Consider the following 60948-nt stretch of genomic DNA (forward strand, 5'->3'; position numbering starts at 1 on the left):
TGTGTGTGTGTGTGTCTGTCTGTCTTTGCCCCCAGTGATCCAGCCTCAGCCCATCCTTTACTATACAGTATTTCTTGCTCCCGTCTCTCAGCTGCTCAGCTTTTCTACTTCCTACCATGGAAGGAACGTGCTGTTTCTTAGCCCCTACTTGTTTTCCTTGAACCCATCAGCTCATATGCCCAATTCAGCAATCTAAGACTGGATACCCTAATGCTTCATCTTCCAGAACTGAGCACAGCGGCTTTATGCAACATTTACATCAATTCCATTTGTTGCTTTTTAAAAAGTTAATCATTGTTTACATCATTAGACTGTGCTCCCAGGATAGAAGTGGGGAGGGGCCTTATTTGACATTGCTCATCACTGTCATCTACAATCAGAATTTTCCTGTCCTGACTGCCTGTTCCCCAATACCCAGCAGCTGCTTCCCAAATTACCACACAGAGGCTTATATTAATTATAAATGTTTGGCCAATAGCTCAGGCTTGTTACTAACTAGATCTTACAACTTAAATTAACCCATTTCTATTAATCTATGTATTGCCTGTGATTTTACCTGTCCTCTAGCATGTCTTGCTTCCTGAGCAGCTGGCTGGCTGGCATCTCCCTGATTCCACCCACCTTCTTCCCATCATTCTCATTTTGGTTTCCCCACCTAACTTCCTGCCCAGCTACTGGTCTGTCAGCTTTTTAGTAACCAATGAGAGTAAAACATATTCATAGTGTAGAAAAGGATTTCCACAGCAGTCCTCCCTAGCACAAGGCACAGTTTATAGCATATAAAAGATGCTCAGTAAGTGTCTATCAAAAGAACGGGCCTTACTGGGTGAGTTCTAGCATTCAGGAGGCTGAAGCAGATGAGTTGCTGTGAGTTTGAGGCCAGCCTGGGCGACATAGTGAGTTCAGGATTAGCCTGGGTTACCCTGTCTCATAAATCAATACATAGCCCCAAGATTCCTATCAGGCACATTGTGTCAGTACTGGAGATTTTTATCTGAAGTCTCACACAAATACTTCTAAACTGTACCCTTGGCCCTCTTCACACTTAAAATTCTTACATCAATTTGCAGTTTTGGATATCAAACCTGGGGCTTTATGCATGCTAGGCAAGCATTTGGCCATGGAGGGACACCCCCAGCCCACTTTCATAATTTTGAGACAGGTTCTCACTAACTTACCCAGACTGACCTTAAACTTGTAAGCCTTCTGCTTCAGTCTCCAGACATCTGGGATTACAGGCCTGTGCCACCATACTGCCTCATGTGAGTGCCTTATAAAACATTCTGAACCAGACTTCTTGGGTGAAGAGGATGCTAGGTGGATGGGGATGGAGTAGAAAGTGGAATTGTAATGAGTAGGAAAACCACTCAAATTCAGAAAAAGAGGAAGGTGGGGAGGAGACTTGGGATGGTTTGGGCTGAGGAGTGAGTTCTTGCACAAAGGTGGGGAGGCCAGGAGTAGCTTGGGAGACAGCCAGTGAGCAGGTAGGAGGCCCCAGCCTGGCTGGGCAATCTGCCAGCCTATAATCACCTTGGTTGAGCCTTTCTATCTAGGTGAGCAGGGAATGTGTCTGCTGGGTGTCTGTCTTTCCCTCTCTCTGAGAAGCTGTAGGAAGCTTCCACAGAAATGTTCAGGAAGTGGGTTTCCCAGGAAGACCCCGTCTGTCTCTCGGGATAATGTGGCAGAGGCCACTAAGAGTGGAGCTTAGAGCAGCGTCCAGACGTCTGGCTGCTGGGGACAGAAAGGCAGATCCTTCCAAAGAAGGAAGGCCCCATTTGTGACATTTGCTACCTCCGTGACGGCTCAGCTCTCTACCCCAACTTCAGGAACAGTTCTCAACCTTGTTGAGAACCTCGCAAACTCCCACCTACCTTCTTCCCTTTCTTGGCTTCATATTCCATGGTGAACCGGTTCCTCTGCTCCTGCCACCCTCCTGGCCATCCCCGCCAGACCCCCCTTCCATTTCCTTTGTTCTTTTTCCTGCCTAGTCGGAAACTCCACCAGCACCAGAGTTCCTGCCCCTCCCATCAGACAGTGGGGGTTGGGGATGGATGGAGAACACTGCCTTGGGACCCTATCACTGAAGGGTGGGGGCCAGAGATGGTGTCCAAGGGGCTTGGCAGTTGGCGCAGCAGACTGAGGGAGATCCCATTTGGATCAGCCGCTGTGTCTGCCACCAACTTTGCTGGGTGACTTTGGAACCTGCTGCCTGCTTCTCTGTATACACCAGGAGAAAACCCGGCCTCTCCCTGAGAAGTGATGAGAGGGGAGTTAGAAAGTGCTTCAGACTGTGTCCAAGCAATTTAAGATTAAATTAATAATAGTAATGATCATTACTTCTCATAGAGGTGGCATATGGGAGCCTCTGGGGCTGGCTGCCTGCTACTTACTTCGCCACTTGTGCCTCAGTTTCCACATTCATCTTGACCTCATGGTAGCTTAACTAGGATTAAACACACTTAGAAGAGCTCCTGTAACATATTAAATACTCTATAAATATTAACTATTAGAGCTGAAGGTGTTGCTTGCTCAGTGGTTTAGAGCACTTGCCTAGTAGCCTGCAGGCCCTGGGTTCTGTCCTTAGCACTGCGAATGAGTAAATGAATAACCAAATTCTATTTCCTTATCTATGGCTCCTGGGCTGCTTAACTGCCTTTTTGGCATATTTCATCTCTCTTACTCTTCACTGTATCTGGGAACCATGATTTTTGTTACATTAAAAAAAAAAAAATCCAGGCGTTGGGGATTTAGCTCAGTGGTAGAGCGCTTGCCTAGCAAGCGCAAGGCCCTGGGTTCGGTCGTCAGCTCTGAAAAAAAAAAAAAAATCCAGTTTCATGTGTAGCTCCTGGTTTCAGGTCCCACAGGTGTGCTCAGCAAACATTCTATATTTGGTGTGTATGTGTCATACAGTGATTATGAGACCCTGGGGCTTCTGGCTTGGCTGGACCTGAAGTCTAGTGTCCAATACTGCTGGGGCGCTCACCTCCTGTGTGCCTTACTGAGCACACTTGGGAACATTCTGAGGGGCCCATGCACACCTGCCACAGCGCCTGGGTTCAGGAAGCTGGAGCTCTGAAACTGCTTTGCTGATGTCCCTGGCTGTAGTGAGTATCTTAAGCTCTGGGCCTCACCAAAGGAAAGATGATCCCAAAGACCTGCCTTGCTAGTCAGGGTGTGCCAAGGAAGACACGAGGCCACAGATAGTAAGGAGCTGGTGCCAGTGCTTGGAACTCTGCATGGTGTTTTTGAAAGGGTGCGTATACCAGGTCAGGGATCTCATCACTTCTGGGTGTGGGAGCTACAGGAGACCCCTAGCCCTGGCCATTCCTGCTTCTCTCCACATATCAGAAAGGAAATGGTCCAGGCAGTTAGGTGCCAGACTTACAGCCTCTCCGTCCTAAGCCCCTACATCCTGCCAGTCATGTCTGAACACCAAGACACGAGACCTTCACTCAGTCTGATGGGCCAAAGAAAAGAGGCCAGGATATGCAAGCCCATCCCTGACTCTGCTCTAAGCATCAGAATTGCTACTTGACCCCTGAGCCAGTCTGGAATTCCCATCCTTGCCCTGATGGTAGGCTAAGACAGGTAGTCCTGGTTTTTGGTGCTTTGGTATTGGCTTTTGCAAGCCCTCCCTTTCTCTGGGCTTCAGCCTCCTCAACTATAGAATTGGACCTTATATTATTTCAAGAATCACTAATAGGACCAAATGTCACTGCTTGGAATTTCAACTAGGACAAGGAGTGTTTTAGAGACGACTAGAAAGACAAAATGACGTCTGTGTTGCCTGCTGCCCCCACCCCACAGCCATGAATAGATTAAGTGCTTAGTGTCAGTAAATCAGTCGGAGACAGATGACCTAGGTTCAATCACGAATGACCTTGAGCAATTTTACATCATGTCTCAGAACCTCAGAGTCCTCTTGTGTTAAAAGCAGGATAATAATGGTGCTCTCCTCAGAAAGCTGTTCCAGGGACAAAATGGAACAGAAACATAATGGCAATGCACATTACTAAAATCAGCCAGTGAATCAAAAATGAGATAAGTGGAGCCAGCAAAGTCCCTGCTGTCAGCATCATCAGCATGGCAGTCAGGCTTCAGCCCAGTTAAATCAGCCGCCTGGATCGCCGTGGAGAGGATTATAAAAATCACCTCCACGCCCAGTGGAGGAAAAGGCTAACCTCGATGGGAGTCCTAGGCAGAGAGGGGAAATGGGACAGCTGCCCGTGTCCTAGAACTCTGCTCTATGGCAAGCAGCTGGTGTGAGAAAGTATTCCTGCTCAGCCTTCAAGGATGAATGCAGGCTGGCTTTCTCTAGGCAGAGGGAGCAGCTTGAGCAAACACGTGGTTCTGGGTTGTGCCGATTCCGACCACAGGTGGCTCAGCAGCAGTCTGATGTGAGTGTTTGCAGGGTTGGTTAGCTGAGCAGCTCAGCAATGGCGTCAGCGTCTTTATATTGTTCTACTTTGTTTCCTGAGGTAAGTTGTGTGTGCCACTAGATTTACATATTGAAGAATCAAACCCTGGGACTTCAAGATGTGACAGGATTTGGATGTATAACTTAAATTTATTTTTAAAATAGGGTTTCATATAGCCAGGCCTCAAACTCACTAAGGGAACAAAGATGACCTTGCAATTCTGATCCTCCTGCTTCTGTCTCCCTAGTGCAGAGATTATACTTGGTGCTGGGGAGGGAACCCAGGACCTTGCACATGCTAGGCAAGCACACTACCAACTGAGCTCCAGCCTCAGCCCCGCCCCACCCCCCAAGACAGGGTTCCTCTGTGTAGTTCTGGGCTGTCTATGGTAGTCTGAATGTAACTGGCCCCCAGAGGCTTATAGGGAGTGGCATTATTAGGAAGTGTGGCCTTGTTGAAGTAGGTGTGACCTTGTTGGAGAAAGTGTGTCACTGTGGGGTTGGGCTTTGAGGTCTCATATGCTCAAGCTATACTCAGGAAGACAAATCACTTCCTGTTGCCTGTGGGTCAAGATGTAGGATTCTCAGCTCCTTCTCCAGCACCATGTCTACCTGTCACACCTTTGAAAATGTAAGGCACCATAATTAAATGTTTTTTTCATTTAATTACTGTGGTCATGGTGTCTCCTCAAAGCCAGAGAAGTCCTAAGACACTGTCCTAGTATTTGCTCTGTAGACAAGGCTGGCCTCGATTAAGGGTGTATGCTACCATGTCCAGGCTAGATTATCTTTTTAATTAGAATAAACAATTAAATTGAAATCCCACTGTTATAAGGGATTAGACACATATAGATAGAAGGACACTGGGGACATTTGTATAGAGACAAGTCCACCTGAGGGTACAGTGAAAGGCAGATCTGCAACCCCAGGAAAGGGGCCTCAGGAGAAACCAGCCCAAAATACCTTCATCTTGGACTGCCTCCAGACCTGTGAGGAAATGGTTCCCTTCCATGTTCTCTCTGAGGAGCATGTCAGGAGAGCTTTAGCAAGCAATGTATCTGGTAAAATGACTGCAGAGTAACACATGTGAGCCCCATCAGTCAGAGACGCCAGGGCTTCTCCTTCTTGTGTCTTTTATTCTGGAAGAAAACCTTGTGGTGACTTTTCAAAAGACTTCCTTTAGGGGCTGGAGAGGTAGGTAGTTCAGCCTAAGAGCACTTGATGGACCCAGCTTCATTTCCCAGCACCCACACGGGAGGCTCACAACCACCTGTAACTCCAGTGCCAAGAAATCTGATGATGCCCTTTTCAGGCCTCTTGGCACAGGCATACACATGGTGTACATTCAGGGAAATACTCACACTCATAACAAACAAACAAACAAACAAACAAACAAACAACAACAACAAAGCTAAAAGCCTTCCCTTAGGAGCCAGTGGTCCAGATACACCAGCCAGGACCCATTTGGCTATAACTGAGATCCACCTAATAGTGGCCTCAACATGATGATTTATCTCTTATCAGAACAGCCAAGGGACAGAGTCTAGACAGGTATACCAGGCTGTGCGTTGGGGCCCAGCACATCGTGCCTTGCTGTCATTGCTCTGGCATTCCACTCTCCATTACAATCCAGTTCAGCCAGTACCTTAAGCTGAGAGCAGAGTGCCTTCCCCTCCTTTAAAGAGATGCCCTAAAGTAGTTCTAAGTTCTACTGCTCACATCTTAGGGGCCAGAACTTGGTTCTATTGGAAATCACACCTGATGGCCTATTCTTAAAGGTACCTCCAGCTAGCTTAGGTCCAACCGCAAACAAACAGAAAACACTGGACTCATAACTCCTGCCTTCTGGTCTAGTTAACTCCCCGAAGTGCAGACCCTCAAAGAGGTTTAGAGTAGAAAGTAACTCACAGCACACATGTCTGCGAGGTCACTCGTAGGATAAGTGGGAGGTGACTCGTAGAGATGAACCCACACGTGGTTTTTATGGGACAAAGGACAAAAGTGACAAAGGGAGACATCAGACCTAGAGAGTGTATGGGATCATACCCTCCTGACTATCCCAAAGAGAGAGGAAGGGTCATGCCTTAGGATGTGTAAGGATTGCCTCCGCCTCAGTCAGTGAGCCTCCGACTGCAGGCTGACATCCGACTTTGCAAGGTTGGAAAACAAACTGCTTCCCTCCAACCTTTCCGAGACTCCAGTACTCTTATTATGAAGCAAGGACTAGAATTTCTCACAGTTCTATGGCCACACAAAGCTGCAAAGAGGGTTGGGAAATGGAGTCTTTCACTCAGAGTGCCCATGTAGAAGAAATTCCTTTATGTAAAAGGGAACGTGGCTACAGGAGAGTCCTGGAGCCCCTGGTTACCAGAACCAGGTCATGTGCACCTGCATACCACCAACCCCCAGCCAAGGGAATGAATGGTCTGAGGTCAGTGATTTGCACACTGGGGCCAGCATCAGTATCCTCTGGAAGGCTTGTCAAAAACAGATTTCTGCAGGAATGGGAGGTGACTGTCAGCTAAGGAGGTTTGCTGCTTCTGCAGAGGACCCAGGTTAGGTTCCCAGCACCCTCCTGAGGTGGCTCACAACTGCCTGTAACTCCAGTTCCAGGAGATCTGGTGCTCTCTGACCTCTGTGGGTACCTGGATCCCACAGCACGCATATAGAGGTCAGAGGACAATTTTCGGAAGTCTGTTCTCCCCTTCTACATCGTGGGGCCTCAGGATCAAACTCAGGCCATCCGGCTTAGCAGCAAGTGGCTCCCATGGCCCAGTTGATAGCTAATCTTGATGGCAGTTTGGGGAGAGCGACACCTAGGAAAATCAGCCAAGCGCACTTCCGGATTTGTCTGTGAACTCCATTCCAGAGACAACTGGCACGTGGCATAGCAGCTGAGCGGGAAGGCTGCCCTGAATACAGATGGCACTGTCCGATGGCTGGGAGCTCAGGCAGAGCAGAAGCCAAAGAGGAGGAAACTGGCTCTTTGTCTCTCTCTTCCTCTTGTCTGCCATGCGACAAGCCACTGTACTCTACCACAGACCTCCTGCCATGATGCTCTGCATCAGCACACACTGGGCCCAAGACAAATGGAGCTAAGAGGCCATGGAAATAGTGATGCTCCTATTCCCACCTCCCAGGTGCTGAGGTTCCACGGTGGGCCACCATGCCTGGCTGAGACCTTTGGAAATGTAGAAGCCTGTATTGGAAATGAGCCCCCTCTATCGCTTCTCAGCCTTTTGGCTAAGATCAAGTGGCATGAGCCCCTGCTAAAACTGGTTCTCAGACTCTTTGAAGTTTGGGAAGCACTACGTTAGAGTCAAACCCAGGGCCAGGTGCAAATCAGTGGTAGTGTGTCCCCTAAGCATGTGCTTTGTACCAATCCTCAGCATGGGGGTTGCGGGGAGTAGAAAACCTTTTGGAAGGCATCTCTTAGAACCAAGATCCTCAAATAGGTAAGCTCTTGAGGGTGGGTCCTGTTTACTGCTCTTGTTCACTGTACCTAGGATTTTGCCCTGGCACATGCATCATAAACACTTAATGGATATTTCAGTTGAGCTGGGAACTTCAGGCTGAGTTTTGCTTTTGGTAAGAACTCATTCGATGACCCTGGGAAAGTACATTCTCATCATTCTTTTTTCCCCCTTTTTTCTGTAAAATGGGCTTAGAGATAATCCCCAGAGAAGTTCAGTCTGAGATTCTGGGTGATTGCATGATGTTCTGTCCAATCAGTGGGTAGGTCTGGATAACGTCCAGCTCTTTCCCACTTAAGTGCCTTTAAAAGATCCAGTGGGATTGCAGTGAAGGCAGTTTTCTTCTTCATCATCCACTACCCCGGCCCAGAATAGCCAAACAGGACACAAGCAGAATGTACTGAAATGACTTTTAATATCTCGTGTTGCAGCAAAATTAAAAATATACAAAAAGTTTGTGGTGTACAAAAGTCTCAGTATAGAAGCCCCAGCTTGGGCCCCTCCCCTGCCCAGGGAAAGCTTGAAAGGGCCAGTTGGGCTGGGGGTTGGGGATGGCACAGGTGTAGTAAATACCAGGAAGTGGGGCTGACCACAGAGGGGAGTGAAAACACGGGGGATGTCACCTGGAGTTGTGCTGACAGGGAAATTGGGCCCTTAGGCATGGCTAGTGGTTTCTGTGGACAGGTTGGGATAGCAGAGGTGAAGTTATTCTGGTGGGATCCCCCTCCCAAGGGACCTTGGGTCTAGTTCTAGCTTACCACCAGCTTGCTGTGTGAGCTTGGGCAAGTTGCCTCCCATCTCTGGGCCTGCCCCATCTGTAAACTACGAAGTAACTGGATAATTGAACCACCGATGCCCAACGTGGAGGTCCCAGGCCCCACCCAAGGGTCTGCAGCGGCAGGCCCTGACATCCATGAGTATTTCTGAGGATTCTGCATTAAGCCATCCAACATAGAATGCAGAAGTCCTTCACACTTGAGTCCTGGAAGCTGACACAAGTCCTCACTAGGCGGTATCCGCTATCCACTCAGCTTTAGTCTAAGGTCGCGAAACCAATGCTTTATTAAGTTGGCTCTTTTTGGGAGGAAAACCAAAACTACTTCTCAAGCCATAACATCCTTGGGGAATCCTGAGGGCTCTGGGGACCCCTCTTATAGTTTGGAAACCAGACAGGAAGAGGGCAGGGAGAGAGAGTCCTATTAGGTCTGACTGGATTCTGATACTTGGTGAGGGAGGGAGAGTAATATCCCCCCCCCTCCTGTGGCTCCCCTTGCTCTCTCTTTGTCCCGAGACCCCATCCACTATGAGATTATTGCAGATATCTTAGCTCCCACCATCCAGCCTGGCCGGGGGACTCGTAAAGAGTTGTGCATAGAATAAAGGCCAGAGATGCTGAGGAGGGAGCAGGTGGCCTCGGCGTGGTTACAGTGGTAGGGGCTGAGCATGGGAACACTGTGCCCTGGGGATTCTGCCTGCAGGAGTCAGACCTGGTTGGGGTGGACCCTCCTTGCCCCGTCCCCAACAGTGTCCCAATTCAGTTCTTCCTCTCCTTGCATCTACTAGCAGCAACCCAGAACTCAGTGTCCCAACCCAAGGGCACACATGTTCCCCTAAGCCCAGGGCCTCAGAAGTGTCCTTGACTAGAAGGGGGACTCAGACCCCTACCGTGCTCCCTCTGGGGGTTGATACTCAGCCAGTCCCTTCCCTTGCAACACCACAAAGTGCTTGCCTATAGGTTTCAGCTCTGCTCCTTCAGCCTCACCCAGGCTCAGTCAATGAAGGAAGCAGATGCCAAAGAGCTGTGGAGCAGCATGGGATGGGTCAGGGTTCCTGGTGTTCAGTTAGCAACCTGTGCCTAAACTCTGCCCCTACCTGGAGAGTCCCTCTGAATCAGGAGCCCCCAAACTAGAAAAGACTCCAGGTCCTAAGCAACCTCCTGAAGCACATAAGGGACCCCTTATCAGATGTTGGGAACAACCAGGGACCTGGAGCCTTCCAGACATGCAGGGTGAGATTTAGGGTTAGACCAAGCCAAGTCCCAGAGGCTCCCAACATCCCTGGAGGGGTTGATGCATTAGAAGCCTCAGACTGGTGGACAGTAGGTTGTTTTCCAAAGCCTAAACCTCATTGTTCATTGGAACACCTTCCTCCTGCCCATCCCCACAGTTCTGCTTTCTCGAACCTCCACTCACCCCACTTTCCTTTCTGGGGGTATCTGAGTTTATACCCATGCACCCTGCCTCAGAGAACCTTCTTCCCACTGTCAGCCTTCATGGACTCCAGCCCCAGGCAAGCTGCAGTGCAAGGGCTTGCAGAACTTTAGTCTTCAGAGGAGTGTTTGGGGATGATGGTCCCAAGCCCCCCATGTTCTCATCTGGAAACCTGCACATTCTCAGCCTTGCCCTCCCGGACCTCTGCTTCTTCAGCCCTCGGGGTGACACATTTCAGGTGCAGGAGGGGTCCAGCTGAGAGTAAGGCAGATTTGGGGGAGATGAGAGGAAGGGACCAAGCCCACATTTTTAGATAGTCCCTGCAGGGGAGGGTGGAGGCCTGTGCTGTTGGCTGGGGTACAAGGCACATGGTACATTGGTGAGTGGAGGTACAGTTCATGGTGCCTGGGGAGGTATGAGGAACACAGGCAGTGGCTGGAGTTGATTTGAGGGTGGAAGCTCACGGAACAGGAGGCAGGGTTCTACATTAGGAAGGGAAGGCCTGGCATTTCTGTCCCCAAGACGTCCTGTTACCTGCTGCGCCTGAAGAAGTTAAGACAGAGCTAACTTTTACTGGGAAGACCCTGTGGTTCCATTAACTTGCTGTATGACTTTGGGCAAATGTGTGGCCCTCTCTGCTTCTTCTATTTAATGGATATGAAAGACAGGTGACTATGGGGACCCTTCCTTCAAGGCTATGGTACCAAAGTCCTCTCTCACTGGAGGAACCTTACAGGGGTCCCGGGAAGAACTAAGAATCCAGACTCAGTTAATGGTCTGTGGACAGGAGTGGAGGACCCCAGGGGTCCAGTTGTGGCAGGGGAAAAAGACCGGCTGAGGTAGATTGTGTCACAGAAAGGAACCAATAAAATAAAATAAAATAAAATAAAATAAACCAGCTCCAAGAAGATGGGGCCTTTTCCCATTCTGATTCTTCTGTCCTAGTGAAGCAAAAACACAGGCCAGTGATGAGAGAGGCCTCAGGCCAGGAAGGATGGGGTCCTGAGCTAGGAGGAGGGGGACTAATACCTGGGGGAGATGGGCTCTGTCCAGATAGTGAGAAAGGTGAGGCCCTCTGACCATGACCTTTCCTGGTGCTCAAATCTCCTTGCAGGCAGGGTCCTAGGGAGAGCTCTGTGAGATTAGGATGGAAAATGTGGTCATGACTTCCCTGCAGCCTCAGGCCATGCCTGGCTCTCTTATCCTGCTTCCCTGCCTGCCCTGGCCTCTGGCAACAACCAACTAAGGGTTCCAAAACCTTTCCTTCTAGGCTGCTGGAGAATGGGGCATCCACAGGGCCGTTCTAGGACCCTGGTGTGGTGGGCGTGGTGGGCGTGGTGGGCGTGGTGGGCGTGGTGGTGGTTAAAATAACTTGCCAAGGGTAGTCCAAATGTCACCATTCTGATGTGTGGGATGGAGGTTCAGCTCTTGTAAGGGTGCCCCACACACAGGGGAAACAATGGAGTGACAGTTCCTGGCACCACGACTCCTGCAGAATCAGACTGCTTGGGCTTGGGGCCCGCCCTCAATGCCCCATCTTACAGAGATGGTGACAGGTGGATAGCTGGCCATGGAACTGGTCTCCAAAGCTAGCTCAGGGTAAAGGGAAAAGAGAATGAGCAGGCCTGGAGCAGGATGAAGCGATCTGTCTCTCTGGAGGCCTCTTGGGGGTCAGTGAAGTAGAGAGAGGGAAAGGCATTCTGTACCGGCAGAATGAATACAGCGACCCATGGTGCCAGGCTGGGTGGCTCGTATCCTGGGTATGATGTGTGCTCATGTGTGCATACACATAGTGTGCCCTCTCAGCCTCACCCTGAGTGTAGCTCCCTCTCAGCCTCCTCAGCAAATCGATCACGGCCACAACACCACTGATGGGACAATCAGGAGTCTAAGATCTTGTGAGAGCAGCAGCTACTCTAGGTCTGTTTTCTATCTGTAACTCCAAGGGAGGCTGAGCCAGGGAGGGCTAAGAAATCTTACTTGCATAGTCTAGGATTCTTATGGCCCCCACACTTCCAGCCCAGTCTGCTCTTGTCCCCCAAGTCCCTGGCTTGTCCCCTTCCAGTGAGTCACCTCAGCTGGCATAGGGGAGTGACAAGAGGCTCTAGGCCCTGCCTAAAGCTCCACCTTCTGTTTTACAGAGCTGCCCAGCCCCCCAGATCCATAATCCTGCCCATAATGTGCCCCAGTCAAGATGACCTGTCCCAAGCCAGGTGCACATCCCAGGATGATGGTCCCTGGTGCAACCCAGGATGTCTGGACCATGGGAATGGGTCACAGGCCTGGAGCCTCAGATTTGAGACAAAACAAGTCAGTTTCCTAGATGCTGCCCCAGAGAACCTCAGCTGCTGGGTAGCAGGAAGCCAAGTTTATGTCACATCCCCAGAGCTATTTTTTTTTTTTTCCAGCTGAGAACCACTTGGCAGCAGAAATGTCTCAAGGGTTCTGAGGACATTTCCTTTTAGAGAAGATAGGACTGGGGACATGGGAGGGGATCTAGAACTCCCATAAATCCTGGCAGCCTAGAACTAGAGCACCCATGTGGTCCACGCTTCCATATCCCCTCCTCTACCATCCATGGCAGAAGCTAGAATCATCTACATTAGAGCAGCAGAGCTCCAGTGTCCTTGATCCTTATAAAAGATCAGCAGCTCCCTAGGACATGTATCGAGAGGTATTCTAGACTAAGACATCTCCCCAACAGGTCCTCTCTCAGTATGCTAGAGCCAGACAGAGTACCATCCCAGACATTTTATCTGCTGTACTTAAGACCTTTGTCTACAGGGAACATCTCAGATGCACGTCTAGAACAAACAGTCCCTTATGACCTCTCACCTGAGGGGTCTAGACTTCATCCATAACATAGCTCCCAACCAAATGCACCTCCCAAGCAAAGGCACCCCAGCCCACGCTGTACTCCTCCACACTGCTGTCAGCCCTCACTCTTTAGGGTTCTTTATCCTGCCAATGTCTGCACTGTCAGATCCCCAAACTCCCTCCCCAACTCCCTGCTCTAATTCTTCACCTGTCCAGTTCCCCTTCCAGGAACTGTGGCAATTATGTCCAGAGATTCCCCCCAATTTATCCCACATCCCCCACAGCCTTTTCCATCCTTTCTCAGGGATCCCCACCTACCACAAGGCAGCCCTTCCCCCACACTCCCTGAGGAGTGCCTTTTCTCTGGTAGGCCCACCAGGAGTGATGTGGGATGATTCTAGGCAGGGGAAAAGGTGAAGACCCTTGTGCCAAGCATAATATGGCATCCCCACGAGAGTGGGGCAGTTTATGAGGGAGTAGCACCAGTTGACGCCCTGTGCCCTGGTCCAGGGGAACTTAGAGAATGAGCCATAGGGCTAAAAATGAGGCCTCGGGCCTCCACAGGGCTGCCCTCTCCCCTAAGGGAACCCCATGGTGGGGCCATTCTTGGATCCAAAGATCTACTCCCACTTAGCCTGGTGGCCCCAAATTCCAGACTCAACACTGTGGTCAATGTGGGATCAGCCAAGCCTGTCCCTTTTGGGAGGCAGATTGTGCCTACACTGTGGTCTCATACTCCAGCAGCTCCTGGGAGGTGCCCATGCTCCGATACTGTAACCTGGGCGTGGCAGGTGAAGAATACTCCAAAGCCAGAATGGTCTTCCGGAGCCGGCGGTCAATAAAATGAGCATCCCATGCTGGGTACTTTTTCCGAGGCAAGTCAATCCGAATGACAGGCCCCTCTGTCCGCAAGGGGCGAGCCACTGGCGTGGGAGGCAAACCAGGTCGCACCTGGAAGACAGGTGGCGTAGGAGTCCCAGCTCGCTCACCTCCCACTGAGGCCCCATCCCGCTCAGTGCCTGTAGTCCTTGGCAGAGACCTTGGTGGACTTGTGATGGCATCAGCAGGAGGGGCACAGGGCCCTGGGGCTTCAGGGAAGATGCAGCCAGGTGCCTGGGGCCTCAGCATGGGCCCATTGGGGTGCAGGAGACAGTAATAGACACACATAAAGAATATGCCCAGGGCAAAGCTGGAGGCTACCACGCAGACCAGGATGAGTGAGTAGAAGTCAGTGGAGAAGTTTTGGCTGGAGTACCAGAAGCCAGTGAGTGCTGCGTTCTCTAGCAGCACAATGCAGTAGTAGAGGGTGACACGGCGGCGGCTGCGGCCCTCCTTGACGTTGAACCAGCAGAAGATGTAGATGATACCCACCACCATGTTGTAGATGATCTCTTCCCACTTGGACATGCAGAAGTCTGTCTCACCCTGGATAACCCAGAAGGTCATGATGCACCAGTGGGCTACGATGAAAATGCCAAAGTAGAGCTTGTAGACGCTGGCAAAGAGGGCAAAAGCCAGGGTTCGGGCTGCAATGGTGAACAGGTGCCATAGTACTTGGGCTACAGCGCCCTTGTAGGACAGGGGCCGCTTGTCATCTCTTGAGTCTCTCAGCACCTTCTGGTAGGATGCCAGTGTCCAGGCCAGGGACACAAGGGAGGCAGAGATGGAGAGGGCTGTGGAGACAGGGTAGGGATGGGGTGGGCTGGGTTAGGGGTGGGTCCAGGTTGGGTCTGGAGAGGAGGTTCTGGGTCAGGACCTGAGTTCTGTGGGGGTGTGAGGGAAGGATCTGTGGATCAGGTATGAGGAAGGTCTGGTTGGGGATCTTTAAGGGTAAGGATATGGGGTGGGGGCAGGGCATGAGATGGGATACTTCTGTGGGTAATGGGAGTATAAAGGGAAATAGATTTGGGGTGATTTTGATCTCCATGGGCGTTACGTCTAGGATTCTAGTATGGGGTAGACAGGGTTCAGGGGTCTTGGTGGAGGGTGGGAAATTAGGGTTCAGGACTCTGGAGTAGAAGAGGAGGTCAAGAAGGGATCATTAAGTCACGGAGGAGTCAGGGGACCCACTAGAAGATATTAGGCTGGGTATGGGGGGACAGCTAGAGCTAAGCAGAGTTAGGGAGGGGGATCCCATGTGAGACACTGCATTCTTGGCCGGAGAGAGGGCAGGTGTCCTCAGGGGGTCTGAGGACTAGTGATGGCGGCTGGGGACACTGAGAGTGGGTTAGGCAGGGTGTGGGTGGAAAGCCCATGAAGTGCTTCAGAAACAGCCACTTTTCTGCGACACTGACTGCACCAGACTGGAGTGTTTCAGAAGGGGCAATGTTGGAGGTGCAAGGGAGGAGACCAGGCCCTTCATTGAAGGGATAGGTAGACAGAGTCTCTGGAAATTGATGGCGATTGGGCAGGTCTGTAAAACAATGGGTCCCCAGAAGATGCAGGCCAGGACTCAATGATTTGTAGAACACAGAGGGCAGAGAACTCCCTCGGGGCATCTAAGGTTTGTGGGCGGGAGTAAAGGGCAGAGGCAAGATATGTTCTGCCCTGTAACAGCGAAGGGAAAGAGAGGAGGCCAGGATGTCTGAGGGGTGGCATCAGAATGGACGAGATAAGTTAGAGATAAGATAAGGGGAGGTCTGGAGATGCCTAGGGGCGTGATGAGGGCCTGTGGTTCCCTAAACCCTGGCCAGGCAGGCCTGCCTTTGGGGCAGGGCGCAGGGTCTCCCCAGGGGCCAGCACGGAGCGAGCGGGGCTCACCAGTCAGCAGGTCTGGCTGTCGGCTGTGGTAGACCAGCAGGCTGAGCTGCAGTACCAGCTGTGGCGCGCTGCGCAGGAAAGTCTCCAGCAGACGCAGCATGCTCACATCCGCGCTCTCGAACAGCATCCGCCAGTAGAAGTGACGCCGCAGCGGCTCCCCGCGCCAGCGGCTCTGTAGCCCCAGGTACAGGGCGCGCAGGTACCTGCCGGGAAGTGGCGCTCAGGTCCAGGCTCCTCCTGGCTCTTGTTCCCGCCCACTTCAGCCTCCTCGCCTACACCCTGGGAGAGTGCCCTACCTCACCCGCTTACTCTGCGGTTGTCAAACGTGCTGGGCTGTCTGGGATGTGGTTGCAGAGCGCTGAGTACATCCTTTAGCTTCTAGCCTAGTCTTGTCCTCCCTCATCTCCAGTTTAGGAACTGGGAGCCAGTGACCATAGCACTGGCCCAAGATCACACAGCTAGCCAACAGCGGAACCAGAACTCAATTCCAGGCACTAACCATTAGACCACATCGTTTCTTGCTGGAAACTTGGAAGAGGTTTGGCCATGGATTTCCTATATGGACCACAGCTGGTGCTAGGTCCTGGTCCTGACCCATTGCTCCTTGGCCTCAGCTGCTCACCCAGCAAACTTAACAGTTGTTTGACACAGGCCACAGGTTCCAGGATATTTAACAGACCTCCTCACCAGCTGCCTGGCTTTTACCCTTGCTGCTCCCTATACCTGGAGCACCTCTCCCTGTTCCTTAACCTCACCCCAGCTCCAAACCTAAGTCTTGCTCCTATTTCAAATATCAGGCTTCTGCTGACCACCTCCCCCAACTTAGGAGCCTCCTTCAGCCTGCCCCCACTTCTGCTCCAGCCCTTGCCACAGTGGGTTGAACTGTCTGCTAGGCACGCATCTCCCCCAGCTGTAAGCTCCATTCCAGTGACTACATCATCTGCTAAATGCAGTACACTCAGCTCTTATCACACAGTAGGTGCTCAAGCCATGCATTTACAAATGAATGAATGCATAGTGGCAAGTTTGTTGACTTCAGTGGCTCTGATAACCTTGGAGTAGATAGAAAGGATCTAAGCCTTGAGATCAATTCCTGACTCGACTTCTAATTTACTCGGTTGAGTCTGTGCTCATTCCTGCCCAAGTAGCAGAGAAGATGGATGTTAAAGAGCAATGCTTACATGGCCTGAGGAACTGAGTCTCATTTTCCATGGTGACCACAGAACCTGCCTTTCCCCAGACCCTGAAAATCTTTGAATATGACAGGTTAGCTCTTTGTCCAAACCACAGAGGGATTCTCTGAAAGTGGCTTCCCAGAAAACAGGCAGAGAGTGTCCAACACAGACCTAGTGACCGATTGCCTGAACCTCAAACTGTGGCACTGGGGATGGGAAAGCGCTGGCGTTTCCAGGACATTGGAACCAGGGGACCAACTGGATACACGGTGTGCTGACAGCTTGCAGAAGGAACCATGGTGCTCCAGGGTCTCCGTATGATAATGACAGGAGTGGACTTGATTGCTCTGACCCTTCCAGAGCTAGTGTTCCATGTCATGGACTCGCTTCCCAAAATGCGGCCAAGAACATTCAATTTTGGGTCCTCTCAGCCCCAGTTAATGCTGCTGGCATATCCCCACCTGGTAGCCAGGAGGGGAAGGGGCTGTTCCCTTGGCTGCTTGGCAACCCCAGGATGAGTGGTGGTAAGTCATCTCCCTGTGTCACCCCGTTTTCTGAGTCTCTGCTCCTGCCCCCCACTCTTACACAGTATTTCTTCGGGCAGCACCATTCAGTCACACAGCAGACATGCTTCAGCCTAGCTCTGTACTAGGTTTTGTGCCCCTCCATACCTCACCCTTCCATGAGAAGCAGATGGGGAACTTTGGCAGGGAAGGGGGGCAGTCAGGGAAGATTTACTACAAGAAATACCCCCCATCTCCTCTCTCCTTCCTGACAGTATCTCATGTAGCTCAGGCTGGTCTAGAACTAACTAAGTAGCTAAGGATGACTTCAAACTCCGAATCCTCTTGCCTCCACCCTCCAAGTGCTGGCGTTACAGGCATGTACCACCATGCCAGGTTCTGTTGGTTTTATTTTGTTTCTGTTTTTAAGGTAGATTCTCCTGGAATTAGGCTGACATCAAACTCTTTACTTAGCTCAAGCTGGTCTTGAATTCCTAATCCTTCTGCCTCCTAACTCCCTTTCCATAGGCACCGCAATGCCTGATTTTAATTTCTGTTTTCAAGTACATGTTGGCACCGGGCATGATGGTACTGTTTGTAATCCCAACATTTAGGAGATTGAGGCAGGAGGACCACAAGTTCAAGGCCAGCTTAGGTTACAATAAAAGACTTTGTTGCAAAAACAAAAACAAAAAAACACCAAGTCAATCAACCCATCGAGCAGTAAAATACAATAAAAAACACTAGTGGTGGGTGAAAGCTGAGGGGATGGCTCATTGGTTATGAGCACTGGCTGCTCTTCCAGAGGACCCAGGTTCAATTCCCAGTACCCACATGATGGCTCACAACCACCTGTAACTCCAGTTCCAGGGGATCAAATACTCTCTTATGTGGAAACTGCATTCACAGGGTGCACAGACATACATACAGATAAAACACCTATACACCTAAAATATAAATAAGTAAATCTTACACACACACACACACACACACACACACACACACACACACACGGACAGACAGCAATAGAGGAGGGCGTTCAGGAGAATTGGCAGATGCAAAGTGTAGAGGCAATGGGAGCCCACACCCTTTCAGGGGAATAGAGTGAGGTTTGCTGGGCTGGGTCTAAACTAGAGGCCTCCCATCAGACGGGGCACAGGAAGACCCGAAGTTTCATAATTCATCACATTGTGAAAGTTCATTAGATTCTGCAGCCATGTCTAGGTTGCAGGCCTGGGGCATTACTCGGCAGTGGAGGACATGCTAAGAATGCACAAGGCCCTGGGTTCTGTTCCTGAAAAAAAGGAAATCTGGACTGGAGAGCACAGGTTTAATTTTTAATCTGAACCCCAGAATTGGAGGTGATAGGATCAGCTCGGAGCCTCGACAGCCTGCTCTGAGGGCTGGCCTGGAGGGAAGCCAAGGAGAGGCTGGGGCTGGTCCAGGCTGGGGTGACAGGGCTGAGCTAAGGGAGTGGTACACCAGAGTGGAAGAAAACAGACCTGGAAGCAGCCAGAGGTGAGGGCCATGGGGTGGGTGGCAGGGGGCCCCAGGACTTCTGAGGGCCCCGGAACTGAGACCTTCAATCCAGGCCTGCCCCATAGCCCTCTCTCTCCCTCATTCCCGTGGCTCTGACTTCGAACAGGAAGGAGAGGCCAGCTGGTCCAATGTGAAAGGGCCTGGGGAGCTGGGGAAGAGCAATACCCTGGAAGTTTCTCTCAGGCTAGGAGACCATCTGTTTCCACCCAGGTTAGGATGAGGGCGGTGCCAGCCCCGCCAGCATCCATCACCACCTGGCAGACCTCCCGTTACTGCCCCGCCCACTCCTGATCTTTCCTCTGCCAGCTTCCAGCTAACCGCAGACAAAGGGCTCATGTCGTCCAGCACTGGGATGGAGAAGGCTGGAAAGGAGGCTTCTGCCACCTGTCCACGGTGCTTGGGGGTCAGAGGGTAGCATAGAAACCACCCTGAACCCTAGGAACAAAAAGCCTAGCCTTTTGGAGCCCAGCCTCTCTCGGGTCCTTTTGGTAACAGGACCAAAGCTGTGGCTGTTCCTTCCAGCCAGACTAACTACTCGCTGCCAGGGGCCTGGGAGATGTTCATGGGCTTAGGAGAGTGAGGCTGGTGGGGGAAATTTGGCTTCAAAGCCCAGGGAAAAACTGCAGAATCAAAATTAATAAATGTTTAATTAAATGCCTTGCAAAAACAGAACATGATGTCAGCTAGTCATTTGCAATTTGGCTTTTATCTGGTTATATATAATTTACATTGGATGTTTGATGTGGCTATGTTTTTAATATGCTTGATAGATGTTGAGTCACAGAGGTCTTAAAACAACACTGTCCAGGACATGAAGCCTCATTTCCCTGGCCTCAGTTTCCTCTTCTCTGAAACAGAGCTGGCACCTGTCATCTTGTCTGCACCACAGTCACCAGAATGAAGATCCCATAGGCAAAATGGGTATACTGGGTCTGTGGGTTTGTGTCCCAGCCCTGCCCTGGCCCCTGCTTTATGGCTTTGAATGGTCTCTGCTTCCCTGAACCTTATTTTTCTTTTCCTTGTAAGCATCAGTGATAGAGTTAACAGTAATTTCCCAGCTGTAGAGGGATGTGCACATAGTGGTGGTGGAAAGAAGAGGAGCATGTCTTGGGTGGAGGTCTCTGGCTCCTTCTGGCCACCAAGCTGCTCTTGGGACCTCCTCCAGGAATCCCACACACTCTCCAGCACCTTCTCTGTTTGAAAGGAAGTTGAAAGAAGGGGATGTCACCATGGATGGGACTGGTAACACCCACACAGGACACCCCATCTCCAGACAAGGAATCCAGACTTGCTTTTCTCCCAAATGCACCCAGTCCCACTCCCATCCACCTCTCCAGGCCCTGCCCCATCCGTCTCTCAGGTGGGTGCTACACCCTAGTACAGGCACCTCCCATCATTTCTTGCTAGGACAGCCATGGCAACCTTCTCTGTGGGTCTCCTTGCAGCCACTCCTGCCCCCTACAGTCCATTCCACACATAGCAACCAGCAAGGAATTCCTAAAACGTGAGGGTCACTCCCTTTCTGGAAACCTCACACAGGCCTCTTATCACACTTGCAATGAAACCCAAGCTTCTCTCCTCAGCTTGCAGGCTCCCAACCATCTGGCCTGCCCATTTCTCTCACTGTATCTCTAACCACTGTCTGCTTGTTCTTTCTCCACACCCCAGCTGCATCGCAAGTTCCCTGCCAGACTTGCTTCAGCCTCAGGACTTCCTCACTTGCTGTGTGCTCAGCCTGGAACAGCCTTCCCCAGATCCTGCTCTGGCTTGCTCCTCATCAGCTCTCTGGACACGTTCTTTGAGGAGGCCACCCATCCCACATTGCTACTTCTCACTTCCAAGGATCCTTCTAGTCCATCGCACGCCTGCCTTACTTCTGATCCTCCAGTCTTATCTCCTACGTGCTGGGATTGCCGGTGTGAGACACCACATCCTGTTTATGAAGCACTGGGATCAATCCCAGGGCTTTATGCATGCTGTGCAAGCACTCTGCCAACTGAGCTCCAGCCCCAGCCCCTAGACATCTTCTTTCTATTCTGTCCCCGGTGCTCATGAGGCAGGGACCTTGCTTGTATTGGTCACCAGAGTGAGTCTTGTATGAGTTTCCTTTCAGGTCTCAGCAGGCCCTGGGCCTCTGTCTCAGTCAGCACAAAGTCAGAACCCCACTCCCCATCCATTCTGTTGTTCTTCCTCCAGGAAGTCTTCCCTGGTGCCCCTCTAGCTTGGTTAGACTAATTTCCTCTATGATTCTCAGATGTCAGTGGCCTGAAGCCGAGGGCGAGCTCTTAACCTACAGGCCACTGTAGGCTGTGTCCTTACTTTATAGGGGTATGGAGACATCTATTGGGGCCAAACTTTCTGATTCTCAATCTTCATCTGTTTTTTTGAGATAAGAGTCTTGTGATATATATATATTTGGCCTGGAATTTGCTAAATACTCCAGGATGGCCTCAAACTCACGAGATTTGTCCTCCCAAGAGTTAGGATTACAGACTTGAACACTGTTGTGTCGTTTCTGAATTCCTGTCTTTAAAACAAACAAAAAATTCATTGTGAGCTGGGCAGTGGTGGTGCACGCCTTTAATCCCAGCACTCAGGAGGCAGAGGCAGGTGGATCTCTGTGAGTTCCAGGCCAGCCTGGGCTACCAAGTGAGTTCCAGGAAAAGGTGCAAAGCTACACAGAGAAACCCTGTCTCGAAAAAGAAAAAGAAAAACAAAACAAAACAAAACAATTTCATTGGGGTGTGTGTGTGTACATGTATATAGGTATGTTGTGCCATGTGTGGAGGTTGGGGGACATCCTGCAGAAGTCAGCTCTCTCCTCCCATGAGACCCAAATCATGTGGTCAGGCCTGGTGATAAGGGCCTTTGCCTTCTGAGCCATCTCGCCATCCTCCAGCTCACTGTCTCATGCTAAGAAGAGGCGAAGCATGCTCTAGAAGAGAAATCTGAAGAACCAATAAGCATAAACATGTGGGCTGGGAGCAAAAATGCCCAGTCTGAGAAGTAGAGAAGCCAGCAGTTAGTGTCTGAATCCACCTGCCCCAGATCGACAGCTACCTCAGGACCCTATAACCCCATGAGCAGGCAGCAGGGTCAAGAAATGCACAGAACTCACTCTTCTTCCCCTACCAGGTCACCCCTGTGACCCAGCATCTCCCAGAGCCCAAGGGATTTGCTTTAATGGACAGAAGGAGGGGGAACGTGAGGGGTGGGGCTCAGTATTCCCGAGAACCTTCTGGGCTTATCCTATCTCTCTCTTGTTGCCAGTCACCCCAAGACTCTAGCATGAGGTGATGTGTCTGTCACTGGTGTTTTCAGTTTCCATTGAGACAGTCAAACCTGGCCTCAGACCCCAGGTCAGTGTCTGTCTCGAATGGCAGTCTTCTCTATCCATTCCTTTGCCATGGTGGGTCAATCTATGAGTCTTTTGCAGGGACTCCAAGCCATCCTACCTGTCTACCCCGTGAGCTACACATCATCCTGTCCTCCAGTCATCTGACTGTCTGCCCTGTGGACACAAGCCCTGCTTTCTCCCTATGGGTCTGTCTGCTGGGGCTCCCAGTCCTTCACTGACTGGTCCATCTGCTGGCCTGCTGCTCAGCTCGTGGCTCGGCATGACTGCCCGTTTTCCAGCCGTCCTCCCCTGCCTGACTCTCTTCTTTTTGACTCTGGGTTCCTTTCTGTCTGTCTGTGTCTCTCACATCCTCAGCTCCTCCATCTGTCGGTCTCCTAGTTTCTGAGAGTGTGTTCTCGCCCCTCCCCACTCCCCCTCAGGGCTCTGGGCCAAAACCACAGCAGCTTCCAGAGGCTCCCCCGCTCTGCCTGTTCCATCCAGGAAAGCAGCCTGCTAAAGACCTCTGTCTCCAAGATGGACCCCACCCTGTGACACCTGCAGGCCGAGGGTGGGGCTGGGGAGACAGTAGGACTCCCATCCTCCAAGCCCTTCACCATCTTGTAGGATGACAAAGGACAATGTGCAGGGCTTATGGAAAATGATATCAACTCACATTAAGCAGCAGCCTCCCAGGGCAATTAGGAAGCCAGAAAGTGGTAATATGGTGTCAGACACTTAAGCAAGGCCTCCTGAAGGAGTTGTCCACTCAGAGGCCTTATCAGAAAGGAGGCCTGGTATTTTCTAGCCAGCTATGATGATATTGGCCTGCAATCCTGTGCTTGGAAAGCCGGAGCAGGAGAATTGCTGGTCTGAGGCCAGCCCAGACTGTATAGTGAGACCCTATCTCAAAATACAAAACAAGGAAGCTGAGGCAGAAGGATTTCTGTGAGTCCAAGGCCAGCCTGTGCTACGTAGTAACTTCCAATTAGTCTGTACTTTATAATGAGAGTCTGTCATTAAACAAAGCCAAAAGTCAAAACTACTAACTGAAGGAGGGTTGGTAGTTTCTGGCAAGGCTGAGGACTGCTTCTAAGCTGGCTGTCCCTGAGAACAGAGGGCCAGAGGAGACCTGGCTAGGTGAGTTTCTCTTTGGGGGGGAGGAGTGTCTCTACCCTCTGCCAAAAGTAACTGCCATTCATACATTCTGTTTCGTACCCTGCAAAAATCTTCACTGCAACCCTATGACGTCTGTGGATAGGAATCCATTCATTTGATGTGGTGTGTGTGTGTGTGTGTGTGTGTGTGTGTGTGTGTGTGTGTGTGTAGAGAGAGAGAGATGATGATGATGATGATGATGATGATGACTGGGAACTGATTGTGGTGTGTGTGTGTGTGTGTGTGTGTGTGTGTGTGTGTGTGTGTGCCTGTGCATGAGGGGATGGGGGACTGGGGATTGGTCCCAGGACCCTGTACATGCTAAGCATGTGCCTTGTCACTGAATTATCTTCTCAGCCACACTTGACATTTATTTCCCAAGTCCTTCTGAGAACCTATTATGTGCCAAGAACTATGGTAGACACAGGGTGGACAAGAGGAGATCCAACCCATGTGCTAGGGACTCTCTTAAATACTGGAGGTCTGGACATTGATGAACTCTGCATGCAAACAGGAGAACAACGTGGTCCACAGCCTCCAATCATGTCCCAAACAAGGTCAGCTCAGCATAGAGGAAACCAGTGAGACTGAGGAAGGTTTAGCAGTCAGGAGAAATTCTCTGGAAGTGGTGCTTCCTGATCAGTCCCAAGCAGGCACATGAGCTAAGCAGGTGAAAAGGGAAGAGGAGGGAGAGTCTGGGAGAGGAAACAACTTGAGCAGAGGTCCTGAGGTTAGTGAGGGGGAGAAAGGGGGAGACGAGGTGCGCTGTGTGTGATTTGGTCTTTACCACGTGACCCAGGAAGGTTTTCAGTGGGGCAGTAGCTTTAGAGGTAACACTTGGCTGTGGGGAACTCACTACAAGGGAACAAGAGTGGAGGGTAGACTGCTTGCCAGATGAGGGTAAAAGACAGCCATTTATCAAAAAAGAACCAAAGGAGGCAATCATGAGACATTTGGAGATCCAACAGATGGGAAGCACTGGCGGTGTGTCTCAAGACGGGTGGTGCCCCTCATTCCAGCAGGGCATGGGTCAAGCTAGCCAAGGAACATGGCCTCCACCTGTGGCTTCTGCGGTGCAGCCCAGGAAGGGGGGCTCCAACATCTCCTCCCTTGGTTTACCCCTCAATTCTGAGCGCTCCTGTGAGGATTCGAAAATAGGCCCTTCCTGGGTTTGGCAGCCAAAAGAATCCTAAATGTCAGTAAAGAATGTGATTTTACACGTTTGGCTCCCATTTCACGTGGTGCAGGGAGCCAGGCTGTCTCCCTCCTCCTTCACAGTCCCCTGCAGAGTCACATCCCCTCTTCTTGGCTAGCCTCAGGCCAAACACTTCAGGCCACTGACTTTAGGCCCTAGCTAAAAACCTGTGACTTTCTCCCATCCCGCCCTCTCTCATCAGCTCCCAGCCAGGCGGGTATTCTTGCTTAGTAGAAAACCAGACAGCTGCTCTGGAGCAAAGTATTTGGGATCAGGTTCTGGCCTCTTACATGCCTCCTTTCTCTGGACCTCAACTTTACCATCTGTGTTATGGGTTGGTGATGTGCAGGAGAGACTAAAACTCAGCTCCCTGTGCTCTGAAGATCCTTTTTTTACTTTATCTTCCCCTCTGTCTCTGGATAGAGATAGGCTGAAGGTACCGGGAAACTAATGCAGAGAGGAAGAGTCACATCTGGTTGTTGGTGATGACAGAGATTTCAGAAGTAGAGCGCTCTGAGGACTGAGCTGATTTCATTTTCTGGGGCTCTGGGAAGCTACAGAGGCATGTCCCATCTGAAGTGGCAGCCATGCCTCAGCTCTAACCATCCATGCCCTTGGAGAATATGGAATTCATTGACAGAATATGAAATTCAATGTTTTTTTCCCTTATACATTTTTCAAGTCCAGCCGGCAATTAGGATATCAATGCACAAAGTGCCAGGCTAGAAATTACGGCAACTAATTAAAGAAATATTACATTATTTTAAAAGAAACCCTTCCTGGGTTAATATGCACCACATGCTCGGTGGTTTAGAGCACTGGCTGCTCTTCCAGAGGACCTGACTTTGGTCCCCAGCACCCACATGGTGCCTCACAACCATCTGTAACTCCAGTTCCCAGGGATCCAATGCCTTCTTCTGACCTCTTCAGGCACCAGGCACACACATGGTGCATAAGCATACATGCAGGCAGAACACTTTCATACATAAAAATTAATTTTTAAAAATCCAGGCATGGGGCTGGAGAGATGGTTCAGAGGTTAAGAGCACTGACTGCTCTTCCAGAGGTCCTGAGTTCAATTCCCAGCAACCACATTATGGCTCACAACCATCTGTAATGAGATCTGGCACCCTCCTCTGTATACATAATAAATAAATAAATCTTTCTTTAAAAAAAATCCAGGCATGGCAATACACACCTGCAATCCCAGTGATGGCAAACTGGGAGCCTACAACAGGCTGATCCCTGGAGGTGAACTGGCCTGCCAGTCTAGCCTTCTTGGTGAGGCTCCAGACCAATGAGAAGACTCCCGTCTCAAACAAAAGGAGAAATGACCCTGGAGAATGTCCTCTGACCTACATACACACCTGCACACACCTGCACATGGCACACACACACACACACACACCCTCTGCACATACAACAAAAATAAATTGTGAGAAATTTAATTCACTTAAAAATGCGTTTCATCCATCCCTCTTCTCCCATTCCAAGCGCTCAATAGCTGTTGGTGGCTGGCAGCTGCCACGTTAGATACCGAAGACACAGAACACTGTTGACCCCACAGAGTCCACAGACGGCACTGAACTCTACAAAACCAGGCTGGCCAGCAGGCAATGACACCAAGGATACAATGTGAGGTTCGTCAGCCTAGTCACTCTGTTTTTGTATGTTTAAAGTTTTACAGACTAAAAACTGAAACACTGCTTTAAAAAGTAGGCGATGCCAGTGATATAGCTCAGGGGTAGAGCACTTACCTAGCATGTGTGAGGTGCTGGATTTGATCCCAGCACTCTAAAAAGTAACAGGTGAAGTAAATTTAAAACGCAAATGCACAAAATGAAAGCAATAGAAAGAAGGTGATATAACATTATGAGGAACGAACACATCCCGGGCTGGGTCTCGTCAGATGTCACTGGTTTGCAGGCCAGCAGCACGGGACTCGGTATGGTAAGACCCCAAGTCAGGGCTGTGCGTTGAAACCATAAAGGGCTTTACAGTCATCCAGTTTGTCCTTTAAACTGAAGTAAAGTTCCTGCTTACAGCATCTCTGCCAGTTAGCCACCTCCTCCACACCCTGTGCTGGGGGGGTGCTTGTGTCCTTGCAAGAGCATCGAGGTCTTCTTGCTATTATGCAAAAGACTCTGCCTCAGTTTAACTTTGGATCATCTGTGTGCACACTACCTTGGGGCCACAGAACAAGGATCCTTCCTTGGTGGGGCTCAGTAGGTGAAGGTTATTGAGAATTAGGACCCCAAGGGCTCCTCTCCAGCCCTTTTGTTACTAAGCTATAGGATGGGCTGCAACTCAGACCACAAGGGCAGCTGCACACAGAGTTTTCAGAGGCTGCACCACCCTGTGACAAGCGCTAGCATCTCTGGAAGAACCCAGAGGCTGAACCACCATCTCCTCCACTTTATAGACAAGCTCCGGCTGATCAGGCAATTCTGACCTGGATCACACAGCTACAAGGTGACAGGATCCTGACCTGCCCAGCACCAGAGTGCTCTCTGCTCCTTTGTTTTCCTTCCTGAGCCCTGGGAAAACTCAGGCCAAAGTGCTCAAGGCCCCGTATGAACTTTACAGACAGAGGAAATGACTTGCCCAGGACCCTGATCTCAGAGATTCTTTCCAATTCACGTTAACATTATAAGCACCCACTTCACACAAGGAATCTTACTTCTTGTCTCCTAAGTCAGCTAGGCCTTTTTCCTCTGGGGACTGGCCTCAGGGTTGCTATGTTTAGTCTTACCCTCAGCTCACAGGCAGCAGAAGGCTGAGACTGGAGTTCCAGCAACCTCACTGCTGTGCCCAAGCTGCAGGCTTTTACACCGCCTTAGCTCTGATATCATAGCCACGGAAGCCAAAACCTGTTCCAGCAGGCTTCTCATCCAGGAGCTGGCTGAACGCAAGGCCAGCAAAGGTAACAAGGCCAAGGCCAGACCTCCCCTGGCTTGTGATCTGTGGGAAAACCAGCCAGATGGGCTGACAGGAGTGAGTGATGAGCCCAGGGGATAGCAGAGAAAGAGCCTGGAATGTTAACAGCAGGTGCTTTATTTTACATTAAAATAAAACATTTTAGATGCTTTCTGATTTGTTTCTTCCTGTTCCCAAAATAATATCCAATTGATCAGTCTACAAGAACACACTTAACTCGCCTGGGGGATGGGTCAATGGGTAAAGCACTTGTGTAAGTGTGCAGACTACCATTTGAATCCCCAGAACCCACGTAAAGTATGTATGTGTATGTGTGTGTGTGGTGAGGGCAGTGCAGGAGTGTGTGGGCCTGTAATCCCAGCACTCCTATGGTGAGATGGGAAACAGAAACAGAAGAGTCCCCAGAAAGTGGTGGGCCGGCTAGCCTGGTGTACACAATTACACAATTGCAAAGCAACAAGAAACTCTGTCTTAAGGTGTAAGGCTAGGACTGACCACCACCCAAGGTTGTCCTCTGACCTCTACACATGCCCATAGCATATCCACTCTTGCACTGACATATGAAGGTACAAACACACACTCGCACATGTGCACACAAAAGATTTAAGTGTATATATTTAATCAACACTGGAAAGATGGCTCAGCAGTTAAAAGCACTTGCTGCTCTTGCAGAGGACCTGAGTCCAGTTCCCAACACCCAAAGCAGGCAGCTCACAGCTGCCTGTAACTTAAGCCAGGATCAATTGACCTCTGCTAGCTTCAGAGGGGAACTGCACTCAGATGCACACACCCACACATCCACATGTATACATATAATTGTTAAAAATCTTTTTAAAAAAGCATACACTTAGCTAGCAGAAGGAGGGATGGCTTAGAACCCACACACAGTGTGGGGGTGGGTAGGCTTGACCACATGGCTTTCAACCCTGGCTTTACTGCCGATTGGGAGGCTAGTCCTCTCTGTAACTCAGTTTCACATCTGTAAAATGAGTCAATAATGCTAGTTAACACTGAACACTATTATGGGCTGAGAAATGCTTAATAATGTATAAAACGTGTTCTATGCATTCTTTCACTATGCCAGCACAGTGGCCATTCACACAGGAACTATTATCCCTTCCTCACAGATGAGAAGAAAAACCAAGGTTCAGAGAAGTCAAGTGGCTCATTGAAAACCGTGGAGGTGGCAGGATAGGGTTTTGTTTCTGTGGGTCCTTGTTCTTCATCCTGTCTGTCACAGATGCAATGGTATAATCTGAGTCTTAATAAACAATAACTCCAATTTTGAGTAATATTCTTTTTTTTTTTTAATACAGGGTCTCGCTATGTAGCCCTAGCTGACTCTCTACATAAACCAGTCTGGCCTTGAACTCTTAGAGATCTACTTGCCTCTTACAGAGGCAGGTGCTACCACACCCATCAACATAGCTGATTTTTACAACAGACATGAATGTATACATTTGTGTACTAGTGAACTAAAAACCAGAAGTAAAATCTTCAAACAATACAAGAAACATCTAACTGTGGGCTGGAGATGTGGCTCAGGCCATGGAGTGCTTGCCTAGCACGGACTGAGTCCTGGGTTTGATTCCCAGCACCACATAAATCAGAGTGTGGTGGTGCATGCCCTACAAACCTAGATCTTGAAGAGATTAGAAGTTCAAGGTCACCTGGGGCCACTTACTGGCTATCAAGGCCAGCCTGGGACACAAAAGACCCTGTCTCAAAACATAAAAAAAAAAAAAACCCAAAATCTAATCAGCAAATGGAAATCTCCCTTAATCACACCTCTTCCCAATGAGACAGTTGTGTGTGAGGCTGGAGTGCATAACTCTTCCATAAACAAATGTGCCGGCAATTTCCACTTCAGGTTATTAAGACGACCTTTGCTTGGTTGAAGAAGTTGAAGATGGTGTGAGGGGCTAAGGGTGTTTTTGAGTTTGTTTGGTGAAAGCTTTGAGAAGGAGACAGCACGGAATGTGGCCTTGAAGGGTGTCTTAGGGTTACTATTGCTGTGATGAAACACCATGACCAGAAGCAAGTTGGGGAGGAAAGGGTTTATTTGGCTTACACTTCCACATTGCTGTTCATCTCCAAAGGAAGTCAGGAGAGTAACTCAAGCAGAACAGGAACCTAGATGCAGGAGCTGATGCAGAGGTCATAGAAGATTGCTGCTTATTGGCTTGCTTCCCATGGCTAGCTCACCCTGCTTTCTTATAGAACCCAGGACCACCAGATCTGGAGTGGCACCACCCACAATGGAGGGGACTCTTCCCCATTGATCATTATTAAGAAAATGCCTTACAGCTGGATCTCATGGAGGCATTTTCTCAACTGAGGCTCCTTTCTCTCTGATGACCCTAGCTTGTGCCAAGTTGACATAAAACCAGTCAGTACAAAGGGTGTATAGAAATTCCTTGGTGGGGAGTGAGAAAGGATGCTGCTGGAGAAAGCAGCCCCTGGGCATCAGGGGCCAGTGGTTTGCTTCTGGGGCCTGGAGACAGAGGGCGAAGCCAAGAGCTCTGATGCAGGATGGGGGAGAGGGGAGCCGGGAACATCTTGGGGCTCCTGAATATCAGATCCAGGATCCCCAACTGCCTTTGGCTGTGGGCAGAGTAGGGTGGGGGTGGGGAGATGCAGGAGGGACATGGTGGAGGAAGCTGGTAGCATTTCCCAGGACAAGAATTTGGACATCTTCACAAAGACAGGGTGGTGAATGGAGTGGCTGGAGCCGAGGCCCGAGGCCCGCCCTGAGTAGATCTCAAACTGCCTCCTCCTCTCCTCAGGGACCTTTGCCCCAGCTGCTGGGGTTCAAAGCCATTTCCTTGCAGCCCCGCCCTCTCCCCCCTCCCCCAGCTCCCCAGGGTTTCTCGCCTGTGTGGTCTTTATAGATCAAACAGAGGACAGGGCCTAACTGCCGCCTCTGTGTCTGTTAGGAGAGGCTCTGGTGCACTGTTGCCGCCCTGGGCAGGAGGAAGGAAGGGCGGAGTGCAGAGCACACTGGCCAGGGTCTCCCTGGAGGTGGGCGGGGAGACCACACTGGAACAACCCTGCCAGTTCAGCACAGGGAGGAACCTTTGTGAAGGGCTGCAGCCAAGTCCAAGCAGTCGTCAACATGTTTCAGATGTGGGTGTGATGATTCAAAATGCTAGACTCATAACCAACACAAGAAAAATGGGTACCAAGGTTGAAATAGCAGTGAGAGGACCGTGACACCGCCTGGAACGACCACAGACCCTAACTTGCGACCACTGTCTCAAGTAATTATGAAAATAGCCAGGGCTGATTACAATCAGCTTCTGTGTTCCAGGCAAGAGGTGCTAAACATGATACATATATTATTTAGCCGTTTACACCCCAAGCCAAATGATGGGATTATTGTTACCAAGACACAGGTAAGTTATGGCTTTACCCAAAGTCACACCAAGTGATATAGCTGGTTCCGGCTAATGGGTTGTGGACATTTTCCACATGAATGAGGAAACCAAGGGAGGGCCAGAGAAAGACAGAGATCCTGTGGACCCAGCCTGATGTGGAGTCCAGCCCCATCCTTGCTCACCAAGACCTTATGGAGACTTCTGTGTCCCCAGACTTGCCCCAACCTCCCGGCGACAGACCATTCTTCATTCAGCCGCCAGAGAGGATATTGAGTCCATAGCTTCTCCTCTGGTCAGACTCTCCAGGCTCCCCGGTTGGAGTCTAAAGACCCTGGACCACAAGCCTCACTCCACCTGCCCCTCACTGACGCTGCCTCTCAGCACTTCTGGCTGGTGTGTTTCCCTTTGCCTGTCACGCCCTTGCCCTTCCTGGGACCGCTCCCACACCTCGCCCCGACTAGCCCGGCCATCTACCCACATGCCACCCTTTAGTGAGACTTCCCTCCCCAGATCACCTGCCCTGCCACTCACAAGTCCTTGCTCTGTTCAGCATTTTGTGTGTGTGGTGTATGTGCCTGGGTGCACATGCAGGTGTGTACACACGGAGGCCACAGGAGCGTACCGAGTATCCTATTGCTTCCTTCTCCGCCTTATTCCCTTGAGACAGGGTCTTTCACTGACTGTGGGGTGAGACTATCAGCCAAGAAGTCCCAGCCATCCTCCTGTCTCTGCACCCCCAGCGTCTGGGTTACAGGCACACATGGCTTTGTATCTGAGTGTTAGGCATCAGAATTCAGCCCCTCATGACTGTGCAGCAAGGGCTTTCGCCTGCTGAACCATCCCTCCACCCCAGCCCCTACTTCATCTTTTCCTGTAGCATTAATATCATGTGTGACCCACTATAATTCACGCTGCCATCTTAATCACGTTTTTTATCCTTGGCACTTATAACAGTTCCAGGTATACAGCAGGTGCTCCATAAATACCTGCTGAATGAGTGACTGCAGATTAAATACACGAGTACCATATCACTGTGGCTCACAGCCCCCTGCCCTCATCCCTGGCTACAGCTCACTGCACAATGATGGTGCTAACCGCTGCTACCAGTTTTTAAAGTATGTTTAAATTAATTTACTTTGTGCGCACGTGTGTAGGGGTGGCATGTGTGTGCCACAGCTCACAGGTAGAACTCAGGGGTCCTATCCTTCCACCATGTGAGTCCCTGGGATTGAATTCAGGTTGTCAGGCTTCATGGCATTCGCCTTTACCTGCCAAGACGTCTCACCTACTCTGCTACTAGGTTTTGAATACTTACATCGTGGGACTAGCCCTTGCTAAGTCCTTGGCACATGGCACAAAACAACAAAGAAGCAGATAGGTACAGTGTTAGTCTCTACTTTTGAAGGGATGGAGACTATGTGGCTTGACAAGGTAGTGGGTGCAGGATTTGAGTGGAGATCCTGAAACCAGAGTTCAGGCTCTTCACATTACACCAATGATCCAGCTTCCCAGAGCCTGATTTCACAGCAGTACTGACTCACTGCAGAAGCCCTCTGGAGTGTCCGGCTTACTGGCACACATAGGCAGAGAGAACAGCTGGACTCGGTGAGCTGTTAGAGGGACCTAGAAGCTCACTGCCACCTCCCCTCCTCCCCACCTCAAGGTGCTCAGACTCTGACAGCTGGGAGGGATCCCATGCCAGGTCTTCTCACACTAATTGGCTTAGGAAGCCATGCTTATCTGGGCAAAGCCAGGGCCCATGAGTTCAAGATTAGGGAGAGCCGGATTCATGGCTTACTGCTTTGCTGCCCATAGGGTCAGAGGAGGCAGAGTTGGGACTTTAATTGGCTTAACAGCCTTCAGTGGCTTAACAGCTCAGAGGGCTGGGGTGGGAGGTGGATAAGAACAGCCTGGTGTCCAGCCTGTGGCCAGATTCATGCCCCACCAAGGGATCTGTTTGCTCTCCTCCCCAGAACTCAGTCTGCTGCTGCCTCAAGGCATTTCCCTAAGATTCTCTTAACACACCCAGTGTGTCATGATAGGGATGGCGTTGGGGTTGGGAACTAGACAAAAGGGTAGACACCTTCCCTCCCCCACTTACTCCTGTGACCTCAGCCAAGTTCCTTGACTTCTCTGGGTTTTGTCTCCTTGTTGGATGAATGAATGTATCAATCACTACTGAGGGAGGGTTTTATTGCACGATGCCTGGAACACCCCCACACAGCCCTTGCTGTAACATGGTAGGTGTGCAGTGTCTACAGCTCCCTCCTTTTACGTTTCAACTAATAACATCTGTGTGAAAGGACTTGATCGCTTGGGAAGTGTTTGCCTGGAGTTATGTAACGAAGACACCCCATACTCCAAAGTTTCTTTTGGCTGATACTACTTTTTAATCTCAATCTCTCTCTCTCTCTCTCTCTCTCTCTCTCTCTCTCTCTCTCTCTCCCCCCCCCCCATATACCTGTACCTGTGCCACTGCACAGGTGTAGAGGTCAGAAAACAACTTTTAAGGGTCAATTTCTCTTTCTACCTTTGGGGTCCTGGAGAGTGAACTCAGATTATCAGACAGTCATGGTAGCAGGCACCTTTAACCAGTGAGTCATTTCATTGGCCCTCACTGAAACTATTTTTTTTTTTAATCTTAGTAGTTGATTTCCCAATTTCCTAATTCCCATTTCCCTTTAGAAATCAAGACCTGGCAATATTAGGTCCATGATTTCTCATGGCACCATTAGAGGGACCAGGTGGTACCTTTGTCATGTCTAGGGCACTTGTGTTCCATAACTTATCAGACACCCCCTGACACTCCATTCACCTACATTTATGTGATCCTCCTGGCTTTTGAAGGCACTCTACAGGCCTGAAAAGTTGAAATTATCTTTATGATTGAACTTCAGAACTAGGGTATGGGATCAGGAACAGAATGACCTGCAATCTCCCAGACTTCAACCTGAAGGGCTCAGGGGCACAGCTCCCTCCTTGTCATCCCAGCCTCACCACTCAAAACATCTGCAGGGACAGATCATGTGCTAACATGTTGTACCAACACCACTTAAATTTCTAGGCATGCCAAACTGGATGGCTTCTCTCTACCTCCTTTGGATGTTTAAGAATCCAAAGCTTGTGGGACAAGGGTCTAGAGTGTTCAGTGGCAACAGACCCAGAGTCAGAATCATAGCCTGGTTAACGTGGCCTGGTGTGCATTTCTCAGCCCCAGTAGCCATTTCTATGAGATCTCTCCTAATTGACTGCAGAGTCTGAGTTTAGTGAACAGTCAAGCTGTCAGTAATTGCTTTCCAGCTCTCTGTAGACCCCAGTCTCACTTCTTTAAGTGATTTCTATGCTATGGAGGGAAGTACCCAGCAGGTGACCAACTCATTTAAGAACCTCTCCAAAGGGCAGGAGTATTAGGAGGTAGAGGAGACAGAATTGTAACCTAGATATAAAAGGGGTATTGGGGGAGGACCCCAAATTGACCTTGATGACCTTAAACTGTTCTGGGCAGCAGGTGGTCATATGGCACTGTACCACATCGTCATGGGTCATGAGAAAGATATCATGCCTTAGGATCACTGCATCTAATCATACCATTTCACACACAGGGAAACTGAGCCTCAGAAATGGAAGAACCTGACTCAAGGTCACTTTCAAACCAAGATGAAAACATAAATCCTCTGAAAGCACAGCCTCCCCAAATCCAGCATTTTCCCACAATCCACAGTTTCCTCATCGTTACCCACAGGGTTCAACTGCCTCCCCTCTTCACATTCTTATCTCCATGCAACAGAAGTCGGACTTTCTGTCATCACGCAATCTCACAATCTCAGACACATAATTCTTCAAGCTTTGGGGGACACTTTGGTGCCAGAATTGCAAGGTGGATGAATTGAACTTGGTTTTTGAAGATGCAGACTCTTGAGTTTCAAAGCTTCCAATTGCTCACTGTGTGACCTTGGGCAAGGGTGCCCCCCTTTCTCAGCCTCCGTTCCCTCATCCGCCAAGTGAAAATTATAATACTAACCACATGACAGAATTATTAGAAAAGACGCAGGAGAGAAGGAAAGTAAAAAAGGCAACCAGTGGGCTTGGCAGAAAGTGAGTGCTTAATAAAATAATTGCAATGGCAGTGTAAATTAGGGTTTGAGTGCCTAAATGAATGGTTAAAAGAAATGCAATCAAGAGGAAGAATTCACAAACTAGGGCCATGCAAACCCTGTCTAAAATGTTTACAGGCCTGATACCACTACAGCCAAATTCTTTTTTTTTTTTTTTTTAAACTGGAGAGATCCTGAGTTTTTCAAATACCGTACTATGGACACAAACCACTTCCACAGGTTGGGTTTCCCCACGCTCACGTGACTGTCACCCCTCTGGTCATCTCACCCCATCCCTCACCTTCCCAGTGTAGAACAGTGCAAATAGTGGAGACAGTTCTTTCATTCTCAGAACCACAGAGTCCAGCGGACTCTTAGCCACTTCCAGCCAGCCCCCAGGATCTATGATCATCTATGATCATTTTTTTCCCATATTTGAGGGAAACTCGGTTTCTGTTCAAGAAAGAAGATTCCTATTAGCATCATGTAGTGGATTCTGAATGGGGAGGAGGAGGGTAGCCTATGAGTCGTGGGGCAGCTGGCCCACTTTAGGCTGAAGGGAAAGGGGGACCAAGCTTTGGCTACCCAGAATAGGAAGTTACCATTTCAGAATCTAAAAATAACCCACCATCTGTCCACTTGGGCACAGAATGATAAATGCAGATTAGTTCCTGGATGTAGACATGAATATTTTTGTGTGTCAAGCTAATAATAATAAGACCATGGATAGTGTTTGCCCCTTCCCTGACTCCAGAGCAAGCAAAGTAGAATATGCTTATCATCTTGCCAGACAAAAATGGGGAAACTAAGGCAGAGAGAGGATCAACAACATAGCAATAGTGACACACGGCAAATGAGCAGCTGGGTCAGACACTAGGGGTCCAGTTTCCAATGCTCAGTCCAACTGTATCTTCTGAGTCAGGCAGAACACACTAAAAAGTAAATTTAGTGTACAGAGTAAATAACCATCCTCTAGATCTGTAGAGGGACTTTCCCCATGCTCTCCACACATCTGTTATGATAATTCCTTACATTCCCAAATATGTTCCAATCTGCAGAGTCCTCACACAGACCTCTTCTTGCCTAGTCATCTCAACAGGTTAAAAAACTAACAGTAAGTCAGTGAAATGGGAAGGGTAGAGAGTAAGTCAGTGAGATGGGAAGAGTAGAAAGTAAGTCAGTGATACGGGAAGGGTAGAGATTTCCTCTCACTTCACAGGTGAGGAAACAGACGTGGAGGGAGGAGGAGGTGTGCCTAAGATCTCACAGTAAGCAAATTCATTTTGTCACGGCAGGGAACAGCCCAAGGAACTAGAGTGATTCTGATTCCAGGGGAGCTGTGGTCTAGAATTTCCCCCCTCTCCAATTAACTAAGCCCAGCAGGCACCCTACTTGCTGGCAAAGGAAGAAGCCTGGAAGTGAACAGTTTGAATGAAGCCCCAGTGTTGTTGTTTTCTGGTCTGAGGACTAATGGGCATCCAGTACCTATCTAGTGTCAGAATCAAGATCCCAAATCTCCTTGGCCTCTTTTGTTGGGGGTGGGGTGGGGCTCTCTGGAACTCCTTAGGAAGTAGGAGCCAAAGAATGATGGACTAGATTCACCACACCCTTTCTCAACAAAACCAGGAAGTTTAGACTGGATAGTCACTTAGCTGCCTCACAGTCTGCCTCTCAGGTTGTTGGAGGTGGACTGCGATTCTGAACTCAGTGCCTCTGAGAGCTGGAAAAGACTTCTGAATATTTCCACAAGTCTAGGCTTGGTACCTGGACATGGAGGAGGGGTCAGGACTGGAAGGATCCCTGTGCCCTGTTCCAAGCATAACACTTGTCCCCATGCTCCCCAACTCCTCCTTGCTCACACATCACTAAGGGTCCCTGGCCCCTTCTTGCCCCATTAGCCAGAGCAAAGCTATGGATCTGGTGTCCAACAGAGTTTGGCAGAGGTGAGAAGCTGACTGAGAAGTGGATCGGGGTGAGGGTCAGGACAGGAGCAGGGCGGGCTAGAAAGGCCAGAGCAGATCTGGGGCAGCATTCCACTCCCAGGACTCAAGCTTCCTTCACCTGCTCTTTTCCTACCTCCAGACCTGGCCGAGCTGCAGGAGGTGAACGAGGGTCTGCAGCAGCCAGACGCAGAGGCGGCAGCAGCGGCGGCGGTAGGTGCTGGCCGAGGACGGCACGGACCGGGGCACCAGCTCCGGGCTGCCTTCTTTGGTCCTGAAGGCGACAGCGCTGTCCTTGGTGCTGATGGCGGCTCCGACTATGTCGCTGTCCTTGGTGCTGACGGCGGGTCCCGGGGTCCCCGCGGTCTCCGAGTAGTCGTAGACGAACCAGCGGAAGCTGAGAAGCTGCACCACCAGCGAGGGCAGAAGCACGAAGAGCAAGGTGAGGCCGAAGTAGGTGCTCTGACCCTGCAGGTAGTAGGAGGCCGCCAGCCACAGGTCGGTGGCGCCGTCGGAGAAGAACACGAGCAGCGCGCACAGCACCCAGCAGCAGTCCCGCAGCTCGTAGCGCGGCCCCGGGCCCCCCGCCGCCGCCGGGCCGGGGCCCGCGATCTCCGCCGCTACCTCCCCGCGCCCTCCTGCCCCGCCCCGGGCTGCTCCCGCCGGCCCCTCGGGCCCCGGGCCGGCCGCGGCCACCGCTCCATCCGACTTCGCGGCCATGTTGGCGGAGCAGGAGGCGGGGAGCGACTTCCGGGCGGCGGAGCGGGTGGGGTGCGGAGTGGGGAGGACCCTGCGCGGGCGGCTCCCGCCTCCCGCTCTTCCTCCGCCGCTCCTCTTCCTCCTCCCCTCTACCTCAATTATTCATCCTTGCCGGCGCCGCCCCACCCGGACTCCGGCCTGGATGTGGGCCGCCCCCTGGGAAGGGAGGGGGCCGGGGTGGGGAGAGCATCCCGGGTCACCCTTGCATGGCTTCCTCGGAGGCGTGGGGCCCAACCACATGCATTCTGCCTCTGGCCTCTCCCCCCCCCCCCCCCCCGACCCTACTTCTCTTTGACTGCTCCCGCCCTGTCCTCTCCTCTTCCATTGATCTCCTGCGGTACCTCCGGTGATTTGGGTCTTGCAATGCCCCAAGGAGGGTGAAAGGCCAGAGTCTGCGAATAAAAAGGCAGGGGTGGGAGCAGCTGCTTGGGTACCTGCCGTAACCCTTTAGCAGTCACTCCATTCCAACGCCACTTCCTAGTTCCCCCGTGTTCACTTATTGTTCCATCCCCTCCTTTGATCTTGAGAGGTCTCTTTTTTCATTGTCTTTTTCAAGCTGAGAAACTGCAGTTCTGAGTTGCGGTTTCTTGCTCACTCTTCCTTCTTTCAGGAACCGCGTTCATCTGGCCTCTAGCCCGGTTAGGGAAGGCAGAGAGAAGGGATGGGAGGGAAGCCCTGGGGGGAGGAAAGAGTAAGTGCAAACTGCTACCCCGCCACTACTGGAGGCCACATTTTCTAGGATGTCCGGGTGAGGGTACAGGTAAAGAAAGAAAGATCTGGCGATTTCTGATGGATAGGACCCTGAAGAGCCAGAAGGTAGCAAACAGGGCACCCACTGTAGAATGTCAGCTGAGGAGTTATATGGCTAGGGCAGGACTTAGCAAGGAGACTTGGCACCTAAGTAGAGCAAGGATCACAGAGCAGCAGCCTGGAACTGGAGAGACCAGAGAGACATAAACATGGTCTGTGAGAGGAAGTGGGGGTCCCTCATGTACCTGGGTACTTCCATGTCACCACCAACCTTGGCTTGGGTCAGATGTCCTAGGACATTGTTTATTAATAAAACACTGGAATTGTTTCCTTGTCATTATTCTAAGCAGTTCCCTCATCATTTTAGTCTCACAGTTTATGTGGTTTTATATTTTCACCCACCCATTTTATAGATGAGGAAACAGAGTTGAAGAAATTCACTCAGTGGCTTAGAATTACATAGTAAGTGCTAGAAACGAATTCAAATGTGGCTCTTGAACAGGCTTTGAAAGCTCAAGGGCATGAAGGGGGGAGGGGAGGAAGCGAAGTGGAAGGGACCACCCTGCCTCAGAGTGACAGGGAAGAGAGAGGAGACAGCTGCCCTGGGCTGGGTGGAGCAGCCATCTGCTGCCCTGCAGCCTGGCTTCCCTTTCGCGTCCAGGGACTGTTTTGGTCTCAGTGATGCTTGGGAGGTTGGGGTACCAGCTGTTGCCTAAAGCTAAAAGCAGAGGGGAAGTGTTAGGGGCCAAGGGAGTTTTCAAGGCTGGATTCCAAGCCAGCAACCCACATTTAGACCAACGGGAGGCTGGAAGGTCTGAATTAGGAAGACTCGTCTCTGCCTGTTTGTCTCCTACAACCCCAGACCTAGAAACCAGTAGAATACACAGAACCTTAAGTGGGGTCGGAAGAGTGAGGTCAGCTCCGGCCACCCTCCTGTCAGTTCTTAGTGGTCCATATCACCACCTTCACAGGTGCTTGGATGGGCCTTACATAGGATCCCACCTTTGGGCCAAGCTAAATGGAAACCTCCATGTAGCCCATAACCAGGTTAATCAAACCAGCAGCAGAAGTCAGGCTTTGGGGTCTGTTTTCTGATGCTAGAAAACCTGGGTTCGAGACCCACAGTCTCGATGATTCTGTGGCTTTTGGTTTTTCTTGGCTTTGTAGAATAACAAAGTAGAGAAGATCACATCCTTCCCTGCTAGGACTATGTTTAGAACAATTAATGGGAAATTTTAATAGGAGTAATGCTTCCCATGGGAGCCCCACTGAACATCCAGTGGTGGCCTGCTCTCTGTCCCTCAGAGACATCTCCCCAATACTTCGGTTATGAGTGCCATAGCACCCTGGCCTTTTCCTTCTTTGCTTTGACACACCATCAGTTTATCTCTTCATGTTTGTCTGTTTAGAGTTGTCTGGGGATCTTCCTGAGGCTTTGGGAAAGTCACCCATTTTTCTTTATCCTGAGACCTTTTAGTATCCAGTACTGGGTCTGGTACTCAGTAGGTACCCTATTAAAATATGAAGATAACCTTCTATACTCTATGTAATAAAACTTTAAAAAAGAAAGGGAAAATAAATAAATAATCACTCAATGAAACCCAGGCATTGTGACAAGCACCTGTAATTCCAGCACTTGAGGTGAAGGGTAGGGGCTAAGGCAAGAAAATTATGATTCCAAACCTAGTCTGGGGTTCATAGTGAGTACCAGACCAGCCTGAGTTATGTAGCAAGACCTTGTATCACAAAGGAAAAGAACAACTCTAAAAGCCCTCCAGAACATGGGACACGTTAATGAACAAGCAAGCGAGGAACTCAGTGACACATGTGACCTTTTCTTCCCAGTTTATGGAGGTGAACTATTCAGACACAGGCCTCTAAACTTCTTAGTATTGTCTTAGTGGCTCTAAGATGTTTACATTGTTACTAGTTGTTATTTACTAACTAGCAACTTTGGGGGTAGAAACAACCACCTGGAAATGCTGCCTCAAGGCCATGTTTTAGGAAGTAGCAACATTGGCATTCAGGAGTCCTATGTGGAGTTTGAGTGACTAGACCAGGTGAAACCACAGGAAGGGAGGGCTTGATGGAAGTTCTGAAGCATGGGTCAGGTAGAGGTTTAACTTACCCATCAAGGATACTGTAGAGGGAATTCTGTCTCACCTGGAGATTTATGCTGCTGTGCTCTGATGATGGCACTTGAGTTCAGATATCATGAGTGGAACCATGGGACAAGGGGACTGTGTTTCTGAGGCAGCTGAGTGGGGCTGGAGACAGCTTGGGCAGATTCTATAGTGGGGTTGAGCCAAGGACAACCAAGAGCTGAGTCTGGCTGGTGTGCAGGGAGGTGGACCACACACAGCAGATCAGAGCTAGACAGGCCCTTTGAGATCTCATCCACTTCCCTAAGCCTCTCTCACTTCACAGATGGAGTCACTGGGGCCCAGAGAGACAAGCTGTTAGCCGGTGGCAATGGTAAACCTAGAGCCTTGCCCTAGCTCCTGGAGACATGATGGTCTCTAAGCTATGTGGGGAATTGCTCTTAGGAATCGTCTTTGTCCCCTTTCCTTACTTGGCCTCAGGATGCTACTGAATGAGGGCTCCACCCCGCCTACTGCACACTCTGCTTGGGCAGTTCCTGATAGTTTCTAAATACTTGCATGTGTGCAAACTATGCATGGGTAATCGATACTACATTGTTTATAGAAGCAAGTATTGAGCGTGACCCAAATGCCGATCGTGAATCTGGCTAAATAAGCCATGGGACTTGTGACAACGGAGTGGCCTGGAGCAGTGAATGATCTGTCCTAACATGGAGAAATCCTCATGAAGGAGAAACGAGGACAGAAGAGAGGCGAATCTATGTGAGAGTGGGAAATAACAACTTTTGATTTTATATGTTTATATAAGCCTAAAGGAAGCCTGGAGCTGGTGAGATGATGGGGCTGAAGTGCCACCAACAGGCCTGAGGACCCGGGTTCAGTTCCCAGGATCCACAGGGAGGAAGGAGGGCAACAGCTCCTGCAAGATGTCCTCTGACCTCCATGTGAGCCACACAGGAGCCACAGCACGGCCCTCCTCCCACGCTCACACAAAATAAATAAACAAAACTGTCATAAAATTGTGTTGTTTTTTTTTAAAAAAAAACTTTGGAGTTACATAATAAAATTGCTTTAAGAGGCCACTGGGAATTGGAGGGAAAATGCATTCTTTTTCTCTGTATATATTTTTTGCAGTCATGTGAATGCATTTGCTTGTTAATAAAATAAAATTACGTTGGGGACAGCTGCTATGTAAGTCTGGCCGGATGTTATATCAGGAATAAGCTGTCGGTGTGGTCAGATTTTCTAATTATTCAAGAGAAGACAGAAACTTCAATTTTACTGTAAAATTTCCTGAATTTTAGATGTCAGCTCCAGGTTTCTCCAAACACTTCTCTGATCGGTAAATAAGCCAGTGGGGCAGATGTGGCCTGCTCTCCGGCCTCAGCCCCAGTGACTTCCTGACCCTGGCCTGGAGCCATCAGCACTCCGGATTTTCCTTCTTCCATGGGCAGCTGTAGGCTGAAAAGTGACTCCTGCTGCCTTTCTCTTGACACCCTTCAATCCCTGGCCCTCGGGGCTGCGACACTGAGGGCTTTTAACTCAAGATCTAGAAGGCAGAGAGAGGCTGTGAACTCTCAGGTAATTCCCTCCCCCGGGATGCTCTTGGCATGGAGGCCCAATTGCCTCCTGCTGTCCACCCATCTGTCCCTTGGAAGTGGGGACAGGAGCGAGGCTGGCGGCAAGGGGGTAGAAAGGACTTCCCATCAACGCTCACACCACAGGGCTCTGATCAGTCGTGTGAGGATCAGATCCAAGAGAGGAAACCCGAAAGCCTGTCAGAAAAGAAAAGCCAGCCATACACACTTGGAGAGTGTTGTGGTAACTCGCCAGATTCCAAATGCTGAGGTTACCAAATCCCAAACCCAGAACAACCTTTAAGGGCCATCTCATTCAGCTCCCTTTGATAGACAGGGAGACAGACTGCTCCCAGCTTCACTCCCCACCTCAAGACCTTGTTACCTTTTTCCTGGCTGGCTAGGATGACCCAGCCTCCTCCCTGGGCTCTCTGTAGACCCCCGTCCCTTCCTGAGGTCAAATCTCTACCCTCAGCTAGAGAAAGCTCAGAGCAGGGTAATGTGATCAGGCCTCATGTTCATTGAATGCCTTCCAACTCTTCCCTCGCTTGGGCTCAGCCTTGCAAACATCTCTCCTCTCCATCATCAGCTTCATCTCTTACCACTTTCCTCTCACCCACCTTGTTCCAGCTGCACAGGGTACTTGCTCTTCCTTTTATTTCATTTAAATTATTTTTGTATTTGGTGTTGAAATTTGAACACAGGGCCTATCCTTAGGTGGGTTACATACCCCCGCGCCGCTCCACAATCTTCCTGGTTCGTAACAAGCCTATCTTCTCCCTTTTCTGGACTTTTGTTCCTGCTCTTCTCCCAGGTTACAGCCTTTGCCTTATCTCTAAGATGTGGCCTGTTCAGGAGGCGTCCCTGTCCTCAGCCATAGCCTCCCTGGTGCTGGGATGATAGGTGTACACCACCAGGCCTGGCTTCGAGGGGCATTTTGTTGCTCACTCTATTCAGGACACTTTTTTTTTTTTTTTCATTGTTTGTGTCACTACCTGACTGTGATACGCATGCAGTTGTTTCTGGTACAGAGTGGAAGGCCTGCATGCCTGCGTTACTCCCCATTGAGGCCTCAAGACTTAGGGGATCCAGCAGGCTCAGCTGCAGCAGGAAAGGGCAGAGGCCTGCAACTATGGCGACAGCCAGTTCCTCAGATTAACAATCCTAAATGTCTTGTTCTTCTCTGTAGGATCTGAGAGTCACTCAAATAAACACAATGTCTTCTTTCATTCATTGACTTCTCAATACGCCCTCAGGAGCAAAAACTGAATGATATCAAAGGGGCACACTGGGAAAACTTTCTCCTGCTCTGTTCCACAGCTGCCAGCTCCCTCCCAGAGGTGACCAATAGAACAAGAGTGTTTCATTTGTTTTGATTTTGACGGGATCTCATTAGCCCAGGCTAGCCCCAGACTCACTATGTAGCCTAAGACGACTTGAACTTCTCATCCTCTTGCTCCCACCTCTTACAGGCCAGGAATTGAACCCAGGATTTCATGCATGCTAGGCAAACACTCTGTCAACGGAATTCCAGCCATGCCACCTTCCCCCTTTTGAGACAGGGTCTCATTATGCAACCCTGGCTGGCCTGGAACTTGCTCTGTAGACCAGACTGGCCTTGAACTCATGGAGATCCTCCTGCCTCTGTCTCCTAAGGGTTGGGATTAAAGGTTAGCGTATTGTCTCTTCAAGTGTTCATCTCCCTTCCTCCATACCCATCCACACCATTTCAAAACAACCAGACACTGACCTGTATCCAGTCCCATGTCTGGCCTTTCCCCTACATTTTCAGAATCTGCTCTGTTCCAGTGCATAGAGAGTGCATCACTCTCTGCTGTAGTATCAAGCATTCCACATCGACAGATGTCCTGTAACCTACTTCACCCATCCCTTAAATGCTGGGCTCTTGAGTGGCCTCCAGCCTGTGACAATATGCCAGAAACTTGATGGCACACCATTTTAGATACCTATTAGAATACGTTTCTAGTTATGGGCCTGTTGATTGAAAGATATGAATGCTTCTGATTTTGATAGATGCTCTCCTTGGGGACTGCTCAAGTCTATCCTCTAGACAACAGCATTAAAGAGCTTGCTTGTAAAGGGCCTTTTAAAGGGGACTGCAGCCGGTCTTCCTGTCGCAGTGCTGCGGGGAGCCTGAATGAATGGATCCTGGTGGGTAGAAAGTTCTCCGGGAGACCCCATGCTGAGAAAGAATGGGCTGAAACCTGGTATCAGAGCTGAGAAATTCCACAGGGCTGACTCCCAGCTAAACCTCCAGGTGGATTTCTTGGCTTTTATTTGATCAGTTTTGCTTTGTCTGAAACACAGTCTCACTTTGTAATCCAAGCCTCCTCAAATTCTTGAGTGAGTCTCCTGCCTCAGCCTTTCAAATGCTGGGGTTAGAGGTGTGAACCACCCTGCTGCCTTGGCATCATCTTTCTTTATTATCACCACTTTATTTTACTTTATTATTTTCTTTTACATGTGTGGGTGTTTCAGCCTGCATGCATGTCAGTACATCATGTGGGTGACTGACAACTGAGGAGGCCAGAAGAAGACATCAGATACTCTAGATTTGGAGATCCAGATGGTTGGGAGCCGCCATGTGGGTGCTGGGAATCAAACCCAGGTCCTCTGGAAGAGCAGCCAGTGCTCTTAACCATTATGCCATCTCTCCAGCCCCACTGCTTGTTTCATCTTTCAATGAAGTAACACTCTACAGGAAAGCAGGCTAGAACTATTGTGACTCTTGTCAAACAAACTAAATAAACTCTTCCTTCATCAGTTTTGTTTTCTTGAAACAGGGTCTCACTATGTAGCCCTAGCTGGCTTAGAACTCACTATGTAGACAAGGCTAGCCTCGAACTTATGCAGAGTCTCCCACCTCTGCCTCCCAGGCACTAGGATTACAGTCAGGCGTGTGCTACTGCGCCCACTTCCTTCATCAGGTTTTGTTTCCCAGTTTTCTTTCGATATGGTGACTAGGAATGGACCGTGGACCTCGGGTCTTGGGTAACACTTCAGAATGCTTGCAGGTAGGTAATCACTCCACTGTGCTAGGTCTCAGCTTCTGCTTCAATTGCAAGGATACCCTACTTCATATGATTGTGAGGATCTAAGGGCATGGTGAAGAAAAGTGCTCAGCGAGGTTCCCAACACACAGTAGATGCTCTCTGATTCCTCATCTGCTTGGTGTACACACTACACTCCCATAAGAGACATGTCTGTCTTGGCTAGTGATGTGGCATAGGCCCTGCTTAACAGTACGTATTCATTCAATAAGTATTTTTCAGTGGGTGTGTCCACTTGGTGAGTCCTCTCTGTCTGCCAGGCCCTTTGTCATGGCCTAGCCCATTACCCCATTGTCTCCAGCCACATTAGCCTTGTCCAAGTTCCCTCCTGCCATAGTGCTTTACTGTTTTCTCTTGCTGAAACACTTCCATTACCCTGTCCCTATCCATAACTTCTTTTATGAGTGTGTTAGTTCAGAAACATAGGTTGGACACTGTGTGAGTTTCCATAATAGTAGAATTTATTGACCAACAATAAATTAATGAGCTTTGTTGATATCTTTGATTGCCATTTACCAGGTCATCCCAATTTTCCTTGCTATCTGGCAATCATAAATAATTGTGTGTGTGTGTGTGTGTGTGTGTGTGTGTGTGTGTGTGTGTGTGTTTGAGAAAGGGTTTCTCTGTGTTGCTCTGACTGTCCTGGACCTCACTCTGTAGACCAAGCTGGCCTTAGACTTACAGAGATCCACCTGTCTCTGTCTCCCAAGTGCTGGGATTAAAGGCATGTGCCACCACCACCTGGTGCATAAATTCTTTTGTTCCAATCTTAATTACTAATATTAATTCTCAGATCACATATTACACTTCATGCAGGTGTTACAGGATGACTACAATGGGGTTAAAGGGATGCAGAGTTCACAGAGATCTCTCTGGAGACAAAGGCAGAGAGCAGATATTACTGTAAGTGACTAGACAAGACAGCAGAGCTTCTGGGTGGGACACTGGCAGAGGCATGCAGAACTCCAGCACACTGGAGAAGAAGCACAGGGCCAGTCTGGATAGTTGGAATGTCAGACATTGGGCAGTTGTATAGATAGAAAGATAGGAGGTCAATTCCAGTGGAATCAAGCAGCGGAGACCACTGTATTGAGCTCAGACTTGGGGACAGTTGGGAGTCTCTACATGTCGGCACACATACACACACACACACACACACACACACACACACACACTTATGCACCATACACCAGGTGGTCAGATGACAGGTTGGTGGGATGGTGAGCAGTCACCCCCCACCCAGTGTTAGGTGTCCTTTTCTCCACAGGGTTCAGGGAGAGTGCTACATCCTTCACTCTTCTGGTATATTCAGTAAGCCCTCAGGCTTGGTTTTTCTGATATGGTTTTGATACACCCACGTGCCCATATGTTCTCAGTCTACTTTGTAAGTTTATAGGTGACATCTTTTTCTTTGGAGGAGTACGTTGTCACTTTCTGCCTCACAGCTAGTGCCTCGTGGCTGGTGCTACACAGTGGTAGGGTCCGTGCCCCATGGCTGGTTCTTTATAGCAGTGGGGTCCGTGCCCCATGGCTGGTTCTTTATAGCAGTGGGGTACATGCCCCATGGCTGGTTCTTTATAGCAGTGGGGTAGATGCCCCATGGCTGGTTCTTTATAGCAGTGGGGTAGATGCCCCATGGCTGGTTCTTTATAGCAGTAGGGTCCATGCCCATAGCTGGTTCTTTATAGCAGTGGGGTAGATGCCCCATGGCTGGTTCTTTATAGCAGTGGGGTCTGTGCCCCATGGCTGGTTCTTTATAGCAGTGGGGTCTGTGCCCCATGGCTGGTTCTTTATAGCAGTGGGATCTGTGCCCATGGCTGGTTCTTTATAGCAGTGGGGGCTGTGCCCCATGGCTGGTTCTTTATAGCAGTGGGGGCTGTGCCCCATGGCTGGTTCTTTATAGCAGTGGGGTACATGCCCCATGGCTGGAGCTACACAGTGGTGATGTCTTTGTAAATAACGAAGGTGCAGAGTCATCCTTCCCTTTATACTTGTAAGTGCAGCCAAATGCTACTTGTAAAATGGAGTCTCCCAGGGCAAGGCACAGCTTGAACCCGTTCACACAGCTTAGAGTATCACACAGCTCCATCTCCACATTTTTCCTTTGCTTAGTTTATTTCTAGTTATCCTTAGATCTCAGCTTAAATGTCACTTTCTCAAGAAGCCTTCCTCCACCCCTAGATTTAATTTAGGACCCTCCACACAATCTCACGGGACTGTGAGATTTTGTCTGAGCATTATCACAATTAGGAAATGGTACATGAATAAATGTCAAACACATGATGCTCATGGCTGAAAGCCTATACAACCAAAGACTGGGCTTGTCCTGTATATCACTGGGTCCCTGGGGGCCTAGCATGGTGTCAATCCTCACAGCCATTGTCCTGAATGCCAGCACTCATTTCACAGATAGTCACTCCACACATTCCTAGCCAAGAGTGAGGGCATTTTGACCCCTCCATTTCATTATCACTCCTTAATTTACCTGTAAGAGTAAAAGGGTGGAGGAAAAAAGGGAAGGGAAGAGGGAGAGAAAAATAACAGGATCCTGGGGCTGAGGATGTAGCTCAGCTTATTTTTAGAGCACTTCTCTGGTATGCAAAAGCCTTGGGCTCAATCCCCAGCACTCTGTAAAACTAGGCATGCCTGCAATCCCAGTATTCTGGTGGTGAAGGCAAGATCAGAAGTTCAAGGTTATCTTCAGCTATACATCAAGTTTGAGGCAGCTTGGGCTACATGAGACCCTATCCCAAAATAAAACAACAAAATTGGGTCCCTAACTTCCTCCAAGATTCTTAGGTTGTGGTCATGATCGGTCATTCAACAGACTTTTCTGGAGCTCATTCTGAGGCCCTTGACCCTTGAGAGGAAGTCCCCGGAATCCATTCTTATTCAGATTCTGTCCTGGTGAGAATACCACATATATAAGGGAAAAAGGCCTAGTCCAAAACAGGGAGAGTGGGTGAGGCCAGAATTGAGACCCAAACCTGCTGAGAGTTGATCTGGGGAGCCAGGATTGTGTGTCCTCAAGGGAACAGTGAACACCGCCAGATAAGGAAAACAAAAGAGTATGCCAGAAAGGGCATGGGAGGCACCTTTGAGGACCTGGACCCAAGAGGAGTGGAGGAAGAAGTGGAAAGACAAGGACAAGGAAGCCCACACTGAGGCATGTCTTAGTCACTATTCCATAGCTGTGAAAAGTCACCATGACCGAGGCAACTTTTACAAAAGAAAGCTTACAGCTTCAGAGGTTTAGTCCAGTAGTATCATGGCAGGGAGCATGGTGGCATGCAGGCTGGCATGGTGCTGGAGAAGGAGCTGAGAGTTCTACATCCTGATCCACAACAGCAGAAAGAGGGAGACTGACTGGGCCTAGCATGAGCTTTTGAAACCTCAAGGCCACTCCTAATGACACACTTCCTCCAACCAGGCCACACTTCCTAATCCTTATAATCCTTTCAAAGAGTTCCAATCCCTGGGTGACTAAACATTCAAATATATGAGCCTATGGGGGCCATTCCTATTTGAGGGACCATTGTACCAGCACGTCTTATCATCCACCACAGAAAGCAGTTTAGATGCCTGCCTGCAAGAGATCAATAAATACAATGCTTCCAGCCATCGCCAATGGCAAGCCACAGAAGATGGACATATGTGGATTGGTGAGGTGGCTCAGAGGGTGAAGGTGTTTGCTGCACAAGCCTGAAGAAGACTTGAGTTCTATCCCCAGAACCCATGTAAAGGTGGATCTGAGCTGGACTCCCTGGTACAGACCTATGCTCTCAACTCAGCAATGTTACCTAAGAAGCTAAGAGAGGAGGATCCTAAGTGCAAGGCCTATTCGGGTCATTGAGTGAGTTCAAGGCTAGCCTGAGCTACTTAGTTAGACCTAATCTCAAAGTAAAAAGTAAAAATCTATAGCTCAGTGGTAGAGCACTTGTTCAGTGTATAACGTTCAGTCCTGGGGGGAAAGCAGGGCAGCTCTAATCACAGAATTTCACATGAAAAATTTAGGGTTGAGGTTGTAGTAAAGATTTGCTCCTAGAGGCCTGGAATATTCTGGACTTGTACTCTTTTGGGGTCATTTAAGATGTTTCAAGTCAAGCCACAGAGCCATCTGTTGCCTGGTGACAATCTAAGCACAGGGAATTTGAGACATGCTCCCACCTGGTGTCCCCATCTGGCTGCATAACCTCAGGAGGATCCTGTCCCCTTTCCTGACCTTAATGTCCTCATCTGCCCAATGGGAATCATATTTCTGCCTTATCCAGGGATGTGGGAGGATGAAGCAAGGGCACAGGAGAATCCCATGAATGAGAGAGACTGTGCTCTGGGTCATGGGACGAGAGGAATGGTTGCCTCCCTTCCACCTTCCAAGCTCACAAAGGAAGTAGAGGGAGGAGCTGGGGACCACCCAGGCCAGCATGCAGCCCATACTCAGGAAAGAGCAAGGGTGTGGGCACCTGGACCGTGGACCAGAGCTGGTGAGGCAGCCACCCAAGCTGTCTGGAGCACGGGCACACCGATAAGTGCTTTGCTGTACTCTCCACCCCGAGTGCAGCTGCAGCTGCAGCTGGTCACCTCTTCAAGGGCTAGGCATCAACCTCCCGCCCTTAATAATACACCCACCACAGCACAGATGAGTGCGGCACACTTGCCCCTCAGCCTATCATCCCACCTGAGTCAGAAGGTCTCTCCCAGACAGAACCCATCACACCCATCCTTGCTCAAAACCTCCCGCAGTTTCTCTTCTATCATTCCCTTCATTGGTAGAGCCTGGTGGACGGTGCCTCTTCCTGTCCCCACCCCAGGATCTCAGCACACGGTTAGGAGCCTAGCCTTGTGAAGAAGCTGCCTTGGTCACAATTCTGATTCATCATCTTATTCCTTCATCAGAAACATTGCTGAGCACTTACTCTGGGCCATACACTGTTCAGGGACATATCAGTGCGCAAATGAGATGGATTCATGGCCTCACAGTCTCCTTTATGGCCCAGGGCTATTGACAGGTGACACCCTAAGTTAAATGCACAGCACACAGGACAAATGAGCAGAGGAAGCTCTCCAGGGGTTCTGGAAAGAGTGGTGTTCTCTACTTCTCTGTAGCCCAGACTGACCTTGGATTCTTTGTGATCCACCTGCCTCAGCCTCTTGGAGTATTGGGATTACGTGTACCATCTTTAAAATAATCAAAACCTTCTTAACTACTCTGTTACAGTGGTAGTAGATGGGTCATCTAGGGTAGGCTAGGGAGTGAGGTGAGAGAGTCATGGGGGGTTTTAAAGCATTAAGGAGCCAGGGAGTCGAACATAGAAGTCAGTATGGCTGTGATCTCAGCCAGAGGCACAGATGGTGGCTTCATCTGCCTGGTGCGTAGGGGACTCCATCTGTAAGTTAGACGTGGAAGCATTGACCCCCACCCTTCACTCATCCAAAAGTCAGGCCTCCAAATCTCAAGCTGATGGCTATAACTAGGAACAAAGGTTTATCCTCTGAGAGGTTGCAGTAGCCCAAGGACCATGCTTCCCAAGGAGAGTCATGGGTGCTATCACTGAACACATAGAAATGGCAGGAAGGACTCCAGGGGATGGACAGAGCACTCTTGTTATTGGCTTCTTCCCCAAACACCAAGACCTACCCCTAATTGATGTGGTTAAAGTTGTGGACAGACCCAAGTGAGACCAGGTAGAATTTTTTAGATTAAGAAGGAACAAAGTAAGTCTGGGTTGTGGTGGCCCACATCTTTGATGCCAGTATTCAGGAGGCAGAGGTCAGCAAATCTCTGAGTTTTAGGCTAGTCTGGTCTACAGAGAAAGCTCCAGGACAGCCAGGGCTACACAGAGAAATCCTGTTTCAACAACAACAACAAACAGAAGGAAAAAGAGGAGGAGGAGGAACAAAAGGCTCCCCTCCTAGAGCTTAAATTGCTTCTGCAATATACTAGCCATGTGGGCACCCAGCATGGACTTACCTGCTGGCCTCCCGGGCTGGCTGTGCCACATTCACTGACTGAGCATGATGGCACTGTGCACATTCTTGGTCCAGAGATACAGCAATGAACTCGACAGCCAAGGTCCTGTCGGGCAAACCTAGCTGTTATCTCAAAGGAAATAATACAATTTATTCTGAGCCACCAATATGAGAGCCCATGGTCCCAAACACAGACTCAGTTTATCTCAGATGACTGCTGCACCATGGACAGAAGTTACATGAGTTGTTTTGTTGCTTGTTTGTATGTTTGCTTCTGAGACAGGGTCTCACGATGGCAGCCTGGTTGGCCTGGAAAACTCTATGTAAAGCAGGATGGCCTTGAACTCACAGCGATGCCTCTGCCTCCCAAGAGCTGAAATTAAAGGCATCAGCCGCCAAGCCCAGCCCAGGTTACATGAGGTCTTATTAGTCTCAAACAAAATAAAGGCAAAATCCAAGCCATTTATCAACTATGTTGGTGGGGACTGAAGTTAGATGAAGCAAAACAGAATGAGGCTGTAGACACTCTCTGCCAACATCTTTAGCGTTTGGGTGGCGTGGGATCTAGTGGTCTACTTAAAAGATATTCCAAGGGTTTTTACCTGATACCAAAAAAGATGTTGTGTCACAGAGGTGGGCAATGAATGGCTAGTAAGGAGAATAACGACAGCACAAGGTAATTCATCTCTGAATCTACAATATTCCAACTCTCCGCAGCCACGAAGGTTGAATCTGTCAACCAGCCTCACAGAGTCTTTCAGATGGGTGTGACTTCTGTCTGGTAACTTCCATCCACAGTCTCCATTTCAAGAAGTTCAGAAAGGGAGCTGCCTAGAGAGAGGAAAAAATATGATGTGGTAAGTGCAGAGGTGGGGACACACAGCTAAAGGGGCCCTCGGAAAGTGGAGACATGGCATGGCTGTACAGGAGCAAAGGGCCAGGAGGAAGTTAAACCAGGCTAATGGCAAGTGTGTGCAAATATCCTGAGAATCCCTCCATTGGCCACAACTCCCTTACTGCCTGATGGTCCAGTGACCCTTCACTCTCTGGAGGAGCATCATTGGCAACCCCACAAAGGAGTAAAGCCACTGGGGATACCATCACTCATTCCTCCCTCCTCTTCCCAGGGCTTCATGCCTGCAGGCCTCCCCTAGTAGTTGCCACTGACCTTGCTTCAGTGAGCAGAGACAAGTCGCAGGTCTGCGCAGCAGGGAGTGTGGCTGATGCCCAGTGAGAGCCTATGGATTAGGCACTGACACTCATTTCTCCAGCCATATATATCCAGTGTCTCCTTCACCTCTCTGGCCTCATTGCCTACCTTTCTTCCTCACCCCTCTGTTCCACTTGCTTACCTCAGGGTCTCTGCACTTGCTGTGGCCTCTGCCTGAAGTGCTGTCTCACCTCACCCAATAGCCACACGGCTCACTCTCTCACCTCCCATACACTTCGGTTCCAAGGCCACCTCCACAGAGAAGCCCTCCCTGACTGCTTTATCCCAAACAGCTCCTGCACCACCCCCTCTCCACTTGGCATTGCTGGGCACCTGACAGCACCTACCTGCACTTGAAACAGGATACATTTGCTCGTTTCCCTGTTCATTGCCCACTTCCTGCCCCAATCTGAAGGTGGGCACACCTGGCTTTGCTCATGGTAGACTCATTCATGGATCTCTGGGCCTGGGAAATTGCTACATTTTTATGCTACATGAAATAAATAGAATAGTTAGGAAATATCAGAGATGTCCCAGAGTCCACAGCCTGTTCATCTCGACTCTTGGAGATGATTGTGACCTCCTCTCCAATGTCCAATGACCAGATGTGGCCCCTCAGGGATGGTCAGAGCCAAGAAACTGTTCACATGGGGCCTGCGCTAATCCTCTCCATACAGGCCCACCTGGCAGGGGTCAGGGGTGTCAGTCTGTCCAGCCATCTTTGACCCCAAGGTGGAGAGACCCAGGGCTAGGGTCCAGGCCCCAGGGATTCCTGGAAAGGCTCATTTCTCCTTTGGCAAATATCCCCACTTCCTTCACAGGGCTTGTGCCTGCATTTCTGAACCAGAAGGTGTTTACACAAAACATCCTGGGTTTGGCGACAAATTCACCCTCCATGAGGAATCCTTAATGAAGCTTCTCCTTCCCCACACCAGGCAGCTGCAGAGTAAACTGGCTCAGTCTCTGGGAACTAAAGGCAGCCCGAAGCCAGACAAAGAGGAGGTGCTTCTGGGCTTCATGCACCACAATTTGAGAATGTCCAAAGACAGTTGTGCAGTAGAGACCAGAGCGGTTCCCCCACCCTGCAATCTGTGTCTGACTTGCCCTTCTCCCAGCCTCAGCCTGCAGCTATAAAACTAAAAAGTCATGATCCTGTCTATACAAAAGTGGCCGTGAGATATAAGGGAGGCAGGGTATGAAAGGGCTAAGTTGCCAGGAGTCAATAAGGGAGACTAAAAAAAAAAAAAAAAAAAATGACCATCAGAGCTAGGCCTTAGGGCTGGGGAGGAGGCTCAGTGAGTAAGAGTGTTCACTCTGAAAGAATAAGGATCTGGGTTCAAATCCCAAGCACCTACATAAAAATCCAGACACAGTTGGATGGGACTGTTACCTCAGCATTGGGTAGATATAGAGAGCTCACTAGCCCCAGAGAGGGCTTCTGGTTCAATGACAGGCCCTATTTCAAGTAAAGTGGAGAATGACAGAGACCTGATATCCTACACTGGCCTCTGCATTTGTCTGCATATGCACAGGAACCCCCACACTTACGTGCATGTACCACACACACACAACACATACACCCACACAAAGTAAAATGAGATGGGATGCAGCTCAGTGGTAGAGCTGAGCTTGTGAGAGGCACTGGGTTGATTCTAGTTACACACACAGTAAAGCAAAATTGCATCGGTGAGGCAAAAACTCCCAGGCCTCACCTCTGAGCGCCCAGCTTTGCAGCCATACAATAAGAGGTTGGGGGACCCCTCCGGTTCTGCTGAGCAGCCATGCCCCACCTCCTCTGGGAAGTCTTGAATACTAATTTACTCCAGCTCTTATTGACACTTCACTGCTCATTCTGGACAGTTTCCAGCTCCTTCTGTGGGTCTCGGCATGCTATTGTGGACATTGGATTCAACAAATGCAGCGGCCAGATGAAATTTTAAATGATTACTGTTTCCTTTCCATCTTTCGGAGAGAGAGAGAGTGAGGGGCATTTCTATCACCCATTATTTACAAACTGGAAGCTGAAAGCGTCACCAGTTAATTGCAAATCTCTGCCACACTAAACATTAAACACTGTCATTAAAACAGAACTTAGGATTTCTGTGTCTCCAAAGTCTTTATCTCTAGAATAATTAATATGCAATTATTTTGTCATCAGCGTTCGTTGTTTCCCACTAGGATGACGTCCCTAGAATCGGGATGTTTTATTCGTTGCTGCCTTATACAGTGGATGCTCAAGAACCCTTTGAAGGGAGGGAGAGCCAAGAGGCGCGCACTGGGCTGCTCCCTCAGAGACTGAAGGGGGCGCTCCTGCCCCGCTCCCAAAGCTAGGCCCGCCCCTCCGGCATTCCGCTGGTGCGCATGCGCCATCCCTTTAAAGCCCGCGTTCTTTTTTCACTGCGCAGGCGTGCCGGAAGTCCTTAGCGCGGCGCGTGCGCCGAGGAAACCGAAGTGGAGTTGAGGCCGTGTGGAAAGCGATAGTGAGAGCTGCGTGTCGCCATGGTGTCACCCGAAGCGGAGCGGGTGCTGCGGTACCTGGTCGAAGTGGAGGAACTGGCCGAGGCTGTGCTGTCGGACAAGCGGCAGGTGAGAGACGCGGCGGCGGCGGCGGCGGCTAGCTCCGTACGCCAGCGCGCGGGGTCCCGGCGCGAGCGCCTCCCCTGCGCTGGGCAGTCGCTTGCCCTACGCCCTGCCCCTGCCGGTCCCCCAGATCCTTACCCTCTGCATGCGGCTTCGCTGACACCGGTTTCCGAACGCAGTCCAGACCCCGTCGTGAATCGGGTTGCTGAGACCCGAGCGGCGTTTGGTTGGGAAGTAGGGTGACGTGGAGGGGGCGGGGGAGAGGTTGGAGGGCCTCGTAGACCCGGGTCTCTAAGTTCCTGCTGGGGATGTTCTCAGTGGGTTTTGACTGATTGGTTGATCTAAACTTTAGAGGGTCTCGTGTGTCTTGGGGCTGGCCTAGAACTCACTACGTAGCCTGGGATATCCTTGAACAGTTCGTGGTCCGCCTTCGTCAGCCTCCTGAGTTTTGGGATTATAGGCATCGCGGTATTTAGGTTTTAAAAGAGTTTTCTCTGGCTGCTTCCTAGTGTGCAAAGAACCATTTAGACGACTGGTTCTCAACCTTCCTAATGCTGCGACCCTTTGCCTAATGCTGCGACCCTTTAATACAGTTCCTCATGTTGTGGTGACCCGCAACCATAAAATTAATTTCATTGCTACGTCAGAGTTGTAATTTTACTGCTGTTATGAATTGTAAATATCTGTGTTTTCCGATGGTCTTAGGTGATCCTGAGAAAGGATCAAGACCCATAGGTTGAGAACCAATTATTTAGTTATCCAGATGATCTGGATTTGGACCAGATGGTAATGATGGGGTGAGAAATATACTGTGAAAGTCATCTCCAAAAGCTGTCATAATTACTCCTTGTGGTCTATAGTGAGAAGGCTCGGTGGTTCACAAGCAGCAGGATTCCTGTGTACTCCAGCCCCAGAGTCACCTCCTGAGTAGCTGTTGTGGTGGTGTCCCACCATACTGTCCCAGTCCAGGGTGGTTGAATGTCTGGTGAGACTGTCAGAATTACCTACAGTAGCTTTTCAGTAATCCCTGTCTAGAGGAAATGCTCACCTCCTTGATGGTCCTGGTACATGCTCAAGTTTGAATGGATGATACAAATAATTCTTAATTGGTAAACATTTCCTTGCACCTGCACTGGAGGAAAGGGGGCTCCTGTACAAGCAGAGGAGCTGGCAGCTGCGTGGGTGCAGAACACATCCACACTTGAGTCCGTCCATGTTAGGCAAGACATTGGGAATTAGCTAGGAGTGATGCTTTCAGGTTGGGGCAGGAGACCGCTGAGTTCTCTCTGCTTCTGTTTTCAGATTGTGGACCTGGACACCAAGAGGAATCGGAACCGAGAGGGCCTGAGGGCCCTACAGAAGGACCTGAGCGTCTCCGGTAAGTTGTGACATCCTCACTGAAGCCCTGGAAACTGGTTCAGTTCTCTTCTGAAGGCCTTTGTTGTCCCTGGTAGAGACCAGGCAGGAGGCTGAGACTGTGACTCAGCCTCACAGGAAACTAAAACAGCTTGCGGAGAAGAGCGGGCAAGCATTGCAGGTCAGACATATGCTGTGACTCAGGATTTTAGCTGCTCACTTCAGTGACAGGCCATTAGCTTATCACTCATTGATGGCAGATACTGAGGGTGCTCCCAGCATGTAAAAGCAATAATAGTTCTGCCCTCATGAGGAAAAGCAGTGTAAACGGAACGGAAAATTGTGAGAAAGCTAAAGCTGGGGTTGGCCGTGAGTGGGTGTTGAGACTGCCTAGGAGGGAGGAGGGGGGGCTCTTGAGATGAGGCCAGGTGGCTGTGGCAGTGTGTGCAAGCAGGGACGACATGAAGCACTTCTGGAAAGATGGACAGTATTCAGGCCATAATGAAGGTGCATCCCACCGGCTGCTTATCTCACCAGAGTAGAACCCAGAGTTGTCCTGCAGGACTCCATGACCCCCCTACATGAGCTCCACCGTGGCAGCCCCCACTCTCCCACTCATTGCCTCACTGGTCTCTCGGTTGTCCTGGCATCAGCACTGCTGATTCTGGCTGTTGCTGTTCCTCTGCCTGCCTCTGTCTGCCCAGGTGTCTAAGGGAGATGTCCTCTCTCTCCTCAGTTCTCTGCCTGGATGTCACATCTGCAGAGTCCTGGTACCTCCCCTCTCCTGCTTCCCACCACTCTTAAATAGCTTTCTTTCTCGATAGTAGTCTTAGCCGTAGGTGGGAAAACAGCTTGTTTATTCCCTGCCTTTTGCTCTGACGTGAGTTCCACAAGAGCAGGAACTGTCTTGTTGGGCTATGTTCTTAGCATCCAAACAATGCCTGGCAGATAGTCGGTGCTTCAAAAAGAAGATATAAAACATGTTGAAGAAATAAATGTCTGTTTGCTATTTCAGAAGATGTGATGGTTTGCTTTGGGAACATGTTCATCAAAATGCCTCACCCTAAGACGAAGGAAATGATCCAAAAAGGTAAGATGTCCTGGGAAAGGTCCAGCACTGAGAGTCACGCTTTGGCAGGTGGAGAGGCAGCTGTGCTGGAGAGTTGATGTGGTTTTGGTTCCTGCTCTGTCAATTCCTCACCTGTAAGCGAGGCCTCTACACAGCACAGTTGTGAAGCTGAGATAAACAGTATATCTAGCATTATTCTTGTTTACTAGTGAGAAGTCAGTTGGGTTACAGAAATTTGATGAATTGAGCTTGAAATATCATTCTGTTTCCCTCATTAAAAAGTTGTCCAAAGGGAGGAAAGAAAACCAACATTTTTTTCCTCTAGAGTGCTGTTGAGATGGCTCAGCAGGTAAATGTGCCTGATGATGACCTGAGTCAAGTTGACCTCTGTGCTCCAACTACACACATCACACAAAATAAAAGTCAACAACAAAAGCAGTTTCCCAGATGCTCAATAGTGGCCTCATAGTGTAGTCCCTTGGTCATTGAGTAGCACTGTAGTAGTACAGGCTTTATATCTGTATAGCAGGCTGGGGAAAGGCAAAGGGCTGTTTTCATATTCGGTCTTTGTTTTCTGTTTGAAAATAAGGTCACTCTGCCAAAACCTTATTGGTCAAGATCATCATAGCTATAAAAGGGCCTGGATAAGTGAGCTTTTGCATGAGCCTGTGTATGTATGTGTTGTACTGAGTATGTGCATGCAAAGGCCAGAACAGAACGTCTTCCTTTATTATTTTCCACCTTACTGCTTGAAGTGGGGTCTCCCAACCTCTTTGGCTAGGCTGGTTGGCCAGCAAGTTCTCTGGATCTGCTTGTCTCTGTCCTCTAGTACTGGGGTTACAGGCATGTTCAGCCATGCCAGGCTCTTTTGGGGAAGGGAAGGATGAAACAGGGTTTCTTTGTGTAACAATCCTGGCTGTCCTAGACCTCGCTTTGTAGACCAGGCTAGCCTTGAACTCACAGAGATCCACCTGTCTCTGCCTCCCAAGTGCTGGGACTAAAGGTGTGCATCACCACTGCCCAGCTCATGCCTGGCTTTTTAAAATGGGTGCTGCAGATTCAAACTCAGTCCTCGCACTTGTAGAGCAAGTACTTACTGAGACATCTCCCCAGCTCCTGGGTGAGCTTTTATTTTTCATGTCCCCTGCAGTTGAGAATGTGCCAAAAGTGGATGTGTGACTGGGGGCACAGCCCAGTGGTAGAGCATTTTCCTAGCCTGTGTAGAGCTCTGGGTTTCATCCCCAGCACTGCTAGCAAATGTAGTGTAGGAGGAGCAAGCTGCTATGGTCTGCATAGCCTGGCATACTGCTCAGGTCTCCAAAACTTTGAACTGCTGGAATCTCTTTGGAGAATCTCTGTAAAGACAAGGCTGCTGCTGGGTCCTTGACTGGGAAAAAGACAGGGTCCACTTGTTTTCTCTTTCATGTCCTTGGAAAGCATGTGGATCCAAAGGACCAGCAAGATTGCCTCAGGTCCCGAAGACAGGATGTCTTTATACTTTCTGGAACTAGACCAAGCCTGGAAATCTTGGCTATTCTATTAAAACAGTGGTTAAAATGAAGGGTTGGGCTAGAAAGATGGTTCACATTAAGAGTACTGGCTGCTCTTCCAGAGGACCCAGGTTTAGTTCTAGTCATCTACATAGTAGCTCACAACTGATGTTACTTCAATTCCAGGGAATCCAGCACTCTAGGCATGCCATGGTGCACAGACATACATGCAGGCAAACACCCACACACATAATAATAGTAATACATTTTTAAAGTTATTTTTTTTAATTAAGGTTTACTGTGCATGGGTAATGGGCCAAAGACCATGCAGCTGAAAACTCAGGGATCCTGATGACCCATAAATGTTGTCTGATCTCTGTGGGGGTTCTAGGAAGTCATCAGGCTTCCTGCAAATCAATATAGGCTGAATAAGTTCATAGGACACTTTCCTGTTCATAGTGAGAAATAAAACCATTACCAAGGCTATGAAGTATGACTCGTCAGAGTTTTTCCTCATTGGGAAGTGAGACTAGGCAGTGAACTCATTGAGTAGAATGTCCCTCCCAGCAGTTGATTGATCAGCTTTGATAGGTTCCTGTGTACCATTTCTCAGGTACACACTATGGTGATGGTAGGCTGGTCCTTCCTATCCACCATGGCTGACCATATCCAGGTTATGCTGGAGCAGTGGGCTCTCCCATTGGCTAATTAGGTCACATTTTCACAGGACCTTGATGGAATTTAGATTTGTAGTTTCTTGGCTATCCACCAATCAATACCCAGCATACTTTGAGTAAGTATGCATGCCGGGCCATGTGGCTCAGGGGCTTGAGCAGGTAGTGTCCCTCTGGTATTTAGCCCTTTCTCAGCTGGTCTTTGAGGTCACCTTTCCTTCCTGTGTGCTACAAGCCTTGGCTCTCAGAGGTGTTAGGTGGAGACTGGGGTTCCTCTCTGTAATATAACCGTGTCCTGTCTGCCTGCTGCAATTTTTTCAGATCAGGAGCACCTGGATAAAGAAATAGAAAGGCTCCGGAATCAACTTAAAGTGAAAGTTAACCGCCTCTTTGAAGCCCAAGGTAGGCCTGGCAGGGCTGGAAGCTGGGAGGGAGGAAACCATTGAAAGAACGTTAGAGAGCAGCTGTGGAAAGCCACTCGGGAGGGCAGTGGGAAATGAGCAGTGGTTGTCTGTAGCTGCTCAGAGGTAGGACGCAGAGGTTTGTGGAGCTTATTCTTGTCTCGGCTCCTTTTCCAAGAGCTGCTGGGGTGATCTTGCATGGTGTGGGTACCAGGGTAGAGAGGACAGGAGAAACTCAGAAGGCTTCAGTCAGAGGGCAGAGCTTAAATTTGGGTAAACTTAGCACATCAGAACACAGGTCTGTGTGCAGGCAGTCATGACTGCTGGCTCTTGGCCAGGAGCAGTGTTGACTTGTATCAGCCTGTGCACTGCAGAATCTGAGGCCCAGCCCTGCACCTCTCAGGCGGAGTTGGCAGTGTTAGTGCAGTGTTAGCTACTTTCCTGGGCCTGGCTCCAGAGTCAGCAGTAGGTTGGGCAGCAGGGGGCCCAGTTTGATCATAACTGTCTTTTCCTTGCAGGAAAACCGGAGCTGAAGGGTTTTAACCTGAACCCCCTCAACCAGGATGAGCTTAAAGCCCTCAAGGTCATTTTGAAAGGATGAGACTCAAACAGCAGCATGGGGGACCTATACTAGGCCCCTCCAGCCTTGAGACCTGCAAGGACAGGATTGTCTCTTTAAGGGGACAGGCATCAAGAATGTGGCTTCTGTACAAAATCTTTTTCTGTAGTGCTTGGCTGCTTTGTGACAAGAGAGAACCCTTAGCCTGTTCTGTGTGCTTGGCCTGGCTAGCAGAGCTCGGTGGACACAAGACCTATTGACAGACCCTGGCGGCCGTCTGTAGGTGTGGGGGTATGAGAATGGCTGCGGCCGACACTTCTCAACAGTAGCCTGCTGTTTCGATGGGCCGGCCAGGGACGGAGGGGGAGGGTAGACTGGGAGCTTCTCTCCATTTTTCTGCATGGTGAAGCATTTTTAGGCAATGTGTGTGACAGTTGGAATAAGGAGGAGA

The 60948-nt window shown here is 49.8% G+C and overlaps 3 protein-coding genes across 4 annotated transcripts in view; 1 reads left to right on the forward strand and 2 right to left on the reverse strand.

Annotated features, from left to right (window-relative positions):
- Ccm2l (CCM2 like scaffold protein) overlaps positions 1–1950 on the reverse strand; it is a 19363-nt gene extending 17413 nt beyond the window's left edge. The window contains exon 1 of one of the 2 annotated variants that reach the window (XM_036183742.1): positions 1872–1950. In XM_036183742.1, the coding sequence (XP_036039635.1) occupies positions 1872–1901 (30 nt within the window). In that variant the 5' untranslated portion in view covers positions 1902–1950. The remainder of the gene's footprint in view (positions 1–1871) is intronic. The other variant, XM_036183743.1, reaches the window with a different exon arrangement.
- Positions 1951–8286: 6336 nt separating this feature from the next.
- Positions 8287–37934, reverse strand: Xkr7 (XK related 7). Its single transcript, XM_036183741.1, has 3 exons — positions 37066–37934; positions 15678–15880; positions 8287–14590 (listed from the first exon to the last, which is right to left on the reverse strand). The coding sequence occupies exons 1-3, from the start codon at positions 37647–37649 to the stop codon at positions 13635–13637; spliced, it is 1743 nt and encodes a 580-aa protein (XP_036039634.1). The 5' UTR covers positions 37650–37934; the 3' UTR covers positions 8287–13634.
- Positions 37935–54762: 16828 nt separating this feature from the next.
- Pdrg1 (p53 and DNA damage regulated 1) lies at positions 54763–60700 on the forward strand. Its single transcript, XM_036183744.1, has 5 exons — positions 54763–54954; positions 56251–56326; positions 57320–57394; positions 59859–59939; positions 60457–60700. The coding sequence occupies exons 1-5, from the start codon at positions 54868–54870 to the stop codon at positions 60537–60539; spliced, it is 402 nt and encodes a 133-aa protein (XP_036039637.1). The 5' UTR covers positions 54763–54867; the 3' UTR covers positions 60540–60700.
- Positions 60701–60948: the final 248 nt, after the last annotated feature.

Source organism: Onychomys torridus, chromosome 4, assembly GCF_903995425.1.
Source record: "Onychomys torridus chromosome 4, mOncTor1.1, whole genome shotgun sequence".
Lineage (NCBI taxonomy): Eukaryota > Metazoa > Chordata > Mammalia > Rodentia > Cricetidae > Onychomys > Onychomys torridus.

What these genes read in the sequence shown, in the direction of transcription:
- Xkr7 (XM_036183741.1), bottom strand. Translation starts at nt 37,649, where the DNA reads ATGGCCGCGAAGTCGGATGGAGCGGTGGCCGCGGCCGGCCCGGGGCCC. An exon ending in CAGCTCGGCCAGGTCTGGAG is followed by an intron (nt 15,881 to 37,065) that starts GTAGGAAAAGAG and finishes ACTTCCCGGCAG; the next exon opens with GTACCTGCGCGCCCTGTACC. An exon ending in ACAGCCAGACCTGCTGACTG is followed by an intron (nt 14,591 to 15,677) that starts GTGAGCCCCGCT and finishes CTGTCTCCACAG; the next exon opens with CCCTCTCCATCTCTGCCTCC.
- Pdrg1 (XM_036183744.1), top strand. Translation starts at nt 54,868, where the DNA reads ATGGTGTCACCCGAAGCGGAGCGGGTGCTGCGGTACCTGGTCGAAGTG. An exon ending in TGCTGTCGGACAAGCGGCAG is followed by an intron (nt 54,955 to 56,250) that starts GTGAGAGACGCG and finishes TTCTGTTTTCAG; the next exon opens with ATTGTGGACCTGGACACCAA. An exon ending in GAAGGAAATGATCCAAAAAG is followed by an intron (nt 57,395 to 59,858) that starts GTAAGATGTCCT and finishes CAATTTTTTCAG; the next exon opens with ATCAGGAGCACCTGGATAAA.